Below are 72,089 nucleotides of genomic sequence, written 5' to 3'. Positions count from 1 at the left end.
TCTTGAACAAAGACGACGGAGTTGGGGGCTGAGCAACTTTAATTTTCTGTTAATATATTTTAATGTATTTTAATGTATCTCGTTGTATTTCATTGTATTCATTGTCTTTTTTTTCATTGTATTTCAATGTATCTCGCTATATTCTATGTATTTCATTGTATTCATTGTCTTTTTTTCTATTGTGTTTAAATGTATCCCGTTGTATTCTATGTATTTCATTGTATTCACTGTCTCGCTATATTCCATGAATGTATTCATATATATTTTTTTTAATTAATATAATTTATGTATTCAGATGTATTATATAATTTCTCTGAAGATTACTATGTTTTTGGGGTGTTTTTCGGTTGAGAATCTTTTTTATAACTGGAAATACAAAATTTGTGTGTTATAATTGGGTTTGTTGAGTTATATTAGGAGTCTATTATGTTAATTGATTCACTTTCCGTTTAAAAACAGTGTAATCCCCTATTTCGCGTCGTGAATACAGTCGAATACAATAATATGTCCAGCTGTAATCTCATGTTTCACGCCATGAATACAGTCGAATATACTCGAATACAAAAATCTGTCTAGTTTTAATCCATGTTTCATGCATAGAAATGCTACTATATTCATGAATACAGTAGCTTAAATACATCGAATACACTCTAAAAAATCTGAAAACATAGCTATAGGAAGTAATATAGTAAATGGTAGCTACAACTAGCTAATAACCACTAAAATATAGTGGTTTCTAGAAGTTTCTCTTTTTCATAATCGATTTTTTCTAATAATTCCTTTCCAATTGATAATATAGTCAACCCATTTAATTTTCTTGAGACATTGTTGATCTTACATACTATCAATTATAATTTTGAAAAACTTCTTTTCTTTGAGGCAATTGCTATAGAAAAACTCCACTTTTGTGCTAAAGGTACTATTTTTTTTAAATATCTAAGAACCTATTATTTATAAAAAAAAAAATGGATCCCCAAATTTGAGGGCCTAAGGCTCTTGTGATAAGGTTAGAGCCCGGCCCTGGTTCTAATACATATAAACAAAAAGAGGTGCCATCTACTCTAGACTAAGGTTGGATCTCCCAAGTGAATAATTTCTTATATAGAATTTATTTTCTTTTTTTGCTTATAAAAGGATAACACATTACAACGAATTAGTCTGACTATGAGCCCGTTTGAATTAGCTTATTTTAAGTGTTTTTAAGTCAAAATAGCTTTTAAGATAATTTGTCGTGTTTGAATAAAGTAAAAAAGTGCTTTTAAGCACTTATTTTTAAGCTAAAATGACCCACAAAAATTTAAAACCAAAAGGTACGATTCCTAATTTATGGCTTATACTTAAAAGTCATTTAAAATAAGCATCCAAACGTGTCACGACCCGGATTTTCCACCTTCGGGAGTCGTGATGGAGCCTACTGATAGGAGCTAGTCAAGCCAATTAATTTAATACCTCTCTTGACAACATCAACAATATAAAGAAAGACGAGACAATTAATATAAAAGCGGAAGTCTCAAAACATAAATAACTGAAACCAAGTGCGGAAGCTCAAATACATCTCTACCCAGGTCTGGTGTCATTAACTCACGAACTTCTACCGAATGCTAAATACAAAGTCTGAATAAAAACACAGTACTGTCTGATCCGATACAAAGGAAATCAAACGAAAAACAAGGATAAGAGAGACTCCGGGCCATGCGTACGTCAGCAAGGCTACCTCGGGAATCTCTGGACTGAAGTCAACTCCCAATGCTCCTACTGCTGTCCAAAAGCTCCTGCTCCGGTACTGTGATCTGTGCAAAAAGATGCACAGAGTGTAGCATCAGCACAGCCGACCCCATGTGCTGGTAAGTGCCTGGCCTAACCCCGGCGAAGTAGTGACGAGGCTAGACAGGACTACCAATCAACCTGTGCAGATATATATGTACAAACACTACAAAGATAACAGCGGAAGGTAATAATTAAGACTGGGAGGGAAACATGCTTTTGGGGATAACAGATAAAATAGAATGGTAGGAATAAATAAGGAAAACTACAACTAATCTCTTCTAACACAGGATACATGGTCGGCGTGCCACACGATCCCATTTCATGATATATAAGTGGTCGGTGTGCCACACGATCCCATTTCATAATATATAATGTGGTCGGCGTGCCACACGATCCCATTTCATAATACATAATGTGGTCGGCGTGCCACACGATCCCATTTCATAATACATAATGTGGTCGGCGTGCCACACGATCCGTTCTCATAATATATATATATATATATATATATATATATATGGTTTCCCGGCAAGGGAACAAGTATCAATTCAACTATCCCGGCGAGGGAGAATACAAGTAAACAGCTAGTTCCCGGCAAGGGAGTAACAACAATAACTTACACGTCCCGGCAAGGGAATAATTACATCTCTTTCTCCTTCGTTCATTTCTTACTTCCTAACCAAGTCATAATTCGAGCCAACGCTCCAAGGAGTTTACAAGTCATATTTCCTCTTCATACTGTTCACATTATATAACAACTATCAATTAAACAAGGAAGAGTCACTACAGAATCCCAAATAAACACAAATAAGGACTCACGGTCATGCTAGACACCGGTGTATAGATACTCGTCACCATGCCTATACACCGTACTCCACATTTAGCAATTAGCAAATAATACTCTACTCCTATTCCCTCAAGCCAAAGTTAGATCAAACACTTACCTCGAATGCTCCAAACTCAACTCAAGCCTCTAGTATAGCTTTACTCCTCGAATTCGGCTCCAACTCGGTCAAATCTATGAAATATTGACTTTATAATATTAATATAAGCTAAACAAATCAAAACCAATCCCTAAATATAGTTTTCTAAGTTTTCTTCCCAAAATTTCAAAAATCGACCCCGGGCCCGCTTGGTCAGAACCCGAGGTTCGAACCAATTTCACATCACCCATTCCCCCACGAGCCCGGATATACAATTTATTTTCAAATTCGACCCCAAAACGAGGTCTAAATCAAAGAAAATTGAAAAGCCCTAATTCTACCCTTTTCCCCCAATTCCAACCCTAGATTACATGATTTAGGCTTAGAAACTCATTAATTGATGAAGGAAGATGAAGGAAATGGGTGGGAAATTACTTACCCAAATGGTCTTGAAGAATGGGGGCTTCAATGGAGTCCTAGAGCTTGGGGAAGAAGAGAGCTCGTGAGAAATTTGAGTTAAACCCGTAACTATTCTGTTTCTGGACTTAAATTATAACTGGGCGATTTTGCCTTATGCGTTCGCGGGAGAGAGGTCGTGTTCGCGATGGGCAACTGGTCGGTGTATCGCGTTCGCGATGGAAAGGATGCGAACGCGAAGTAGGAAGCTGGGGGGGGGGGGGGTCCAGGTATTGTTATACGCGAACGCGTTAAGAACCACGCGAACGCGATGAAGAGGGTTGTAAAGCTACGCGTTCGCGAACATTGGAATGCGAACGCGAAGAAGGAGTTTCTAGGCCTGAGTTTGACTTACACGGTCACGATGATGGAGACGCGAACGCGAAGGAGACCAACACTGAAGCTATGCGAGCGCGAGGGAAGAATGCGAACGCGAAGAAGGAATTCACTGTGTAAAAATTGCAGAAAATCTGCTAACTCCCTAAGTCCAAAACAACCCCGAACACCTCCGAAAACACCCCCGAGCCCTTGGGGCTCCTAACCAATCACACACACTAACTCAACGACATCCTACGAACTTAACCGTGCGATCAAATCGCCAAAATGACATCAAAAACGAGGAATCAAACCTCAAAATCATCACTTTTTCATCAAACTTCATAAACTTTTATTTTTAGATATTTAGGTCCGAAACACGTCAAATGACGTCCGATTTCTACCAAATTTCATAGAAAGCGCTTAAGCCACATATAAGACCTGTACCGGGCGCCGGAACCAAAATACGGGCCCGATACCAACACGTTCTAATCAATTTCCTTTTCAAATTTCCATATTAATTTCAAAAAAACAATTTCACAGAAAAATTTATTTCTCGGGCTCTCGACCTCGGAATTCGACTCCGGGCATATGCCCGAGTCTCATATTTTTCTACGGACCCTTCGGGACCGTCAAATCACGGGTCCGGGTCTGTTTACTCAAAATGTTGACCAAAGTCAACTTTAATCATATTAATATCAAAATTCATCGATTTTTACACAAAATTCATATTTAAGCTTTCCGGCTATGCGCCCGGACTGCGCACGCAAATCGAGGCAAGTAAAAATGAGGTTTTCAAGGCCTCGAAAGCACGGGACGAAGGAGAAAACAGGTGATGACCCTTTGGGTCGTCACAAAACGGATCATACATACAAAATGGGAGTCCAAAATGGCAGTCTACAATAGTATTTACTTATTGAACTTATACATAGGTTGAGTTGTGTGTGCGTTTATGTTTGGTGGGGGTGGGGGGTTTGGGGAGTGGGCAAAAGGAGGAGAAGAAAATGATGGCTTAATTTCTTATAAAAGAACAAATCTTCTAAAGCAGAAATTAGGCATAAAAAGGCCATAATTAGAGTTTGAACTGATGTTTAGCAAAAAGGAGTCACATGAAGGCCACAACTTAGTTATAGGTGGCAGTCAATTTGCTACGGTAGTGACTTACTAATTATTTAGAACTCGCCATATTGGACTTGAAATCTCAGCCGACAGAATTGACTATTAATTAAAGCTTGCATTTTTGGACAACGGTGGGCGTGGCATGCTTGGTTGATTAGGAATATCAATGGATAACATTGTCGGAAGTGTGTTAGAATTGTTGGGCTTTAGTGACAGATTCAAGATTTTAAAGTTATAGGTACTTGCCCAAAAAAATTCCGTAAGAAAAGGAAAAAGTGTTTAATCATGGGTGCTTATTCAATATTATTTGTTTAGGCGAGATCATAAATGGCCCCTTCAAGTTGTCCCCAATTGTTATTTGAACGCATCAACAGACCTATTTATCAAGTAGACACCTCAAGTTATTTTTCAATATATCTCTTACACCCTTCAGAGTGACATAGCAAAATGTGTGTATTACACTCGCGTTGCAGCAAGTGAAGCCTTTATTTCTTTCTTTTTTTTAATTTAACTGGTGGAGCCCACTTTTCCTCCAAAATATTCACTGCACCTTGACCCACCATTCTCAACACCACAACTTTACCATGATTCAGATTGTGATGAGGAAATTGAGATGGAAGATCCGCCGAGTGGCAATACATATCAACACAGCTCAACTACTGATGTAAATGGTGGAAAGTTCTATAGAAGGCACAGCTATAATGTTCCATCCTCACATTCAGGTATCAAGTTTGATGAATCAGATGGGGATGAAGAGATAGAAACTGAAGAAGCCACAACAGGTTCCAACCGAGCCCCCAGCCGGCCTGCACCACAAGTACCTCGGGTTCATCCCAAATTGCCTGACTACGACACACTTGCTGCTCGCTTTGAGTCTCTCAATTCCAGGAACTCTCGGACATAGATTATCAGGGCTCATGGGAAGCCATTGAAAACCCCAGCGCGTAGAAGCCATTGAAAACAGTAGAAGCCATTGAAAACACCACAAATTTTCTTTCGCTATTCACTGCTATATTCGACCCGACCCGTATTCGAAACCCTACCTATTTTCCGATGATTCGTCTTCTTCTACTGCCACCACTATTTCCAGCGGCAGCAGCTGTCCTACGGCGGCGTTTCGTACAATCTCCGGCGCCTCCATTTCTGCTAACACCTCAACTGATAAAGCTTCAGTAGAAGCCTTTGAAGGATTTATTGATATAACTTCAGTAGAAGCCTTTGATAAAGCTTCAGTAGAAGCCAAGAGGCAAAAATTAGTGATGACGAAGAAGATGTTTGGTGGTGAGGAGGGGATCCGATTTGGAGGGTTTTACCTTCTATAGCAAAGGTTAACACCTTATTTATTTTAAATAATATCATTTAAATAAATGATATTCTGTAGATACCTTTTAAGTTTTATAGCAAAATATTTATTTTTGGTTACCTCCTAGCCCTAAGCCACTAAATACGCTAATCAGTTACACTATTTTCTTTCTCTCTCTACTTTGATACATCTCATTCTCTTCCCCCATCCCATTAAAATTTTCGATCTCCTCCTCCTTCCACCAGATTTGTGCAAAGCCCACTTCAGAGATACTGATTTCGAATTGTTTAGTTCGTATGATACTTTTTCTGAAGTTGCTATTACTGTTGAAAAAGATGATGAGCCAACGGAAGTTGTGTTTTATTCCATGACCAAGGGTTCGATTCTATTTTTCGATCGAATTAATGGTATTGTATCGAAGGAACTAAGAAATCAGAAGGAGTTTACGTAGTGGAGTCATTCTTGGGATCCTTCTGCAGAAGGTTTTGGCAAAAAAGACGACATTGCTCCACTAGGGCGTGCTTCTAATAATTTAAAGGAATTTTTATCGCCAAACAACTCAGAGTGAAATTTCCACGAAGGCGGCGCGTTTTCACTACCGACTTTCGTGAATGGCGGATTCGCCGAAAATTAGGGTTTGTTCTTGAACAAAGACGATGGAGTTTGGGCTGAGCAACTTGATTTTCTGTTAATATATTTCAATGTATTTTCATGTATTTCATTGTATTCATTGTCTTTTTTTCATTGTAATTCAATGGATCTCGTTGTATTCCATGTATTTCATTGTATTTACTGTCCTTTTTTTAATTGTATTTCAATGTATCCCGGTGTATTCTATGTATTTTATTGTATTCACTGTCTCGCTATATGCCATGAATGTATTCATATATTTTTTTTTAATTAATATAATTTATGTATTCAGATGTATTATATAATTTCTCTGAAGATTGCTATGTTTTTGGGGTATTTTTCGGTTGAAAATCTTTTTATAACTGAAAATACAAAATCTGTGTGTTATAATTGAGTTTGTTGAGTTATATTAGGAGTGTATTATGTTAATTGATTCACTTTCCGTTTTAAAAACAGTATAATTCCCTATTTTACGCCGTCAATACAGTCGAATACAGTCGAATACAATAATATATCCAGTTGTAATCCCATGTTTCACTCCATGAATATAGTCGAATACACTCGAATACAACAACTGATTAGCTGGACTTCCCTGATTCACGCCTATTTTTGCTACTGTATTCATGAATACAATAGCTTAAGTACATCAAATACATCTTATAACCACAGAAAAAGGTATCTATAATCCGTAATATAGCAAATGGTATTTATAGATGGCTAACTACTACTAAAAGATAGTGCTTTATGAAAATTTCTCTTTTTTTTTTTAATTAATATTGTGTTTCTCTTTTCCTTTTTTATTAACTATAGACAAAAAATTTTAAAGAAATAATAGGTGTCATCTTTTGATTTGTTAATTTGCCATGTCATCCACGAGTGTAACTCACCTATAAGATCTGTCACTTTGAAGGGTTAATTGAGTTCAGTTTTTAGTCACGTGATATGTTTAAGTGAAAAAGGTCTTAGTTGAGGTGTTCAAATGACCGTTGTGAACAATTTGGGGGGCTGTTTATCTATTTCGCCTTTGTTTTATATTAAATTTAATTAAAAGCAATGAGTGCTTAAGCACCCATAATACTCCATGTACATCTATACAACTGGTTGGGATCCCACTATTTTTAATCATAGGTTAATTTGGATAGAAAACCTTTTGATATGAAATACTTTATCTTGCTACCGAGTTTACTTATCATGAATTAAAGAATACCACTAGATCATCCCGTTCATAGTGATTCTATTTTTGTCTTTATTAGGGAGTGTTTTATCCCTAATGTAAAAAATTTTATCTTGAATTCGAATCTAATCGGGTTTTAATATGAATACCAAACAACGAAGGAGAAACAAACTGTTGGATTTATTTTCTATTTGGGCCGCGGGTCGCTCCATGTGGGCTGACCCGACCCATTTATGAATAGATAAGAATAAATAACCTCTTATGAGAAGTTATTTCACACGTTTAGTTTTGTGGCAGCATATTCTACACGGTTATTTTTTCTTGGGGGAGGGAACAATTTTTTTCTTCAGAACTACTTTCTTCCTTAACCCTAAATAAAAGGGAACATACGTACTCTTCAGAGATACACAACAAGAAGAAGAAGAAGAAGAAAAATACAGAGATTTAATCTCCTTTTTCCCACAAGAAATACACAGAGGACACTTAGTTTGTAAAGAGTATTTCGTTTCCAAGAGAGACGAAATCGAACTTGAGCAATTGATCAAAGCAGATTCTGCAAGACTTCCGCTACTGTTAACAGGTACACAATTAGATGTCCCTGTTACTATTTAATCTTACACAAACAAAAAAGAAATCGTATTTGATTATTCCCCGTGAATTGAAGACTCATAAAGTGCATTCATACAATGAATTAGGCAATTGTACTAGTCCTAGTTAATAAGGTTGCATTAGTGGACCATGCTGTTTTGGCACATGCTAGGCTAGATCCTTTTCCACTGCCATGAATGGCTTTCTACTCCCAAATGCATGTGCAGTCCCCAGGTCTGGTATATTAGAAGTTATGATTGACCAAAAGTACTGTATGGTAACACCAGGCGTTATATAATTCAATAATTGAGTTGAAGTCAGGATTTAAAGTTTATGGGTTCGGGATTCTAAAGACTCGTTTGGCCATAGATTTTGCCAAAATATATTTGGATTTTTTTTTGGCAAATACATATTTGTTCATAAATTTTATCTATATTTTGGTAAATTCCCAAAACACAAAACCAAATCTCAAAACCTGCTAATATTACTATTACATTTTTTAAAAATTATCCCAAACTTTTGTATTTTATAAAAGAACCCATCATTTATTATTTTGTAATAATGCTGCTTCGTCTTCTCGGTCATCTGATAGTCTATTATGTAGTTTATTATAAAATCATAATTTTATACCAAATTTATTTATCAGGACTATAGTTTGCGATAATATAATGAATGTTATTGATGAAGGTACTGTTGGGTATTTGTGATAGTTTTTAGAACTTGTGGGTATAAGTCATGTTTCATGTTTTTTTAAAAACAAAATAGTGAAATATGTTTTGAAAACTGATCTCCAAACATATTTTCATCTTCAAACCAAACTTCAGCCAAATTAGTTTTTTCAAAACAAATTTGAGAATCTATGGCCAAATGCTAGCTAAATCTTTTAAGTTACTGAATTCTAATAATTTGTACATATTTAATAAATTTCTTAAGGTAAAACATGATTTGCACCAAAATTACAGGGTTCGGCTAAACCCGTAGTTTCTACTCTCCCTCCACCTCTGTCTAGTAATATTCGATCCATTTACTACTACAGTTTATATCTGTAGGTTTTTATGATTCAAACAGGAATACAGGGAGTCAAGCGATATTTTAGCAAGTCATCATTTGATAAACTTGTAGTGCTTTTCGTAGGAAAGAATACAAAATATAGGTATTTTAAAAATACTTTTATATCAGAACTAAGATTCTTTTTTCTAAGAGAATGCCAAGAATGTATTAATGAAACACTAATATTTCTATACGTTTTAGATAAAATGTGATGAAAGGGCCTTCTTTGCTAGTTTAAAAAAGTTTTATCTATGATATAATCGTAAAATATAATGTAGCGAGTGAACCATTTTTTGTTATCCAAAATCTCTACTGCTGCATAATTAAATAGTAGTATCTCTTTATATAGCTCACAAGCAGCAGCTAGTTCCGTGCTTCATTTGCTAGCCTCACGAATAACGTCATTATGTTCGCGAGTAAGATCATGTAACAAGTAGTACCCTAGACTAGGATTGGTTCTCGTAAGTAATTAGGGGTCGTATCGTTGCCGGATTAGGACTATAATCCTTCGATGATTGATATTAGCTAGTGCTGGTACAAATTTTATACCAAAATAGTTAAATAAACTATTAATGTGGGATAACAATCTCAGATTAGTTCCTAGTTATCTCGCTTTGCAAACCAAATGACCCTTTAATCTAGTAACTAAGACATCATTCTATTTTCCTTTATCGGATTGTTGTGTCAATGTTGTAACCAGGATTTTCATCTAGGGAATTGAAAATATAAATAAATAAATATACGAAGAGCTCTTGAATTATGTCAAGGAGATTTTAATTTTAATATAATATAATATAATTTTAATTTTATATTATAGTATAATATTATTCTGAGGTTCCAATGAACCCAGGGGCGGATCAATTAAGGCTTGAGGGGGTGGCGCGCCGCCTGCAAGCTTCGATCGAGACTGTATGTTTAAATGTGCAAATATATAAGAAACGATATAAATATGTAGCCTGCCACCCGGAGTAACAAACAATGTCATGGTGCCAGTGGCAAATGGATAGATTTTACTCCTTGGTGGTGAGGGATTGAACCCATTTGACAACTGTATTTGTCTAAATTTGGCAACTTTTTAGTAATGGATAAACGAAATCCAGGACGGGGTCGACCGCGGTGTAATAGTAGGAGGCCGCTCTCAAGAGAGATGACGCCAAGGACGGGCAGCCGAGATGAAGAAATAACATCGGGATAAGTTCTGATGTGGACACAAGGAATATTCCTTTGGATATTCCTTGTTTTGTACTTTTTAGGGTTTCCGGGGAATATCCCTTATAAATAGGAAGAGATAGAGAACAGAAGGGGATCTTGACTTTATGAGAAAAACACATTGTAAAAGGTTGACCTGAGAGAATATACAAAAGTTGTCTTGTTCGTTGATTACCTTATTCAAGCATACGTTTTTTATTCTTTATTCACAAGATCCCAAAATTCCTCAACCCTCTTTATTTCTCTTCTTTCCACGCTGATGTCTGGGAAAAGAGCCATCCAAGTCTTACAATAATTGGGTGGTAGATTTCTTTTTGTTATATTCGTTGCCATTATCTATATTTATTGCACATTTATGTTATTGCATTCATGAGCATTTAATCAGCACGAATACACTGATTAACGTTGTTTATCTTACCGACTTCACATAATATTTGGTCTAGATTTTATTATTTTTAACTAAGATTCACCCTTGATCTCATCATTAATTGATTTAACTGAAAGGTTCAATATTTTTTGGTCAAACAATTTGGCGCCGTCTGGGGGGACTTTTTAGTTAAAATTTTAGTTTCTTCTAGATCATAAAAAAAGGGACAACCATCTTTTCCTCGTTTGCGCAAACTAACAATGGCAAGAAAAGGAGATGAAAGACAGAAAGCAATAATGGGTGTCACTGCCAACATCTTAGACACCATCAACGCGGATACCAGAGGAGACAATGAGAATATAACACCAACTGCCACACCCAGGCGGAGTGATTCACCTCCCCCTCATGCAAGTGTAACCGCCTCACGCGAAAGGGAGCTTCCACATCCACGGCTGAGGAGGCACCGCCAGCAGTGAAGAAGTTATTGGAGGAGTGGCTGACAAGTACCCCCAATGACATACTCGACAAACCCGTTCAAAGGGTGAACCGAAATGCCGCGTCGGCAGATGTCATAACGATCACCGGTGAGCAACCAGCTTCCCCAACAGGTAACACTCACACCACTGTTGATGCAGGCAATGATGCACTGACAGCCATTTTAAAGAAAATGGAAGAAATGGAAAACGAAAATAAAGCACTTCGCGATCAGATGAAAGAACATCAAGAAAGGGTCGATAAAATACCGGGTGCCCCAAAACTGCTACCAAAGCGGGATGTCGGTCGATTCGTCGAACAACCATATAGCGAGGAGGCAGCCCCATATTCCATACCCAAGACCTTCAAAATGCCACCATATTTGAAGATATACGATGGCACCACAAACCCAGAAGATCACATCATTCATTACGTCATAGCAGAAAAAGGCAACGACCTATCAAAGGAGCAAGTACCGTCAGTACTACTAAAAAGGTTTGGGGAAACATTAACCGGAGGAACCCTAACTTGGTATTCACAACTACCAGCCCGGTCTATAGCAACGTTCGAAGAAATGGCAGATAAGTTCGTCACCACCCACGCAGGAGCTAAGAAAGCAGAGGCCAGGGTAAAAGATATATTCGCCATTAGGCAATCGCCTGGCGAAGGACTCGGGGACTTCCTTGCTCGGTTTAATAGGGTGAGAATGAGCTTACCTAACGTATCGGAGGGGATGGCGGTAGCAGCCTTCCAAAACGGGTTGAACGCTTACTGCGCCGAGGTGAGAGCAGACGACGACGACCTTAACGGTCCAACCCAACGTTTAACGTCGATCCAAATAGAGCCGAGGAAAAACCGTCGTAATGATAGTCGAAGAGATCTGTCAAGCCTAGGCCTCAATCGAGACCGGCATCAACCCTATGTCAGAATAGCCGTTCCACCACCCCCTCGACATTCGAAAGGGCCACCCAGACCAAACACAGGGACTCAGCGAAATGAAAGAGGTATGCCTCCACTCTTATCCGCTCACAATTTTTGTGTTTCTCCTTCAGAAGTAGTGTACGCACTAGAGAAGCTTGGCACAAAGGTGAAGTGGCTGCGAAAGATGAATTCCGACCCAAGTACCCGAAAGTCGAACGTCCTTTGTGAATTTTACCAGGATCAGGGTCACAAAATCGAAGACTGCATAGCCCTACGGCAAGAAGTAGTGAACATGCTAAACCAAGGACACCTGAAGGAGCTGATGAGTGACCGAGGACGAGCCAACTTCGTTCGTGGACGAGAACAACACCAAGGCCCTCCAAAGCCGCCCTCTCCTACCCGCACCATTCAAATGATCATCGGCAGAGGCGACGAAACAGCAATCAACCACATAAAATTTACCACCACGCACAAGCAAAAGCAGTCAATCACCCACGAGCGGTATGATGACCTCGGAGAAAGTATCATCTTCGATAAGTCAGATACCAACGGTTTGATCTTTCCTCACTCTGATGCTCTCGTCATTACTTTACGTATTTCAAATACTGATGTTAAAAGAATAATGGTAGACGACGGAAGCGGTGCGTTTATTATCCACCCTCGAGTTCTTGCACAAATGCGACTCGAGGAAAAGATAATACCATGCTGCATAACACTGACGGGTTTTAACAATGCAGTCGAACAAACCTCAGGAAATAACGCTGTCCGTTCTGGCCGGGGGCGTCACCCTAGAAACAACGTTCCACGTCATGAACCAAGACACGGCTTACAACGCAATCATAGGACGAACGTGGATACACGCCATGAGAGCCATCCCGTCCAGCCTGTATCAAGTAATCGAATTCCCAACTCCATGGGGGATATTCAGCATCCGAGGTGAACAACGCACAGCCCAAGAATGCTACCACATCGCAAGATTGCACGTTCACTCAATAGCTTAAAGGAACAAACTCAGAAGCATAGCAATTATCAAAGTTGGGGTCCGAGCCCAGCGATCGGAAAGACGTTATCCAGGACCCCGACGTTTTGAAAGCAACGGGATCGACAATAGAAGACCTTGATCCTGTCCAACTAGACAACAACAACAACAACAGCAACAAAAAGGCTTATATAGGCCATAAGCTCTCCGAGCCAGGTATATTCCATAAATTTCTTATTGATAACGCCGATCTGTTTGCTTTTTCCCACGCAGACATGCTAGGAATTCCAAAAGACATTTCCACACACAAGTTAAACGTCGATCCCTTCTACCCCAGTACGACAAGTGAGAAGAAAATTCAACGTCGCAATCAACGAGGCCGTCAGCGAATAAGTGGATAAATTACTCGCTAACAGCTCCATCCGAGAATCAAAGTATCCTCAATGGGTCGCCAATGTAGTCATGGTAAAAAAGAAAAATGGGAAGTGGCGAATGTACGTAGATTTCACGGACCTGAAAAATGCCTACCCAAAAGACTCCTTCCCCTTGCCTCATATCGATCAGCTAATTGACGCAACAGCAGGGCATGAGTTGTTGAGCTTCCTGGACGCCTATTCAAGTTACAACCAAATCCTCATGGAAGAAGAGGACCAGGAGAAGACTACCTTCATTACCCATCAAAGAACCTATTGTTATCGAGTCTTGCCATTTGGCTTAAAGAACGCAGGGGCGACTTATCAAAGATTGGTAACCAAAATGTTCAAGGACCAACTCGGCAAAACTACGGAAGTTTACATAGACGATGTGTTGGTCAAGTCGAAAAGGAAGGAAGATCACGTTGATCACCTGAAAGAGGCCTTCGGAATACCGAGGCAATACGGGATGAAGCCAAACCCTGAAAATGCGCCTTCGGCGTAACTTCAGGCAAGTTCCTCGATTTCTTGGTGTCACAAATAGGCATCGAAGCCAACCCCAACCAAATCAAGGCCATTGAGGGAATACCTGAAATGTTAACTAGCAAGAAACAAGTGCAAAAATTGACGGGCCGCATAGCTGCCCTGTCGAAGTTCATCTCACGATCCTCCAACAGATGTCACAGGTTCTTTAACGTGCTTAAAAAGGACAACGGGCTCAAATGGAATGAATAATGCATCAAAGCCTAAAGAGAACTAAAGGCATATTTGTCATCTCCCCCGCTACTCGCCAAGGCAGAACCCCGTGAATGCCTCCTTATATATTTGGCTGTATCGGAGGTCGCGGTAAGCGCAGTGTTGGTCCGCAAAGATAAAGGTACGCAATCTCCGATCCATTATATTAGCAAAACTCTTGTCGACACCAAAACGAGATACCCTCACCTCGAAAAATTGGCCTTGGCGTTAGTTATAGCTTCACGGAAGCTTAGGCAATATTTTCAATGCCACCCTATATCGGTGCTAACGACCTTTCCCCTACGAGGTATCTTGCATAAACCCGAGCTATCGGGAAGATTGGCCAAATGGGCCATAGAGTTGAGCAAACATGATATAACATATCAGTCGCGAACAACAATAAAATCACAGGTACTCGCCGACTTTGTCGCCGATTTCAGTGCCAAAATAATGACTGAGGTTGAACAAGAAACTTCTCGCACCTCACCCAGTCTACCCGACCTATGGGTCCTATATACTGACGGTGCATCCAACGCGTCAGGATCTGGACTGGGACTCGTACCCGAGGTCCCAACGGGCAAAGTCATTCGCCAGTCCATACGGTGTCCCAATATGACTAACAATGAGGTCGAGTATAAGGCCATAATTGCAGGATTAAAGCTAGCTCTCAAATACGGAGCACGACGAGTCGTCCTTAGATGTGACTCACAACTCGTCGTCAACCAAGTCATAGGGACTTTCCAAATCAAAGAGTAGAGGCTACAAAGGTACCAGGCAGAAATTCATAAACTGCTACCAGAATTCGACGAATGTCGACTCGACCAGATACCTCGAGCACAAAACATCGAAGCAGACAGCCTCGCCAAGTTAGCAGCGGCCGCCAAGAACATCACTAAGGAAAATGTGGTCACCCTCCTCCATTCATCGGTAGACCAACTCGAGGTACACTCTCTAAGTTTGACTTGGGACTGGCGCAACTGTATTATAACATATTTGCAGGAAGGATCACTCCCAGCAGACAAGAAAGAAGCCAAAAAGCTTTGTATGCAGGCAGCCAGGTACAGCCTCATAAATCACGAGTTATACAAAAGAACGTTTGGAGGCCCCTTAGCGCAATGCCTAGGGCCGAATCAAACAAGGCGCGTACTCGAGGAAGTACACGAAGGCCATTGCGGTGCCCATACCGGCAATCGGGCCCTCGTCAAATGCCTCATTCGAGAAGGATATTATTGGACCACAATGAAGAAGGAAGCCGCCGATTATGTCTAGAAATGCGAACAGTGCCAAAAATATGCCCTTATGATACAGCAAGCAGGCAAGCACCTCTATTCTGTTACATCGCCATGGACGTTCATCAAATGGGGAATGGACATCGTCGGACCCCTCCAAGTAGGGTAAGGTAATGTACATTTTATTTTAGTTTTAACTACTATTTCTCCAAATGGGTAGAAGTAGGTGCGTTCACCCAAATACGCGAACAGGAAGTTATCACATTTATATGGAGAAACATCATATGCCGCTTCGGCATCCCCAAAGAAATTAACTGTGACAATGGACCCCAATTCACCGGAAAGAAGATCGCCGAGTTCTTCGAAAAATGGCACATCAAGCGAATACTCTCCACGCCATATTACCCTGCCGGTAACGGTTAGGCCGAATCCTCTAACAAAACAATATTGAATATCTTGAAGAAAAAACTTGAAGATGCCAAGGGACTAGGCCGGAATTACTCCCAGAGGTACTATGGGCATACCGCACCATGTCGAAAACAAGAACAGGAGAAACGCCATACTCACTAGTCTACGGGACCGACGCCATGATACCGGTTGAGTTCGGTGAACCCTATTTGAGACACTCCAACGAAAGTGGGCCAAGCAATGACGAAAACAGAAAACAGGACCTCGACGAAGCAGAAGAGCGAAGAGACATGGCTTACATAAGAATGGTAGCCCAAAAGCAACAAACAGAACGGTACTACAACAAAAAAGCCAAAGTACGACCACTCAAAGTTGGAGACTATGTACTCAAGGCTAAAACACAAGCGAGCAAAGATTCGAGAGAAGGCAAACTAGGAACCGATTGGGACGGGCCATATAAGATCATGGCAGCAGCAAACAAAGGATCTTTTCAACTAGAAACTATGGAGGGAAAACTACTACTAAACAATTGGAACGTCGCCTATCTCAAATACTTCAACTTTTGAAAACAGACGCCCTCCACGTCGTACTATTTTTCCCTCATCCGAGTTTTGTCCCGATCGGGTTTTCTCGAAGAGGTTTTTAATGAGACGACAAAGGGGACGTCTCGAAGTTCAAGTGTAATTCATCGCCCCGTCTGCCGACTGCTTCTCCAAGCCGAACGATAAAGGGACTGGATACATGGAAACTTCTCCAATATATGTATGAAGCGAAGTACATATGTAATATTCTCCAATGAATGGAATAAAGCAGCATTTTTACTCTCCACCAAGTCTTTTCACACTTTACATTCGACCTCGCTCGAATTATTTTACATTCGACCTCGCTCGAATCATTTCACATTTTACATTCCGCCTCGCTCGAATTATTTCACATTCGACCTCGCTCGAATTATTTTACATTCGACCACGCTCGAATTATTTTACATTCGGCCTCGCTCGAATTGTTTCACATTCGGCCTCGCTCGAATCATTTCACATTCGGCCTCACTCGAATCATTTTACATTGGACCTCGCTCGAATCATTTCACATTCGACCTCGCTCGAATTATTTCACATTCGCCCTCGCTCGAATTGTTTCACATTCGACATCGCTCGAGTGTGAATTATTTCACATTCAAGCTCGCTCGAATAGTTTTACATTCGGCCTCGCTCGAATAGTTTTACATTCGGCCTCGCTCGAATTGTTTCACATTCGACCTTGCTCGAATCATTTTACATTCGACCTCGCTCGAATTATTTACATTCGACCTCACTTGAATTATTTTACATTCGACCTCGCTCGAAGTATTTTACATTCGACCTTGCTCGAATTGTTTCACATTCGACCTCGCTCGAATTGTTTCACATTCGACCTCGCTCGAATTGTTTCACTTTCTCGCTCGAACTACTCTGCATGCGACTTCGCCCGAAGTCTTCAATGTTCAACCACGTCAAACATCGATCTCATCAAAAAATCAGGGACTTGCCCACATAACAAAAAGAAAAGAAAGCGGAAATTAAGAAACACGTAGCAAAAAAGGGGGAGGGTTGTTCCATTACAACTTTCAAGTTACAATACTTTTTTACAAAGGCCCAAAGACGCCCTCACAAAAATAGCAAAACAGAACAAAAACTAAGTATGACGGCTTTATGCCGCGTCATCCCCATCGGCATACTCATCATCATACCAAGAATCTGAGGCAAGCCTATCCGCATCATCGTCAACATCATCCCCACCAGGCGTACCAGAGGCATAACCGCAAGCTTCACGGGCCACACGTGCCTTAGCACGGACACCCTCAAGTTCTGCTTCGGAAATCCTCCCGTTGGCTTTCAAAGACTTATATACGTCGAGCTGAGCCTCGGCGTGAACCCACATCTCATATAACTCCCGCGACACGCCAGATCGGAAGAAGTATGAGACGTGGACGGCTGTGACTGCCGTCGCACCTCCTCAGCTTTCAAGGTGACAACCTGCTCGTTCAATTCAGATAACTCTGCCTCCAGATTCTGGATCCGTTCCCCTAACCTCACCACCGTAAGCGCCGATGTCTCCGCCTCGCTCTCCCGCTTGGACCCGCAAACGCGGAGAGCATCTTCTAAGGTCGCCGCTTCAGCCGCAGCTCTATGTTTCTTGATACGAACCAACTCTTCGACCTTGGCGCTCAATTCACCCCGCAGATCCACAACACTCGCCTCCCTCTGCCCAAGTTCAGCAATTAAAAATGCCACCCGCGCTTGGAGATCGGCATTCTCAGCCATCACCCCTTTGCTCACCTCGAGCTCGTCATCTTTGGCCTTTAGAGCTGCCTCGAGCTTGCTGCATCGACCTATGGCTCTCATTAACTCATCATCCCTCTCCTTTAACTCTTCATATTTCTTCGACCGTTGCGAAACAACTGGAACTCGCTATCCTGGGTAAAAACGTCGACCAGCGTTCGGTGCTTGGTACGGTACTCCTTGTACTTGGAAGTCACCTTTTTAAAGAGGGTCGTCTGTTACACCCCATATTTTCATACGTGACAGTATTCCATAAGTGAATTGATGAAAACTCGGGAATGAGATGTTACATCCCGCATTTTCGGACATTAAAGTTTCGTCGTAAGTTAATCGACGCAAGTTCGGGAATGAGATTATTTTGATATTATAAACATTATGTCATTTCAAACAAGTGATGAGTAAATTCGAGAAGGTGAGAGGGTAAGAAAATCGAAGAAAATGAGTTTCGTCGAAGTTTGACATTTTAGGATAAAATACGGTCCGAGCTATAATACCCGATATTTATGGACTAGTGCCATACAAGGTACCACATGACAATGATAGTAAGGTGTATAAGGTGTGTTAAAAGTGAGTAGTATTTTAAGTAATTTGAAATAATTCTCAATTATGTGGACAATTGGCTAATTGTGGGGATAATTATGATTAGGTGGATAAAGATTTTATTTAGGGCTACCACTTGGCATCAAGCTAAGCTAAAGTGGCACCAATATGTATTGATGAGTCGTAAGGCATTTATTTACACGTATAGGAATTATCCTTTGCTTGGTCAGAGTGGCACAGCCTCATAAACGAGATCTAGGACGGGGTCGACCGTGGTGTAATAGCAGGAGGCCACTCTCAAGAGGGGTGACGCCAAGGACGGGCAGTCGAGATGAAGAAATAACAGCAGGATAAGTTGAGATGTGGACACAAGGAATAATTCTTTGGATATTCTTTGTTTTGTACTTTTTATGGTTTCTGGGGAATATCCCTTATAAATAGGAAGAGATAGAGAACAAAGGGGGATCTTGACTTTATGAGAAAAACACATTGTAAAAGGTTGACCTGAGAGAATATACAAAAGTTGTCTTATTCATTGATTACCTTATTCAAGCATACACTTTTTATTCTTTATTCATAAGATCCAAAGATTCCTCAACCCTCTTTATTTCTCTTCTTTCCACGCTGCCGTCAGGGAAAAGAGCCATCCAAGTCTTACGACAATTGGGTGGTACATTCCTTTTGGTTATATTCGCTGCCATTATCTATATTTATTGCACATTTATGTTATTGCATTCATGAGCATTTAATCAGCATGAATACACTGATTAACGTTGTTTATCTTACCGACTTCACATAATATTTGATCTAGATTTTATTATTCATAACTAAGATTCACCCTTCATCTCATCACTAATTGATTTAACTGAAAGGTTCAACACTTTTTGGTCAAACAACAACAATACTTTTCAAAAATTTTATCTGCTACATCAGATAGAATTTCTCTTTCCCTCTCCTTTCTAATTGTTCTTTCCCTCCTTTATCCATTCAAAATGAAAATAAGAGGAAAGAACAATATTAATCCTCTCATTTTTCCCAATTCATCTTCTAATTTCTTCAATTATTTTTGCTATTCTATTCTCAAACTCAGATTTTGTTTTACATTATTGGATGGATCAACTAGCTGACATTTTCTTTTAACAGGTTGTTTTGGACTAATATACTTCTTCCATTTAATCTTTCATTTTCCTTTTAACTTTTTTCTTTTTCTTTTCTAATTTTTATACCAACTAACTCTGCACCTAAAAAGAAAGGGTAAATAAAGAAAAGAGGAAATATCACGGAGGATTAGGATTAATCTGAATACCGATCGCTTAAAATGGACAAGTTATTTGGAAACCACCATGTTAGATTCTAATCTTCTTTTTCGTATATGTATAAAAATTTACAAACGGCATGATTTCTCCTGGCTCTTCACTTCTTGAACTCAAAGAGGAGTGCTTGATCTTTTATGGCTAGCTATAATTGAAAATTTAAAAATTTCTAAATATAGATCGATCATTAATGAATGCATTATAGAGTACTATAGAAAGAAAAAAATTAATGTTAATAGTAATATTGTTGGAAGTTTTGTAATTTGCGCCAAGTTGTAATTAGTTTTATATTTTTTTCGTTCAATCTATTTTTATATTTAGATCGAAAAAGTAAATAATTCAAATTCCAAAGTTGATCGAACAGAACGAATATTTATCTTTGAACCTTGTAAATCGCAAGATGTCTATGTCCAAAAAAGTATGGCACCCTAAATTTTTAAATCCTGGATCCGCCTCTTGATGAACCCCTTGTGCCCTAGTGTCACGACCCAAAATCCGTTAAAGATCGTGATGGCACCGGACACCACTGTCAGGGAAGCCAACACTAAATAATTAATTAAATTCTCATTTTAATATTTTTTAAATTAAAAATTTCCTTCAACTTAACTGGTAAAAGATGAACTTTACGAAATAATAATAATGTTTTTCAATTTTAATACTGTATCCCATATTCATCCCAAAGCCGGTGTCACAAGTGTATGAGCATTTACTAGAAAATAAAATAAAATACAATAACTGTCCGAAATACAAATTTGGACAGAAAAGAAAATATAAGTACTCTGAAAGTTACTCTGCTGGCTACGGATCGTCTTATAAGATGCAACTCACCTAAGTCCCAGTATCAACCACGCCGCTGCGCCCACAAGGCCACTAGACATATATGTGCCTGTATAACAAAATGTACAGCAAGTGTAGTATGAGTACGAAAACAACGCGTACCCAGAAAGTATCCAGTCTAATCTCGAAGAAGTAGTGACGAGAGGTCGACTTCGACACTTACTATGGCCAACAATAATATATCGATAATATGATAAACTATGGATTTTATAAGGCGACTGTAAACTCAATAACATGAAGCAGGTAAACAATTCTTTTGTTAATAGGAGATTTTCAAATTTATTTTCATCTTTTAACAATTTATATCTCCGGCGCTGGAGGCCACATTAAATATAAAAAATTCCAAAGCAATCAATTAAGTAATGCGCAAATCATGCCGAGGACGTACGGCCCGATCAAACATAATATTTAAACTGTGCACTACCAGAGGGTCGAACGGCGCGAACCATAGATGCATCTATTTAATCTGCCGAGGCGTTCGGCCCGTTCCACAAAAGGAAAACACAATCAAACAGTGAATCAAGGATTCATCAAGGAGAAATTATCCAAGAAAATATAAATCCCTTTTTTCCGGTCAAGAAAACGAAGTTTAACCTTTTAGAAATTCATTTACCAAGTTCGGTATGATTTAAGCAATTTAAATTGGCAATAAGGTTACAAATATCTCAAGTATAGCATGCTTTTGGGTCCTAGACTACCCGGACTTAAGCATAATAGTAGCTACGCACGAACTGTCATCACCTCGTGCATACGTAGCCCCCACAAATAGAAGCACATATTGAATTATTTCACCTATAGGGTTAATTCCTTCTTACAAGGTTAGAAAGGAGACTTACCTCGCTCTGAAGTTCCATAGTCGGCTCCCAAGCCTTTCCAACAATTCAAACCGATGCACAACGCTCCAAAACTAGTCAATAAATATGCAAACCCATAAAAATATATTCTAATACTCACAACAATTCTCTCTAAATAATTTCCCAACTCCGCTCGAAAAGTTGATAAAATCACCCTCGGGCCCACGTGCCCGGATTCCAAAAATTTCAAAGATAAACATTACTCATAAAATCACGAACTCAAATATATAATTTATTCCCAATTCCATGCCCAAATTCGTGGTCAAAATCCAAAAATACCAATTTTTAGATTTTCTTCCAAATTTCCATTAATTTTTCATGAATTTTCATGTTAAAATCTATATATAATCCAAGTATTTAACTTGCAATAGGTAGGAATCACTTACCTTGACATAGATAATGAAGATGGAGCTCCAAAATTGCTCCTAGGTCGTCTCCCATGGAGGGAATGAGATGAAATGAGCCAAACCCGTTTTTGCAAACTTATACACTGCCAGGCAACCCTTCTTCGCGTTCGCAGGCCTCCCATCGCATTCGCGATGAACAAAATTCTCAAAAGTCATTTCCAAACTATTCTTAGACATCCTCTAGTATAATAATCATAACTCTTTGTACAAAACTCTAAATGACAAACGGTTTAACTTTTTGAAAACTAGACACCAAGATCTAAAATTATCATATTTTTATCAACTCCCAATTACTTATATATTTTGAGATATAAGCTACCTAAGTCAGCCCTGTGCAACACAAATTTCTTCTTCATCTTCCCGGACAGCCTGTAGTGTACCAGCCATAACTTTTTGTACCCAAATCCAAATGCTAAATGGTTTACTTTTCTGAAAACTAGACACTAAGGTCTACAATTTTTTTTTTGGATCATCTTCAGATTCCTTAGAGATTGCGAGATATGAGCCTCCGAAGTCAGACCTGTGCAACAGAGATTTCCTTCTTCGCGGAAGCGAAGAACAAAATCTCAGAAGCCAAATCCTTCTTCGTGAACGCGGGAGAATCCTTGCGAACGCAAAGAACAACACCAGAAATCAATAAATCAACATCCAAAGTAGCCCAAAATGATTCGAAAAACACCCGAGGCCCTCGTGACCCCGTCCAATCACACCAACCTGTCCCAAAACATGACGCGAGGCCTCAAATCACATCAAACAACATTGAAATCATGAATCGCACCCCAATTAAAGCTTAATGAACTTTAGAACTTCAAACTTCTACATTCGATGCCGAAACCCATTAATCACGTCCGCTTGACCATAAATTTTTAACACATGTCACATTCGACATTACGGATCTACTCCAACTTTCGGAATCAAAATCCGAACCCGATATCAAAAAGTCTAGTTCCGGTCAAACTTCTCAAAAACCTTCAAATTTCTAACTTTCGCCAAATGACCCCAAATGACCTACGGACCTCCGAATCCACTTCCGGACGCGCTCCCAACACCAGAATCACTATACGGAGCTATTCCCGGACTCGAAATCCCAAACGGACATCGATAACATTGAAATGCGTTGCAACCCAAATTTATGAAATTCTTCCAAAATGCCAACTTCCACAATTGGCGCCGAAACGCTCCCGGGTCATCTAAAACCCGATTCGGACATACTCCCAAGTCCAAAATCATCATACAAACCTGTTGAAAACTTCAAATCCCGATTCCGATGTCGTTTACTCTAAAATCAAACCTTAGTCAATTCTTTCAACTTAAAGCTTCCAAAATGAGAATTTTCTTTCCAAATTAACTCCGAACTTCCCGAAATTCAATTCCGACCGCGCGTGCAAGTCATAATGCCTGAAGTGAAGCTACTCATGGCCTCAAACCGCCGAACGACACGCTAGAGCTCAAAATGACCGGTCGGGTTGTTACATTCTCTCCCACTTAAACATACATTCGTCCTCAAACGTGCTAAGAGCTGCGCTAGAGTTGTCTGAAATCACTGTTTAACACCTCGTGCACCTACCTGTGCTACCACAACTCAGTTGAGCACATTTGCTCGAGCAAATCTGAAGATTCCCCTTTTGTTTAGTCAAATTAGCCTTAGAGCCAAATTCTAACATCCGGAATTTTCCACCTAGCCCGCTTTCAGCATACGAACACCGTATCAGTCACTACACAGTGTACCTAAACATGATTGCACACCCTTGCCGAATTCACACCATGCACCGCATAATTCACGTGACCATAATATCATCTCTGAAGCCAAAAGTCAAAATTCTACGAATCTGATGCCCTCAACACACCTCATGAAGCATATAAGTCTTGTTTCAACTCTCACAATACTGCCACGACAGAAGAGATGTGTAGAAACTCATAACCAGCTGCCGAATCACAATTCATAGAGTCTCTCCTCCTGACAAGAACCACTATCTCATTCTCGATTGAATATTGATATTTACTCTTTAATGTGCCTCATATAAATCTGATCCCACTGATCCCAGGTTCAATAATCTCGTCTCACCCAGTACAAGTTGCTCAGGCGATAAGCCACCTCATAAACTGCAAAAAGTCTCATATGATGCCACAGAGTGCTAACAAGCCACAACCTTGAATGCGATAAGTAAGGAGAAATGATGTCTGGAAAGAACTTCTCAACCCACGCAACTAATTTTATAAGCGAAAAAGATGTTATGAACCTTCCTCATAAATGAGAAGCAAAACACACAAGAATAGATATGGGAAACTGTACTCAACATCACACTGTTGCGGCGTGCAACCCGATCCACACATAATACCCTATAAGGAAATACTTTACCAAGCTAAAATTCTCATAACTACGAAATACCTGAATATCGGCCACAAGCAAACCAAGTGCATAATACCATCCCTGGGGAGACGGATAGCGCCATAAGCTACAAAGCTCAAGCACAACTAAGGTGCGATATATGATCTGCATCTCGAGAGCCATCCTGCTCACATAACACCATCGCTATGCGAAACCTCAATACATATGCAATTGATCAAGCTGCTTCACAACCTACATGGCATAATATAGTATTACACGAAATAGCCGACAACGAAGTATCATCCTACGTCTGAATACCCCTCCATAAGGAGAGCTATGCTGAAATGAACGCATCCGGCCTGATATAGAGCCCATATTCATATTTAGATCCATCCACGAACCTCAAGCCGATTCTGATCGCACCGTACTAGGCTAATAACCTTTCAAGGGTCCATAATAACCCTTTTCCCATAACACACAAGAACAACCATCATATCTGGAACAAAACTCCACAGTCCATAACTAAATGAACCGAGCGCCCTTCAGTCATAAATTCTCACATCAACGATAGTACCACAATCTCCATACTTGGTTTCAATCTTTAATCATTTTGAGTGACTATCTGTCACACTTATACAATCTTTCTGTGGGACACGCTCCCCCGACCTTCCCCGCCAGACAATGAGTCTGCACATCCATACTACCGGCCACACAAACGCTGTAAAGCAATTCAAGAATCTGCAATCAGTATGCAAAGCCTCTCACACCAGAAACCGATCTCAGGTGACGCCAAAAACAATACCAGCTGACTCTAACCATCTGAGTCCTTTCTCGCTCATCCGAGCTCGTGATATTCCTGCCAACACCAAACGGCAACCTTGATCCTCAACTTTCAAATTTCCATGTTGCCCACTGCACCTAATCATGCCAATACGCAATTGTACAAGAATTTCATCATAACCACTGAACCACTAATATATTAAGCACTTCATCATATAGGAACATTTTACTTAACTCATCTCAAGAGAACCATTGCAATACGTGACTGAATTCTCATATCCGCAGAAAATACCAACCTCAAATAGTGGTCTAAACTACCATAACTCTTCCAGGATCCATCTGCACATAATAGGCTATAATACTCGAAAGCCTCCAAATACAATCAATTACGGCGACCGTCAAACCTCGCACGCACCGTCACAAATCACATGAGTAACTCAGCACGCTGAAGGAGCTGATCATTGCCATCATTATGCCAATTCAACCATTGCTAACCGATTCAACTTCTCTTAATTTACCTTGGACTTTCCTTAGGAATAATAATAGCTCCATTCAAAACATAGCAAGCTCAATCCGCACTCGTCCTGAGTGACCCCATTTCACGAGACCACATTGTCTCAAAAACCACGAGCCATTTCATACCCTCCTTGTGCGCAAATTCGCCTCTTCAACTGGTACACCCATTCTGATAACTCTTCTATGAATCCAAAGTTATTTCCTCCCATTCCTCTCATACTACACCACAGACCAAAGGTAACACAGAACACTCCAAGCCCCTTTTGATAATCCGGCGCAAAAGCTCGGTGCTTAACCATACTACGGACTCAAAATACTTAGGCACCACATTTTAAATTTTGAATCACTAGGACCATTTTTGAGAGTCACCCACTCTGGCTTGGTCCCGAATATACTCAAACTCTAAGGCTCTGCTAGCACATGAACACTTTCTCAAAGAAGCACCCGGCTGAATCACTTTCCTTGTAAATCACCTCTACTCGAAGCATAAATCCTAAATCTTCCCAAAGCCTGGACATAAATCGATAAGGCCAAATATAGCACATATTCCTCAAATTCTTCGTTCAAATCACCACTGATGTCCTCTTTCCTTAGTCGTAATAACCCACCAATATGTCGATAACCAGAAATCTCACAAGTAGACAACCATGCAATCCCATCGTAGGCGGTGGGGCTCTTCCACTTAGCTTGAAGCTAGCATTGCATAATTCTGGAATCCACCAAGACTCCTTGTCCCCCATTTACATGATCTTACACAATTAACCCGCCAATTTCCTCGAAATATTCATGTTAACCATTTCATGGACACTCTGAATCACTAGCCACCTTTACATATTCAACCTCTCATCGGATAGCCAGTAGAATTCTTCATAGAAGCTTCGTCAACCACGCGACCACTGACCTGCTCACGGGAGATAACCCACCTGTGGAAATTACATGCCGACATCTTCCAACGTTGCTGAACTGGGTACAATTACTACCAAATCAGCAACTCATCCTGAGCTCGTGTTCATTCACCAGCCGTAAAAGTCCGCTCATTCCTCATGGACATCAACTAAAAGGTGCGACAGTACATTCCAATCCAAAGTCATGTTGTACCCTTCTTCATATCAAGCAACTCTTTTCTGTCGTATCCAATCACCCTTGTATAATAGCCAATATTCCAAATTAAGTCCGTAAACCTAGTCACTGTCCACCATGAATCCCAAATCACTCTAAACTTTTCTCAAGCCGTGTAGTCATCCTACCACAAAACCCATATGCTACCCTGCCACTCTCCCACTTTGGTCAAACTCACTCCTTTAAGCAACTACTCGACTCCTGTTTCTCACACTTGGCCTTCTAGAAGTTTAACCACAGCAAGATACCTCCCACATGTCCTTCCTCATACTTCACTGCCCAGTTGTTGCCTTAAATCAATATCTTTTTTTGTAGCATTTGAACCAATAGATCGCCACCAACTTTAAACCTCCCCGAAGATCATCTTCCTTGAGCCCTCAACACCTGGAATACCGATTCAATCCTGAACCACCGCACACTGCGATCTGACGACCACTTCCCCGGCAATATTTCACAATACCTTCCCCTGAAGGTATATTGATAAAGACCATAATACAGGCGAACTTAACACATTCAACAAAGACGGCGACGCCACATCACAGATGGAAATTCTACCACGCTCGAAAATACAAGTCTCGTTACTCCATCAACCCAACTCTGAGCATTCGTAGACCAATTGCCCTTTCTTTGCTGGAATTAAAATAACGAATCTCTGAATCATGCACTGAGTAAACCTTCTTCCAAGTTATTCACTGCTTTGATGCATAGGTAAGCATCCTACCTTTACACAAACACGGTGCGATAGCAATGCACGAATCGTCATAACCATCGATGCCAAATCTCAAAACCTTAGGTAATATTGATACTAAGCTGAAACGAAAGAACGGCCTCCCACAAGACGATGACAATAGCCCAATCAGATACGTAGGGAGAAACATCCTGCACCACATCAGTAGTACCCTTACAATTCCTCAATCCTGATTTATAACAAGCGCTTCGCATCACATAAGATCAAATAGGAAAGAAACAAAGGCATAAGCCTCAAAGGAATCAAATCATACGATGAGGAATCAAGAAAGAAGTGCTCCTAACAGCCCTGTAGCCTCTCGAAGATAAATACACACGTCTCCGTACCGATGTGCAAGACTCTACTAGACTATGACTCGTGAGACCTAAGTGAACCTAGTTCTCTGATACCATGTTGTCACGACCCAAAATCCGTTAAAGGTCGTGATGGCGCCGGACACCACTATCAGGCAAACCAACACTAAATAGTTAATTAAATTCTCATTTTAATATTTTTGAAATCATAAATTTCCTTCAACTTAACTGGTAAAAGATGAAATTTACAGAATAATAATAATGGTTTCCAATTTCAATACTGAATATCCCATAATCATCCCAGAACCCGGTGTCACAAGTGTATGAGCATTTACTAGGAAATAAAATAAAATACAATAACTGTCCGAAATACAAATTTGGACAGAAAAGAAAATACAAGTACTCTGAAGGAGACTCTGCTAGCTGTGGATCATCTCATAAGATGCAGCTCGCCTAAGTCCCCGTATCAACCACGCCGCTACGCCCACATGTGCCTGTACAACAAAATGTACAGCAAGTGTAGTATGAGTACAAAAACAACGCGTACCCAGTAAGTATCCAGTCTAATCTCGAAGAAGTAGTGACGAGAGGTCGACTCCGACACTTACTATGCCCAACAATAATATATCGATAATATGATAAATTATGGATTTTATTAGGCGACTGTAAACTCAATAACATGAAGCAAGTAAACAATTTTTTTGTTAATAGGAGATCTCCAAATTTATTTTCATCTTTTAACAATTTATATCTTCGGCCCAGGAGGCCACAATAGTTATCAAAAATTCCAAAATAATCAATTAAGTCATGCGCAAATTATGCCAAGGTCGTACAACCCGATCCAACATAATATTTAAATTGTGCACTACCGGAGGGTCGAACGGCGCAAACCATAGATGCATCTATTTAATCTGACGAGGCGTTCGGCCCGTTCCACAAAAGGAAAATACAATCAAACAGTCAATCAAGGATTCATCAAGGAGCAATTATCCAAGGAAATGTAAATTCCCTTTTTCCGGTCAAGAAAATGAAGTTTAACCTTTTAGAAATTCATTTACAAAGTTCAGTATGATTTAAGCAATTTAAATTGACAATAAGGTTACAAATATCGCAAGTATAGCATGTTTTTGGGTCATAGACTACCCGAACTTAAGCATAATAGTAGCTACACACGAACTTTATCACCTCGTGCGTACGTAGCCCCCACAAAGAGAAGCACATATTGAATTATTTCACCTATGGGGTTAATTCTCTCTTACAAGGTTAGAAATGAGACTTACCTCGCTCCGAAGTTCCATAGCCGGCACCCAAGCCGTTCCAAGAATTCAAACTGATGCCCAACGCTCCAAAACTAATCATGTGCAAACCCATAAATATATACTATAATACTCACAATAATTCGATCTAAACAGTTTCCCTACTTCGCTCGAAAAGTTGATAAAATTACCCTCGGGCCGACGTGCCGATTCCGAAATTTCTTGAAGATAAACATTACGCATAACATCACGAACTAAAATATATAATTTTTTCTCAATTCCATGCCCAAATTCGTTGTCAAAATCCAAAAATACTAATTTTTAGGTTTTCTACCAAAACCCCAAATTTTCACTAATTTTTCATGAATTTCCACGTTAAAATCTATATATAATCCAAGTATTTAACTTGCAATAAGTGGGAATCATTTACCTTGACATAGATGATGAAGATGGAGCTCCAAAATCGCTCCTAGGTCGTCTCCCATGGAGGAAATGAGATGAAATGAGCCAAACCTGTTTTTGCAAACTTATACACTGCCAGGCAACCCTTCTTCGCATTCTCAGGCCTCCCATCGCGTTCACGATGAACAAAATTCTCAAAAGCCATTTCCAAACTTTTCTCAGACAGCCTCTAGTATAATAGTCATAACGTTTTGTAAAAATCTCCAAATTCCAAATGGTTTAACTTTTTGAAAATTATACACCAAGATCTACAACTTACATGTTTTGGTCATCTCCCAATTCCTTATAGATTTCGAGATATAAGCTGCCAAAGTTAGCCCTGTGCAACACAAATTTCTTCTTCATCTTTCCGGACAGCCTGTAGTGAACTAGCCATAACTTTTTGTACACATATCCAAATTCTATATTGTCTACTTTTCTGAAAACTAGACACAAAGGTCTACAACTTTTATTTTTGGATCATCTCCAAATTCCTTATAGATTGCGAGATATGAGCCTCCGAAGTCAGACCTGTGCAATAGAGATTTCCTTCTTCGCGAACGCGAAAGTCTCTTCGCTAACGCGAAGAACAAAATCCCAGAAGCCAAATCCTTCTTCACGAACGTGAGAGAATCCTCGCAAAAGCAAAGAACAACACCAGACATCAGTAAATCAGCATCCAAAGTAGCCCAAAATAATCTGAAACACACCCGAGGCCCTGAGACCCCGTCCAATCGCCCCAACCTGTCCCAAAATATGATGCGAACTTGCTCGAGGCCTCAAATCACATCAAACAACATCGATATCATGAATCGCACCCCAATTCAAGCTTAATGAACTTTAGAACTTTAAACTTCTAAATTCGATGCCGAAACTCATCAAATCACATCCGATTGACCTTAAATTTTGCACACAAGTCACATTCGACATTACGGATCTACTCCAACTTCCGGAATCAGAATCCGACCTCGATATCAAAAAGTCCACTTCCGGTTGAACTTCTCAAAAACTTTCAAATTTCTAACTTTCGCCAAATGACCCCAAAAATGACCTACGGACCTCCGAATCCACTTCCGGACGCGCTCCCAATACCATAATCACCATACAGAGCTATTCTCAGACTCGAAATCCCAAACGAACATTGATAACATTGAAATGCACTGCAACCCAAATTTAAGAATTTCTTCCAAAATGCCAACTTCCACAATAGGCGCTGAAACGCTCCCGAGTCATCCAAAACACGATACGGACATACGTCCAAGTCCAAAATCATCATACGAACCTGTTGGAACCTTCAAATCCCGATTCCAAGGTCGTTTACTCAAAAATCAAACTTTAGTCAATTCTTTCAACTTAAAGCTTCCGAAATGAGAATTTTCTTTCCAAATTAACCCGAACTTTCCGAAATTCAATTCCGACCACGCGTGCAAGTCATAATGCCTGAAGTGAAGCTACTCATGGCCTCCAATTGCTGAACGACGCGCTAGAGCTCAAAACGATCGGTCGGGTCGTTACACCTAGGTTCGCCCCTGGTTGGGTTTGGGTGAGTGACAGAAGAACAAATATAAGGAGGAGAAGAAGTAAAGCATTTCTTTTAAACAAATAAAGGAAATCTTCAAAAAAAAAAAACAGATATAATTATAACGACCCGACCTGTCGTTTTAAGAATTAGCGTCTCGTTCAACGGCTTAAGACCTCGAGGAGCTTCGTAATACGCATTATGACCCACATGTATGGTCAAGTTTGGTTTTTCGTAAGATTCGGAGTTAAATTTAAAGAAAATCAAAATCTTATTTTTGAAGCAAATGGAAAGAGTTGACCGACGAGCTGACTTTTGAGCAAAAGACCCCAAAATAGAATTGTAATGATTTCAATAGCTCCGTATGGTAATTTCGGACTTAGACGTGTGTCCGAATTTGGATTTGGAAGTCCACAGGACAATTCGGTGCATTTTGGCGAAATAAGAAAGTTGACGTATTCTAATTATATTATTTTATATGTGGAAGAGGTCTATTACCATGATGAATACCAATTGGATATGATAGAAAGTGTACGAGGCGTACTATGAGATATATGGGGTCTAAGGAAAGTCCTATGTCTAAGCCAAGTTGGAAAATTTCGTAATATACTAAAGTTGCAAATGAGTACGTACAAGACCTCACTTTGGACGAGCATATCTACATGTATATAAGAAGTTGTGTGATGCACAACCTATCAAATTAAAGATATTTGAGTCTAGTTTCTAATGCATCAAACCGTTCGTCATTTGGAGGTGTATACAGAAAGTTATGACCATTTTACCGGACTTGTATCATAAGCGCGCCCAGGCGCGCGGCCGCACCGCGATCGCTCTGATTCGAAAGTTTTCTGCCTGTGAGCGCGGCAGGATCGCGGCAAGGAACGTAAAATCCCATAATACCCCTGGGCAATGTAAACACCGAAGGGGTCTTCTTTAGTAAGTTCATCTGCTGAAAAGAGAATTCTCACTTAAATTAAATTAAGAGGTTGCTAAACTCAGATACTAACTATACATGCATATCTATGTAGTATGTCACCATTATTTAGATGGACAAGTGCAACTTCCTTGCCTTGAAAAATTATAAAGTATCAGCAGGCACTAACTTGTCATCACTGATTCAATAACTTCTTTGGGTATCCAGCTTTCGTTGTGCATAATTTAATTGGGCCTTTATCTTCAACATACCTGGTTTTTAAAAAGAACAATCCACCTCCCTCCTCATGTGACTTAGGCCTCATTTGTTTTTTTAAGATTAAGACGTCTGAATCTGAATAAACATCTGAATATCAAGATGTGTATTAAGATTAAGACATCTGAATCTGAATACACATCTGAATATATTAAGATGTGCATTAAGATCTCAATAGAAATAATTAAGACTGTTTGATTTAACATCTGAATGTATTAAATTTATCTTTATTTGAAAATTAATAAACATAAAATTTAAATAAAATACTAACTAATCTAATATTCTATCAATAAAATATGTAGTTTTTTAAAATATGATAGTTGTTGGTGGTGATGGCTAACGGGTGATGCCGACTAGAGTTGGTGGTAGTTTTGGTTGATGATGGTGATTCATGCTAGTAGCTAGTAGTGATTGGTAGTGGTGGTGATTATGATTGAGGATGGTGGTGGTGGGTGGTTATAGTTAATAATGGCGGGTGGTGGTAGTAGTTGTAACTGAGATAGGTGGTGGGTGGGTGGTGGTAGGTTATAATGATGGGCAGTGCTGACTGAGGTTGTTGATGGTGATGGGGTGGTGAGTTGTGATAGTTGAGGTGGATGAGTGTTAATTGTGGGTGAGAATGATATATGGTGGTCGGAGTGGTGGGGATAGTGGGTGGTGATGGTCGATAATGATGGCGGCTATGATTGAGGATGATGATGGCGTGGTGGTGGTGGTGGTGGTGGTGGTTGAGGTTGAGTAGGGTGGTAGTGGTGGCATGGTGGTAGTTGGTAATGGTAGGCGGTGACGGCAGTTAATAATGAATATGTGATACCATCTTAGTGAAATTAAGTCTCTGTTATAGATCTTAATCATACAGACCTATTCAGACCAATTAAGTGGTTGTGAAGTTAAAAAAACAAACACACTTAATGATTAAGATCTGAATAATTAAGATTCAGACTTTAAAAACAAATGCACTTAATGTCTGAGATCTGAATGATTAAGATTCAGACCTCCATTAAGTGCAAACAAATGAGGCCTTAGTCATACAGACTTAAGACTAAACTCATATAAGTTAGTTACGATATTCTAGAGGGCCAAAGGAACTCCTAAAAAGTTAAAACCTAAATTCAGAACTCAAGAGCAAGATTTGACAGATAGACGTCCCTGCAACATCCCGGTTGGGAAAGCTCAGGATAAAAGAAATCAACGGTCAGATTGCTAAATCTACAAAATTGAACAGATGCCTCTAGGCCAGATCTGGTTATAAAATGTATGCCTTCCATTTTTGGTCATTCAAGCTTGGATTTGGGCGATTTCAAAGGGGGTTTTCACGATTTCGATTTGGGTAAGTGTTCTATATCCGGAAGTGATTACATTTCATAAATCTATATCAATATTCATCGTTTATTTCGGATTTGGATGAAAGAAATTGTAGTTTTTTTAAAACTTTCTAAAAATGAGAATTTAGGATTTGAAGGTCCATTTGACATCGGAATTCGATGATTTTTGTATGGTTGAACTCGTATCGGAATGAGTTATCGGATTTTATGAGTTTCGTCGGATTCCGAGACATGGGCCCCACGGGCAATTTTGAGCTAAATTTCGGATTTTAATTCGAAAAATGTGTAAATTCATATGGAATTAGTTCCTACGATTCGTCTTGAGTATTTTGAATTGTTTATGACTAGATTTGAGAATTTTGGGCACGAATTCGCGAGGCAAAGGATTGTTGGAATCTTGAATTGGTTGCAAAGCGATGTAAGTATCTTGCCTAACCTTGTGGGGGGGACTTCCCATTAGGATTTGAGTCTTCTATGATGATTGTAGTTCGTGTACGCGAGGTGACGAGTACGTCTCGGACTTATTTATGGGAAAATTACCTTTAGGGTTCTTAGGTCCTTATGTGGAAAGTACCCCGTTATGATTGGGTTTCCTAGTTGCTTAAATTGCTTCTCTATGCTCCATATGACGTTGTTATCTTTCCTCTAATTATTACGTGTTACATTGACCCTTAATTGCCTTCCTTATCGTTTTGATACTTGTTGATTGTGAGTTCCTCTATGACTTCGTGCAAATAGGTTACATGTACAATTGTTGTGGTTATCGGTGTAGTTATTACGTGCTTATTATGTCTTGTTGTTTAGTTGAGGTTTCATTGTGAAGTTAATTGTTGGTACAAGTTTGGTTACAGTTGATTCCCTTGCCGGGGCATATTTAATTCTTACTGTTGGTTCCCTTGCCGGGACGTGTTGATTCTTGTTGTTGACTCCCTTGCCGGGATATTGTTGTTTCCTTATTATTCCCTTGCCGGGATTCTTTTGTGATTGGTGTTATTTGTATATAGGATTGGGTTGCACGCCGCAACAATATTATATGATTTGGATCGGGTTGCACGCCGCAACAATATTATATGATTTGGATCGGGTTACACGCCGCAACATCACTATATGATTTGGATCGGGTTGCACGCCGCAACAGTACTATATGATTGGGATTGGGTTGCATGCCGCAACAAGAAAGAATAAAAGTGAATACTGATTCTTATGGTAAGAACGAGAGTAAAAGCACGAAGGGTGATGCCGTGCACTTTTTGCTGTTGTGTTTATTTGTTGTTATCAATTCAAATGTTTAAACTGTTTAATTCCCTTATTGTTGTGATCCTTTGTGCTAGAACCCACAATATTTTCAATACCTCACCTTATTTTATATATATATATATATATACGTTCCATTACTTCAAACTTCAATAATTGTTACATCTTTAATTCAATTAGTTTCTCAATTATATCCCCTTAAACCGTCTGAGGTTGTATTTTACTTAAAAAGGAATTTCTACTAAGTTTTAAGTTATTAAATCTCATGTTAAAGGTAATAATCCATTCGATGTTATATTTTTAAATTAAAAGGAGTACTTTCTTTACTCAAATGATTTCAAAAGAAACAACTTCATCTTTTCTCGGTGGCTTTCCCAATTAGTTTGGAAATTGTAATTTTACTTGTATTAGGTAAATGGGACTTCTTGAACATATTGAGTGCATTGTACGGACATTATGTATTGTATAGCATGTGGATTCTGTTGTTAAAAGTGAGATAGAAAATATGGGGGCACAAGGTGCCATGCGTGCGGAAGGTTCGAAAGTTAAGAGTATGATGTGAGAAACCGAGGATTGAGATGGTCGGGATTGTGTATTAGACATGATGTGATTGATTGAGTGGGAATTTCCTTCTTTAATTGAATACATTCTTACTTGTCTCTGTTCATGTTATGTCAGTGCTGATTTACTTGGGTTATCATTCGTTACAACCTGTGTTCTCCCTTTAATGTTCGTACTGTTTGTATTTTGATTTCTTTTCGCTGTTGATATTACCTCGTTATCTTTATATCGATATTTTATTATCATATCCTGTTTATTTCATTTGACCAGTAGGTTTCTTGACTGTTCCTCGTCACTACCCCACCGAGGTTAGTCTTGATACTTACTGGGCATCGTTGTGGTGTGCTCATACTACGCTTCTGTACATTTTTTGTGTACAGATCCAGGTATTGATCGATAGTAGCTGTGCGGATCATCGCGGGGGAGACTCACCGTAACCTGTTACTGCGTTTGCAGGCCTCGGAGTCACCTTCGTTTGTATTTACGTTTCATTGATTCCTTCTCGTTCTGGAACAGTGTTGTATTTATTTTGTATAACTACTCTTAGAAAGGCTTATGACTTGTACCACCGCTTATGGGAATTGTAATTTGTTCAGAGTAAGTTAATTTAAAGTTAGTAAATATCAATGTTATTTCAGTTTATGCTAGGCTTACCTAGTTTAGAGACTAGGTGCCATCACGACTCCTTCGGAGGTATTTTTGGATCATGACAAGTTGGTTTCAGAGCTCTAGGTTCATGGGTGCTACGAGTCATAAGCAGGTTTAGTAGAGTCTTGCTGATCGGTACGGAGACGTCTGTACTTATCTTCGAGAGGCTACAGAACATTTAGGAAATTCCATTTCTTTCGATCCTTATCGTGCGATATTTATTTAGCTCGAAGTATATGACTTATGTCCCTCTACATCCACTCGTGTATAATATTACGCTCTCAGCATCCGCTATGCGCCAGTGGTCCTTGATGCTACAGACGGTCTACGAAGGAGTCAGGGATGCTCGGGCATTATCTCAACGTGCTGTCCAGACTGAAGATACAGATGTATTGAAAGGCTATTCAATTGTTCATTTGGAGGCGCAGCGGTTTCCGGCATCTGGTTGATGAGTGCGAACTTGGGAATGGTTTAATTGGTTGACTAGTCGTCGCGATTGTGGCAAGGTCACGGGGTGGGTATTGATTGGGAATAGTTGGTGGTATTGGAGTACCTTGTGATTTGTGTTGTGCGAGCTGTGAAGGTTAGTTTTGCGGATCATCAGACGTTGTTTTCTATGGCTTTACGCCAAGTGGAGGAGTCCAATAGCAGCATTCAGATTGCAGGGTCAGATTTATATCAGTTTTAGCCTGAGGTATGTGTATATATGGTATTGGTGGGTTCCCAGATTTGGGGTATGACCAGGGTCTAAGATCTCGAACGGGATGATGTTGGGGGCTTACAGTATTTCTACGGNCTTAAGAGATACATATAAGATTTCATTTCGAATACATTACTTTTGATGTTTGAGTTGTAACGACATTGCAACTAATTTGCATATTATGATATATGTCATACTTTTCATATTATTCATGGTCAAATTATAATTTATAAATATTTTAAATAGATTATTTGTAATAATTTTGTGATTTGATGTAATTTTTATAATTTTTTTTATTTTGTACTATCTAAAAATTCTTGAAATTAGTAAAATTTAAAGATCCGTGGGACTTACGCCTCATGTCTCAGGGCTTACGCCTCGCCTCGTCAGAGGTAAGACGCCTCGCCTCTCGCCCCCGCCTTTTAAAACATTGCTCTTAGAAAGGCTTTTGACTTGTACCACCGGTTTTGGGAATTGTAATTTGTTCAGAGTAATTTAAATTAAAGTTAGTAAATACCCATGTTATTATAGAAAATATTAGGCTTACCTAGTTTAGAAATTAGGTGTCATCACGACTCGTTTGGAGGGATTTTGGGTCGTGACAATAACGCATAAAGAAAGACCAAAAGTAAGAGTTCTAAACTGGTATTGTCAGATCACAAGCATCTGGTCACATGAAGGACATATATATATTTTTTTTTTGAAGGGCACAGTTCGCTTTTGGAGTAGGAACGTTTTGATATATTTTTTTTTTTTTTTGGTTGCTGTTAGTGTTTGGTTATAATTTTGAGAGAATTGCTTTTAGGGTTGTTTTGTGAGGGAGTTTATTTTTCCCCCCTTCCAAGAAAAAAAAAGAGAAAGATTATTATGAATAGACAAGAAAACAAAACGAATACTTCGAAAGACAATTGTGTAGTTTGCCATTTTTTATTGGCCAAAGTCAATTTGCTCATCTTCTAATAAAATTTATTAAAATTGCCACACACCATTTTGGACTTAAAAACTCAGTCGCCTCTGATTGGCTAGAAAAGCCTGTATCTTTGGACCTTGGTGGTGTGCTTTAATTTCTTACTTGGTAGGACATTGTATAATTTATCATCTGCTTCGTCTAATCAGGATTCATGCAGTAGAAACGCCATTATATATAAAATAAAGGAATTTTTACATTCCTATACCATATAGGAACTATAGGAAACCTTATTACCCTCAATGTTTAAGGTTTGATATAATTACATTTAGTATACCAAATTATTAATTCTATACCATAATGTATTTTAAGGGTATAATTAATGCAGCATATATCCCTCCTTAATTCAAGGTACCGTATATCACAATGTGCCTTTTTTTTATTGACTAGACATGATTACATTGTGTTTATCCCAATTACAGATTAGCAGATTCAGTTAATATTTAATAGTGCTTTGATTCATTAAACTTACCACTAGTTAATAAGTTAGTAAAAGAGAAGCAGTAGGTTTCATGACTAAAACATTGCGATAATGTACTTAATGGAAGAAAACAAGAAAGGTGTCTTCCACTATGCTTCATATTTTATTTGTTTGTAGAAGGAGAATATATTATTATTATTATTGTTGTTATTATTATTATTATTATTATTATTATTATTATTATTATTATTATTATATTCTATGACGGATTAATCTAGTTGGCAAGATTTCAAGCTGTCTAGAATGCTGCCTTCCTATTCAAAACAGAAACGTAAGTAACTTAGTGCTTCACTCTGGTCACATTTTCAATTTGAGCCTTGATTCTCACAGTACTTAGACATTATATTGAGTTTTAGTGGTTTTTGATTTGTGAAAACAGAAAACAAAGCATCTACAATCAGAATACAAATAATTTACAATTTATCTACAAACTGGGTACATTGAATTTTAATATCTCAATTCCCATTCAATTGTAGCTTAATTGGTATTTTTGACATAATTGCGTTTTTTGCAGAAGATTTTGTAGAAGTTTTAGTCGTTTTAGATTTGTGAAAACAGAAAACAATGCATCTACAATCAGAATACAAATAATCTACAATTCATCTATAAATTATCTACAAACTGGGTATATTGAATTTTAATATCCTAATTCCCATTCGGTTGTAGTTTAATTGGAATTTTCGACATAATTGCGTTTTTTGCAGAAGATTTGTAAAAGTTTTAGTCGTTTTTGATTTGTGAAAACAGAAAACAAAAATCTATAATCAGAATACAAATAATCTACAATTTATTTACAAAATATCTACAAACTGGGTACACTGAATTTTTATATCTCAATTCCCATTCAATTGTAGCATAATTGAGATTTTTGACATAATTGCATTTTTTCAGAAGATTTGTAGAAGTTTTAGCCGTTTTTTATTTGTGAAAACAGAAAATAAAGCATCTACAATGAGAATACAAATAATCTACAATTTATCTACAATTTCTGCAATATGTCCTCTTCTTCTTCTTCTTCTTCTTCTTCTTCTTCTTCTTCTTCTTCTTCGACGAGTTTCAATCTGAAATTCAGTCAAAACCAAGCCTAATCTTCACCAAAACCCCTCAAAATTGAGATATAAACTCCAAACCATATTCCCGATTATTTTCAACAATACCCAATCCAAACAAATAATGATTTTTGAAAACCCAAATTTGAATTCAAAGCTTTCAAGCTTTTTAATGCCTGTCAATGGTGGAATTGCTGCTCTCTTTTCATTTGCTTTGTATTACTGAAATTTGCGATTGAGAAATAGAGAGATGTAGAGAGAATGTCGACGAACAGAGCTTTTCCAGAACTGATTTCTACAATTTGAAATTGAGCTTCTGATTTCGATGAACTGAGCTTTTGATTTGTGTCTTAAGCGAAAATATCGAAGAACAGATCTGAGCTTTTGAACAGATTTGATTTTGAAGAATTGAGCTTTTGAACAGATTTGATTTGTGGCTAAATCAATTAGAAGATTCTGTTCCTGAATTTTAGCACGCCTAATTAGGAAGATTCAACTACTAATAATTAGTATTTAATGAATGGTATAATAATTGTAGGAAAAATGTGGACAGGGCGGGTAAATTAGAAACTGTGCACATTTTTTAGTAATAAAATTTCATATATGGTATAGGAAAAAAAAATCTCAAAAATAAATGTGAGACTATGACCGAGAGTAGAGTAACTTTTACCATTCCACCATATCTCCTCTGGTGGTAGGTTAGATCGTTTTCTACTGCGACAATAAATTCTTTTATTTCTATTTTAAAGAAATAATACTGAAAAAATTCTAGTATATTTGGTGCAAAAAATTTCCTTTTACTCTTTGATCATTTCGAATTACAGCGTTATCCTCATAGAAAAATGAAAAACATCGTTCAACTTCTTGTTTTCGGATAATTGCTAAGAGTAGCAATGACAAAAGGAAAAATTAAACAAATGTCAGCAGTAAAAGCAAGAAATATTTCTATACGTATGACTAATTTATTATGGATTCCGAATAATTTGATTTTAAAGTGGTACTAATAGTCCGTTTGGCCAAGTTTTTTTTTTTTGGCCAAAAGTACTTTTTTTTTTTGTCAAAAGTACTTTTGGCCAAAAATTGAGGTGTTTGGCCAAGCTTTTGGAAGGAAAAAAAGTGCTTTTGAGGAGAAGCAGAAGCAGTTTTGGAGAAACAGAAAAAAGTAGTTTCTCTCCAAAAGCACTTTTTTGAGAAGCACTTTTGAGAAAAATACACTTAAAAACAGTTTTTTAAAGCTTGGCCAAACACTAATTGCTGCTCAGAAGTGCTTTTCAAACTAATTAGCCAAACACAAACTGCTTCTCACCAAAAGTACTTTTGAGAAAAGCACTTTTGAAAAAAAGTACTGAAAAACACTTTTGAAAAAAAGTACTTCTCAAAATAAGCTGATTTTTACAGCTTGGCCAAGCGGGCTACTGTCTATTTTCTTGAAATACGTTACATATATTTCTTATGTAGACTGAAGCATTGTGAAAAGGTCCCAATAATTTGACCCGAATTTGCACATAAGAGCAACCTTAAATTTTGGTGCACTCTTAAAAGTGAATATTAAATCAACTTACGAAATTTTGCAGTAGCCCTATCCCTATGTGTTATTTGTCTGTGATGTAACTGATGATAGGCTATAATTACGTATTTTAGTCGATTATTACACTTAAATTTACTGCACTTTAATTGAGTTTGAGCTTTAATCGCTAGTGTTTTGCACTAACGGTGTGTTTTATGCCTTGTAGGATTGATTCCGAGCTATATAAATGTTATGGAATAAATTCAAGTGACTTGGAGCTTTGAAGTCTGAGTAAACGCCCAAGGAATTAAGCCGGGATCGTATTCGGGGATCAACGGATGATAGAACAACAAAACGAAGAACCGAGTAGGCATATTGCACTGTCTAGTAAAATGCACATAACTTTTTGCTCGGAACTCTATTTGGGCTCCACAATATATGGTTGGAAAGTTAACTCAAAGGGATACAACTTTCATGTTTTATGTTTTTCCAAATTCCAAACGTAACAGGGTGAAAAACCCGGTCGAAACTGCGACCGCGGACCTGAGACGGGCTGAGGCAGTATACTTGCCATATACCGCGGTCGTACCGCGCCCGGACCGCGACCGCGGAGTCCAGACCTGAAAAAATTGTCCTTTTTCGCATAGGAGAAGGTATAATTGTTTGGGCCCGACCCTACTTGGTATATATACATGGAAAAACGGTATTTTTAGAGGTTGGACACACTTTTGATCAAATTTTGAGACACAATAGGAGCAAGGCGGGGATTTCTTCAACGAGTTTTTCCTTCCTCTTCCTATCTTTTATTGTTGGGTATGACTTTTAGTATTGTAGTTTTACATATTATTATGAATAGCTAATTCGTTTTCTAGGGTTTTGATGGAACTTTTTGTAGGATAAATTCTTGTTATGTTTTTATATAATTGAGCCGTTGGATTTCTCTACTTGTTCAACTACGTGTTTATTGTTGTTGATTGAATGGCCATCGATTGACTGTACCTATTTATTATGTGTTGCTTGAGAAATGATACATATTTAGGTGGTTGTTGAACAACGTCACTCCTTACGTATGTGAGAAATCAATACATTGGGTTTAAAGGTAGGTTTACAAATAACAAAGCCTTGACGTGGTCATAATGAGCGGTTAGATAAAGCTAACTAGCGTAATTCGAGAGAATATGTCTAGTAAATTGTTGTAGTTGCTCGAGAGAGAATTACGACACCTAAAGAGCTCACGATCAGTAGAGAATACATCGGCGAAATTGTACGGAACATAGCTGTAAGGATTCCGACAATTGGGGAAATTATAACTCTAGATCTCCTTAATTTAGTCTCCAACCCTTTGTCTCGTTAGTTGAAAATTTTACCGCTTTGTAGTATTTGCTAGTTAATTAGTTAGAAATATAAATCTCATTCTTTATAATTTAGAAAATTGTTCAATCTTGTCTTCTTAGTGATATTAAACAGATACAGCTAAGCCTTAGTTCTCTGTGGGATTCGACTCCGGACTTTTAGACCGGATTATATTTGCTAGCGACCGCTTATCCTTTTTAGGACTAGAGTTGGGCATGATCAGTAACTTTCTAATGTCTACTATTATAACTAAAAAGTAATTTAATTTACATATGTGAAAAATTTCTACGCTATTAAATCATCTTTGGATAGAAGTGATAGTGTAAAATCATAAAATCATTTTTATGTTGGTGATATATATAAATATTTTTGGATTCTACACTTTACTAAACGATCGAAATACAGCTTAATAATGCGAAAGGGAGTTGTTGGGAATCATCTCCCTAGTAAAAGAAAGAAAGAAGGGAATCAATTTCTCATGTGAAAAATGATTTCTTAAAAGCTTATTTGACTGATCGAAAAGAACAAGAAAGATATTGTTGTAAAGCCAGAGTCCAGACAAGTTAACACTTTAATTTTATATTCATGTCCAAACATAACTTTAATTTTAAATACTATTTTCACTTGAATTTTCTTTTACTTTTTTCCGATTTTTTTTTAATTTTTATGTCCAAACACCCACTTAAAGAATTAGGTAGGAATTGATTTTTTATTTTTTATTTTTTTCCCCTTGAGATAGTGAGGAAAATCCAAGAGAGGGAATTAAAATGAAATAAAATATAAGGGGAAAAGCAGAAGAAGAGGAGAGGAATCAAGCAGTTGATGGGGAGAAGTCCCAGATGTCGCTGACAACTACGCCTTCTTTTCAAATCTGGCGGAGGTTCATCGCAGCCTCCCCTATAACTTGTCGTTCATCCCTCTCACTGGTATCCGTATCCAAATCCCCTCTTCTTAAAAGCCATAGAAGAGCTGCCTCTCTCCGCTGCTATTGTGCTACAAGAATGGGTGACGCCATTGCTGATGCTAACATGGACGCTGTTCAGCGCCGTCTCATGTTTGAAGACGAGTCTGTTCTCTTTTCTCTATCCCCTCCTTTCAATTTCAACGTGATGTTAATATTCTTCTAATCAATATACTATTTTTCCAAATTATGGAAGATCATTTCTAAGGTCCTCCTGTTATTGAAAGATAAAATTAAAACATTAATTTTGTAAGTTACAGAATTAGGTGAATGTTGTAAGTGTCTTTTTTTATATTTATTATATCTAAACCTTGGGATATGAAATTCTGGATAATCTTGTTATAGTTGCTAAATTACATGTTTTCTAGAATTTTTACCACCAGGTGTTTGAAGAAATTATTTAGAAGCACTTCTTTTATCTGCTTTCTAGCAAATGCTTTTCAAATCTGCATCTAACTACTTAGTGGTGCAACAATTTTCCAGCCCCTTTTGCTAAGTTTAACACCTTTTCCACGTTTTGACTCTTTCAGGTGTATTCTGGTGGATGAGAATGACCGTGTTGTTGGTCATGACACCAAGTATAATTGTAAGTTTGTCCTGCCTCTTTCTAAATGTCCTCATCTGCATATCTTCTACTAGTGTATTGCTATAGTTCATTTTGATGCTTCGATGGTTCTGTGGTTTGACCTTAATGCAATACTATCTACCTCAATGTTATTCAAGGGAGTCCGATGATGGAAAATAATAGATTTGTATTAGAGAGAGAACTTGCGAGACAGCTTTCGATGTTTTGTTACCTTTAAGTGTGGGATTGTTATTCTCTTTGGTCTCTAGGCAGAGGCGGATTCAGGATTTAAGCTCGAGGGTTGATTCTTAGCATTAAACTCATTTCATGTTTAAAATAATTGGTTCATATATGCTATTTGTTGCAATTTTGGTGGATTTTTATGAAGCATCGTTCAGATGAACCTGGCGCTCTGCATCCGCCTCTGTCTCTAGGTGATAGCACCTTCCCGATCAACCAGCTTCATTCTCCTTTCCAAAAATAACAAGCAGATACTACTATGTGTGTATCAAATTGCTTATTTTGGAAATACATCTTTTGTTGATTTTGTATTCTGCTAATATTTGTGGAGACCTCCTCTTGATTTTGTGTTTGGACGATGTTTTTCTCCATTAGTTGTCTTGGTGCATGTTACCTGAATTGATACTGGTGATGCACTTCTTAGTTGAGCAGTGTTAAATAATTCTTGGGGTGTCTTCTGAATTTTATCTATCTGATAAACTGGATTTTATATGGTTTAACTTGTTATGGTGGCCTAGCTGGAAATTTAACTTTTTTTCCAAGCAGCTGTAAGAATTATGATTCCAAGGGAGCACTCTCATCGTAATTAGAATGCGCTTGCTTTGATTCAGTCTAAACCATAAATTTTGAACTTCTTCCACTATCGTTTTGTAAGATCAACTTACATGCTTCTTTTCATCTTTCCAATATTGCCTTCAAAAGAAAAGGAAAAAGAAATTTGCTGTTCTTGCATTCTTCCATCCAAGAACATATGCGATCATCTCCCCAACAAGATGACAGAAATGTCCATGCTTATTCTATGGTGGGTACCTAATGCAAGCCTGTTTTGTTGAAACAAGTAATGCATTTTCTTAAACAATTATCCACGTAATGCATCAATCTTTCTCCAAATTAGCCAGGTCAAAGCTTCTCCACGTCAAACACTATAATACAATTGCTACAAGAAAATGGCAATCAGATTTAGTGGGTCTCGTCTCTTGAAACTTTTTGTTAACTGATTGTGGGCTGTTCGTCCAGAAACTTAACAACCAAAGTAGAGATTTGGAAACTTATAAAGAGAATTCCTTTCGAGGAAAAAAAAACAGAGAGGGTGGGGAGGGAGATTATTTGTACATGGAAGCAATGACGGAGAGAAACTTGGACTACCATGTTTATGTAAAATGCATGTCCAAGGAAAAATAATTAGGAGGTAGATGGAAAAATCAAAGACAAGGCTTTGAGTTCTTAACTCTGAAACACTTGTATGTTCCAGCTAGCACTCCTGTCCTAAATTTGATTGGAGTGAGAAGCCAAGAGATCACAACTCTAGCTTCTGAAGAGGCGAGCAACCAAATTCCTCATGCTTGCTTAAGCTGAGAGAAAAATGAGGAATTGAGATGCTGGAAAAGAGGAAACGTAAATCTTTGCTTGCTTTGTTCACATTTTCAATACAGAAGGAGAGTGGATTTTTGGTACTGCTGGCAAGTAAACAATGACAGTATCATCAAAGGTTTAAAGGATGATAACTATCTTGCTTTCAGCCGTTAATACTAGAGAGCAACATTTTTAATTCATTTCTCAACCAGGACAAGAAAGAGGAAATGTTAGCTAAGTGATGCTTCTGTTATGTCTGTCTCGCCAACCATTTTCTCATTTCTCTTTTTGCTTTTCTACCATTTTCTATTTTAGTGCCTCATGCACAAAGTCTTCCATTAACTTGGAGATGTCAGTACTACTGATAGAGTACGGCATGCTAATATTTTATCGTAATATGTTGTCATATCTACCTACATACATGTTTTTTCCATATTAAAAAAATGATTATACCCTTTACAAAGGATGTTTAAAACCTTACGCCCTTAGGCTATTCAGGTACTCTTCTTCTGGAAGTACCTCTTATGACTATCTACCAAGAACCTTATGGACTAGGGGAGTTACTAACTAGTGACCTAAAGAACTATAGTATCTTGCTTATTCCCCAATGTTTATTCATGGTTGTTCGTAAAGCAAGAGGGGTGGAGCAATTTTATGTCCCATTTGACCATATCGTTGTTAATATGCTCCCACATGTTGGTAGTTCACTTGCAAGAATTAAATTTTAATATCATAGCTAATATTAGTCGCTATGCACCTATGACCTGTTTCAATGTATAAATTAAGTACGTCAATAACTTGACTCACCTATAATAAAGTGCATAATAAGTTGGTTAGAAACATATTGATAAGTCTGGGGCAAAAATTCACTGTAAAAATAGTTTCTTCCATTAATATCCATGTCTTTTCATGGATTAAAGCTGGCATGGATTTGGAGTTGGGTATTGACAAAAACAGCGATTTTATATATTTGCCTTTCAAGCATCTTCCTCATAGTTTTGGTTTTGTTCATGTGTGTGTTAGAGAGAATGAGAGCTTCAGATTGATTTTGGCTATGTAACTATGTGACAGCTAACATTGTGCTCAATTAGGTGAAGGAAGGAGGAGGTGTAGGGAAGTAAAAGAAGAAGGATGGGGGCATTTCCAGTGTCTGGCAGAGAATTAGTGGAGGAATATGCAAACTTGAATTTAGTGTTCTGAAACCCTTTGTGACTTGGAAAGGAAGTAGGAAGTAGGAGGATGTTCGAGTAAGTTTAAAAGTTGGTCAAACTAGTTTTTAAGCACTTCTTGGCTAAGTTGCTCGGGCTCTTCACTTTCAGTGCCGCACTCATGTCGACATGACATGGGTGTGGGTGTGGGTTTCGTATTAGATTTGGTCAATCGATTTTGGATACTTTGACCAAAATCGACGGATGAATTCGAGATAGATATAGTGATTTTTTAAATCAAAGCAAAAGCTATGGTGGAATCATAATTTAGCCATATATTTATAAATCTATTTTTAGATATTTGAATTATTTTTAGCCGAATCCCCGCACCCGTTTCCGTACCTGGATCCGTAAACCCCAATCCTAAAATTTAGATCATGAAAGATCCGATCTCTAGATCCGTATCGAACACCCGCACCCGAGTCCAAGCAACTTAGCTTCTTGGCTTATTTTGGTGTTTGGTAAACACAAAAGTGCTTTAAAGTCGAAATCCATTAGTTGGGCCACCCCAACTTATGACCCTTTAGCTTAAATGATCTTCAGGTTTTATTGAGTATTTTACTTTGTTGTCCCTTACGTTCTTTTATACAAATACCCTTGTCTACACCAAAAGCGCTAGCTCCACGCTGAAGGTGTTAGGGATGACAAAGTAAAATACTCGGTCAAACCAAATGAGTTTTTAAGTTGAAAAGCCACAACTTTTAGCTTTTGGCTTATTTTGGTGGAATAGCATTTGTCTTAGGAGCACTTTTGGTGTTCACTAAACAGCAAAATAAGTCAAAAATATGCTTAAAAGCTTGTCAAGACAAAAATACTAGGTGATTTCTTCCCATTTGTCCCAGCGATGATGGATAGAGTTACTTAGTACATGTTGCTGGCGGGGCACGTATCTTGTGGAATTAGTCGAGGTGCATACAAGTTGGCCCGGACACCAAAGGTTATTCAAAAAAAGTGTTCTTGGATACCCAAGCATCCTATAAGGTTTGATTAAAGAAGTATTCTTATTTTCTTTCCCAGCAAAAAATGAAGTGCTTCAAGTACATGCCTATGTGAATATTACTTATTCAAGAGAATAAAAGATGTTCAATTAAAATATGATTATCTTCTTGAAAATCCTTAATCCACAAACTACTAGTACCTCTTCTATTTGATTAGGATCTTGAATAAAGTCATTATATGTGATGGTATTGTCCCTCATCTTAGACAATTGATTTTTGGCATGTTTCATGTGCTGTGAATTATCTTATGTCTTTTGTGTTGAAATTAGATGGACGGAGTCTTGTAATTCCTTTCTTTTGTATTTGTTCTCTGGATGCATCTGAGACTGTGTCTTTGTGTTTTCTTTAGTTTTTTGATAATACTTTTCTGTTGGTTAGATGCATTTTTCAAGTGAGCATTATCTTGAATTTGTTACGAACGGTTGTCTCATATTATAACCAAAAAACCATAATTGCAGGTCATTTAATGGAAAAGATTGAAGCCGAAAATTTGCTGCATAGAGCTTTCAGTGTATTTCTATTTAACTCAAAATATGAATTGCTTCTTCAGGTATGTGCATTATAAAAGTCTAAAGCAGTTAATGGTTGTGAAATCCTCCTTTTGATTCTTTTCCTTCCAACTTTCGTCAAGTTAATGAGTTGCTGTCAAAATGGCTCGTAACGGCATATTTCTTAGAGTAAAGTAGTGGGTATTGCTTAGTGTTATATGGTATTGTCTCCATATATTGATATGGCTGGTAAAAGTAATTTGCTGATATTTTTCTTTTGAAGTTTGACAAATTGTTTCTGAAATGGCTGGTGGATGTAACTCGTCGAATGTCTTTTGTTTTGTAGGGTTAAATGGTAGGAGTGTCAGTATGATTCCGTCTTAGTATTTAGATGACCTAGCAAACTAATTGACTAAGATCTAGAACTGTTTTACGTTAATATATCTTAGATTTGATGATTTTTACAAGGTAGGGGTAAGGTCTGCGTACATAGTACCCTCCCCAGACCCCACTTATGGGATTACACCGGTTTTTTTTTTCTTTTTTTTTTTGTTGCTGTTGTTGTTGTTGTTGTTGTTGTGGTTGCTGTTGTTGTTGTTGTTGTTGTTGTTGTTGTTGTTTCTTAGATTTGATGCATATTTTATGACTCCGAGATTGAAGCACTTAATATATTGTCTTATTCTATATACAGCAACGATCAGCAACAAAGGTGACCTTTCCTTTGGTATGGACTAACACTTGCTGCAGTCATCCACTCTACCGAGACTCTGAGCTCATCGAGGAGAATGCTCTTGGTATTTTTTCTGCTTAGCTGAAGTGTTTAATTATCACATTTTCTTCTTCACCTCACTCTTTATTGTCAACTGCAAGGGGTAAGAAATGCTGCACAAAGGAAGCTTCTTGACGAATTGGGCATTCCTGCTGAAGATGTCCCAGTTGACCAGTTCACCCTATTGGGTCGTATACTTTATAAAGCTCCATCTGATGGGAAATGGGGAGAACATGAACGTAATAACTCAATCTTTACTCTTTTTATCTTACAGTTATAGCGTGGAGACTGGTTCTGTTTGTTTCTTGCAATTTTTATTATAACAGACACGTGGCGCTTGCCTTTGATCTCATTCACAACTTTGACTGTGTTTTGATGTTAAGTGTTCACTGTACAGTTGGCATCTGTATGTGTAGATAGAGCTATAACTGGTAGCTGATCCTTGTCTACTGTTGCAGTTGATTATCTTCTATTCACAGTACGTGAAGTTAACATGAAACCAAACCCGGATGAAGTTGCTGATGTTAAATACGTAAACCGAGAACAGCTGAAGGAGCTTTTGAGGAAAGCAGATGCTGGCGAGGGAGGTCTGAAGCTATCCCCTTGGTTCAGACTTGTCGTTGACAACTTCTTGTTCAAGTGGTGGGATCATCTTGAGAAGGGAACTCTCGAGGAAGTCATTGATATGAAAACCATCCACAAATTGACTTAAAAGGACCTGCCTTGCGATCTGGTTGTACCATCGTAGTTCTGTCCCTACAAACGAATAACTTCAGTTGTGATTTTCTGAAGCATATGTCTGCATTATGTTTGTTGCTTTTGTAGAATTTGAAGGAGGTATTTTTTTGACTGATTGTACCTTGTAACATAGCTGTGGCTTTCTGTCGAAACTCAATAAGATAGCTTATCGTTTGGTGCTTGCAAGTTTATATTAAAACGGAATTGGTGTTCTCAGCTTTTCAGCGAATATGTTATAGGTATAGAACGCATCCCTCGGAAAGACAGTTTTTAAAAGCGACAGAAATTTTGAGATCTTTCGTATACTTATGTACCAATAAATATTGAGGAAAAAGCACAATGCTTAAGAGTATACGTTTTTAAGTCATGTAAATTACAAGAGGTAAAGTAAGCGTTTGCAACTCTTGTACAATTAGTTCAGCAAAATAGTCCTGACTGAGTCCAAAATTGACCTTGTAAACTCAAATCTATAAGAAAAACTTAGACTGTCGAACAGAACAAGATCAAGGTATGTATGCTAAAGCCTAAACAACTACTTAAACAGCACTCTGTCTTGTAACTAATGCTATAAAGAGCAGTCTATCCTTGAGTTTCACTTCTAAAAATCTTCAACTCCCGGCATATTACTCGCTTGACTCAGCTGTATCCTCCCTAGTCACAGAAATGCTTGACGCAGAACCATCCGCGAACTCTGCCGAGACACTCTGTTGAAGCATTGCCTTCCTCTTTCTTCTGCTCTGCCGCCATCTTCTTACTGACTCCAACACATCACTTTCTTCTCGAGCTTTCTCTTGTGGCTCTTCCGATGCTTCCACTGTTAATCTCTCATCAACGCGTGTCCTAAAGCTTGTTGCGATCACTGGAAAGACGAGGGGTCTGCACCAGTTGAGGAGAATTATGAGCAGTGTAACGTACATGTACATAGAGGTCCAGACAGAGAATGTCCATTTCCACTTGTACGCCAAGTCTTTATACCAAGGAGGCTGAGACTTCAACATGATCTCCGATTGATAAAGCTGGGGCAGGGCTAACGTTCCAGCTCGAGGTATCATAGTTATTCTGATTGCCTCTGTCCTCGGAGTACCTTCCTTGTGCTTTAACATTGGAATGATCATCCTTTGTGTTTCAGCTGTAAGTCCAAGTACTAGGGGCACACTCATAATAAATTCTCGCATGAGACGGATTGGCAGGCTTCTGAATCGCAACATACATGGATGACTTGATCTTGCCATTATAATCCCCTCGGCTGATAACGCTTCTGCAACCAACTGATAAGAGAGTTATGAATACCTAAAGTAATGTCAGATGTTCGACAGCTCTTTTGTTCTTTAGCTAGAGAGACAGGCAATTGATACTTCCACATCTAATGCAATGAAAATACAGATTTGAAGCATACTACAGATAATAAACAGCGGACTAACTTAATTACGCATATACGACCTTAATCCATGCCCCTAGAAGAGGAATTTAATCTTGTCAAGAACTTAACTGAATTCACTTGGCTAAAGCTAACCAAAACCAAAAAATTTATGTGCATTAAGTACCTAACAACGTCCAATTCACTTTGACTCCACATCCCCTAATAGAAGAGTATTGAAAAGAACAGTTGGTATGATACAAACTGTGACACTGATCCCTGATTTCCTCCCTATAACCAACAAATGATCATTCATTAACCATATTAACATTTATGGACTTCAATATCATTTTTTTCCCCCTCATGATGGAAGTCCAATGACTCTCAAGACATTGGAAGGGCGGAGTTAGGATGTTCGCCCAAGAATTATACTGCATATATAAGGTCAAAATATTCATAAATACTAGTATATGTTGAATCCCCTTGGCTTGTTCGTGTGTTTACTTTTTAATATTTCGAATCCCCTTGGTAAAGATCCAGGCTCCGCCACTAATTGGAACTATCTTTGGTTCATCATCAAGAAACTACACATGTTTTTTTGATAGGCTATTGAGTAATATCAAGTTTGTATCCTACTCACAAATCGAATGAGTGTTCATTCATTATTATACCTGGAAAACACCAATATCTCTGTTGAAATCAGATTCAGGCATCAGTAGAAACAAAGAAACATACATTGTATGTCCAACTGGCACACCAAAATTCTTCTTCTGCTTCATCATCATAAAATTATGGTTATAATTCTCCAGACCATATTCAGCAAAAGAAAAAACAGCCTTAGGATGAACATCTGCATAATCAAAATACAGCTTCTCTCTCAATACCACAGGCTCTTCCGCCCACATTCTCACTAACCCAAATCCCAAAACCCCCGACACAATCAACAACGTTGTCAAAACCATTCCAACATAAGCAGCTCCAAGAATTCCAACACCAAATTTCTTGAGCAGCAAAGTACTTCCATGTACTACTTTCGAAGGGACTGTAGCAGCAGCATTTACAGCTACAGCTACGTTCTTTTCAGTTTCTTCAGGGCGGAGGAAATTGAAGTCAGATACAAAAGAGAGGATATAGAAAATGGGGGAAACTAGAGAAGCTAAGATAGTGGTGAAGATCTCTACTTGTAAAGATATCATTTTTGTGAACCAACTTATTGATGATGAGTTTTGGACTGGTAAATTGTTCTTGATTTCATCATCAATATATTCTTCTTCTTCCACTTGTGCCTTTCCCTTAAGTTCATCTTTTTCCTCCATGGAAATGAAAAGATCAGCGGCCTAATTGTTGATACTAATGAAAATTTAACCTAAATGGTATGTATTACCAATGTCGCATTTCTTCATTTGGGATTTGGCATTTTACTTGGGGTGGCTTAAGGAGGTGAGTGACAGATTTTGTGGAACAAGTCCAGGTGTGAAGTGCACAAGGAAGAAGGTGGAGAAGTGGCAGCAAGCTTAGCTCAGGAGTTGACAAGTGTTACGGAAACAAACGCTTGTTTTTTAATGGGAAGATGAAATAATATTTGGAATTTAGGGAAAAGGAAAGGAGAAATTCAAAACTTTCTCATGAAAAAAAGAAAAGGAGTGCATTTGATTAAAAAGTTATTTGAAAATTAAATAGGACCAAGATTATTACTAACAAATTTCAATCATCATATTTAAAAGTAAAATGCGAACGCGAACTTCAAATATCCTTTGTCAACCTCAACACTAACTACTATATCGGTAAAAATATGATATGACATGTGGTCATCTAAAAGGAGGACACTTAGAATTCAAGATGGGGTGACTAAAACACCGACTACATTTACTCCACTTATCACTGAAAAGAATAACAATCATAAAAGTGTAAATGCGTCCGGTAACATTTAATAAAGAATATTCTGCAGCATTAAGGGTGACGACCCGTTAGAAGGAATTTGGTATTTATGTTCACCGTTACACCTACATCAATGACCCTCATAATTGACATTAAACGAGGGCACGATCCTAGGACCTCCTTCCCTAGAAACAACTATAAATAGAAAGCTCAGTTATCATTGTAAGGGAGAGGATGTTTCTGGCTAACTTATACCACATTTTATACAAAGCTTAATACAGTTTTACTTTCTTGCTTTTGATCTTATCATTGCTGTATCCGGAAACCTTGTTCCCGGATTCGTCAATTCTGCTATTTCATCTACATTTTAAGGCTAATTATTGTATATTTCTTCAGTTATTTCATTATTTCAGGATCAAATTAGTTCGCTTGTCTAGAAACCACGTATAAATTCAATTGTTCCGTTTTATAGATAAATAATTTGGCGCCCACTATGAGTCCTAGACAAACGTGCAATTAAATTGATCCTTGCCTTTTTTACTAACGTGCTTTGAGTATTTTTGTCTTAGAAAAAAATCATAAGAAATGGCAGATAACGCTATTAACAACACGTATAACCCCGAGGTTCAAGGAGAGCAGCCTCACTTTGAGGACTCAATCAGTGACACCCACAACGAGGAAAATGACGTCACACCAGTGCATGACAGACAGTATCCTCGACATGTTCGGGAGATGACTCCCGATGATGCTGATGAGGAGCAAGTCACCGACGCGGTTAGGGTTTTGCAAGAGCAACAAGCGATCATTTCAGGCCATCTCACGCGGCAAGACAAGGTTATGACGGAGTTAAAGCAGGCACTGTCGGGGGCTTCGGATAATGCAAAAAGACGAAATTCAATTCCTCCCGGTGTTCCAACAAACAGAACAATGCAGAGGATCGACATCAACACTTCCAGGGGTGAAGTTGGCTCTGACGGGGCTGGGGGGAGCGGATCAGGTCTCAATAACGAGAACGATCCTTTCAAGAATGAAATTTTACCGTTTATGAGGGAAGTAAACTCCCGCATGGACCAAATCCCGGGCGTGCCACCAGTATTGAAAGGTCCAGACTCGGAGAAATATACCCAATCGTCATACAAGCCGAGTGTTGCACCAGAATTAATTCCGAAGCAGTTTAAAATTCCTGAAGTGCCAAAGTATGACGAAGCTTAAGACTCTCAAGAGCATATTACCACCTACACAATGGCGGTAAAAGGAAATAATCTAGTTCCTCACGAAATTGAATTCGTGTTATTAAAGAAATTTGGAGAAACTCTCACAAGGGGAGCTTTGACGTGGTATTCATTATTACCAGAGCATTTCATAGATTCTTTTGAGATGCTCGAGGATTCTTTCATCAAGGCCCATGCCGAGGCCAGAAAAGATAAGCCCGGAAGGCCGATATATTCAGGATCGCGCAAGGAGAATTCAAATTATTATGAGAGTTCGTTACCCGATTCCAGAAGGAAAGAATGTTACTACCGGCTGTCCCAGATGAATGGGCAGCTGAAGAGTTCACCAAAGGATAGAATCCGAGAAGTTCAGACGCTTCCCGGAAGCTAAAGGAAAGTCTGCTCGAGTTTCAAGCAACGACTTGGGCAGATGTCCACAACCGGTATGAGTCAAAGATAAGAATCGAAGATAATTAAGTTGGCTTTCCCTCGTCGGCCAAAGGACGGGAGAAGAATAAAGAAAAATTAAAAGATGACTACGACGCGGATAGGTGGACAACGAGGGGCTGGTTTTTGCCATACGAACGAATCGAAGGTCGTGGCAGAGGCTTCCAGACAGCAGACAAGTTTGCCTTTGACAGAAGGACCGATCGTGGCCGGAACAACAGATCGATGTAGGATAAGGAAACGTCAGAGTCGCGGGATCCTTCTTACCCTAGGTTATCAGAATATAACTTCAACGTCAGTATATTGGAATTGATATCAGCCATGAGAAACATCAAAGAGGCATGGTTCCCAAGACCAATGAGATCTGATCCCGGACAGAGGGATACCAAATTATGGTGTGAATACCATAGGACAAACGGCCACCGGACAGGGGACTGCCGCTCTCTCCGGGAAGAAGTGGCAACACTGTTTAAAAATGGTCACTTCAGAGAATTCTTGAGTGACTGAGCTAAGAAAAACTATAGTCATAACAGAGACAACGCGGATCCCTCGAAAGCAGGAGAAGAACCACCCTTGCGCCAAACGATCAACATGATATTCGGAGGGAATGAGATTAATGGGGTCACCTTTTCGGCAGCAAAGAAGACAAAAGTATCAATAACTCATAGTAAAAGGCTTCGGGAAGACGATATCACTTTTACGGAGGAAGATGCAGACGGATTGCTGGTACTACAAAACGATACACTAGTAATTTCTTTAAATGTATTAGATTTTAAGATTAAACGTGTTCTAGTAGATCCAGGAATTTCAGCTAATATTATACAATGGAGAGTACTGGAACAAGCTAAACTCACACCAAAGCATTATTTTGACAACAAAGCTCCTCGCTGGATTCAACCTCGCGAGCGTTACAACTTGGGGAAAGATTTTGCTGCTCACGAACGCTGATGGAGTAATGAAAACAACTCTCTTCAAAGTTGCAGACGGATACATGGGCTACAATATCATCCTGGGAAGGTCGTGTTTACACGATATGAAAGCTTTGCCTTCAACTTATCACCAATTGTTGAAATTTTCGACACCCCAGGGGATCAAGCAGATAAGGGGTGATCAACCGGCAGCACGGGAGATGAATTCAATTTCGGTCTCCAGTAGCAAAGGAAAGGAGCGTGGCATAGCAATTATAGGAACCAGCGCCTACCCCCGAATCAGAGGAAGTTAGCCCAGGGACAGAGGAATCGGAACAGTATCAGGTGCCAAGGTATTTCCAAGTTCCAGAAGAGACGGACGCAACGAAGTCCACGGCGGAAGAACTGGAGCAAGTTGCGCTGTTCGAAGAATTCCTGGAAAGGAAATTCCATTTGGGAACAGGACTGCACCTAGAGCTCAGGTATGCTTTTATTGAATTTCTTAAAATTAAGGCCGATTATTTTGCATGGTCGCACAAGGATATGACAGGTATCCCGATGGAGGTAGTCGTGCACAAGTTAAGCTTGGATCCCAACATACCTCCGATAAGACAAAACAAGCGCCCTATTGTTGAAGCCAGGAATAAATTCCTCAAAGAAGAGGTAACCCGCTTACTCAATATCGATTCAATCTGAGAGGTAAGATATTCGCACTGGCTAGCTAATGTAGTAATAGTTCCTAAGGAAAACAATAAATTTTTCATGTGCATAGACTATAAGGATCTTAATAAGGCGTTCCTGAAAGACTCGTTCACATTGCCAAATATCGATCAAATGATTGATGCCACGGCCGGGCACGAGTTAATGAGTTTCCTCTATGCTTATTACGGGTAAAACAAAATCAAGATGAACACGAAAGATCAGGAATAAACTTCGTTTACAACGAATTTCACCATATATTGTTACAATGTGATGCCCTCCAGGTTGAAAAATGCCGGAGCCACTTATCAACAGCTCGTGAATAAGATGTTCGAAAAGCAAATAGGAAAGACTATGGAAGTATATATAGATGATATGCTCGTCAAGTCTTTGAATGTAGGTGACCACCTTAAGCACTTGCAAGAAATATTCGACATTCTGAGGAAGCATAACAGGAAACTTAACCCCGAGAAGTGCACGTTGGGGGTCAGTTTTGGTAAGTTTCTGGATTCCTAGTCTCACAAAGGTGAATTAAGGTAAACCCTGACAAGATCAAGGCCATAGAGGATACCCCAGATCAATTGTCAAGCGTAAAAGAAGTCCAGAGGCTCATAGGGAGATTAACAGCTTTGAGCAGGTTCATTTCCCGATCATCGGAAAAATATCATCGCTTATTCGCATTTCTCAAAAAGAAAAACAATTTTGAATGGACACCGGAGTGTCAAAAAGCCTTGAAGGACTTGAAGAAGTACTTGCCACTCCCTCCATTTCTCTCGAAACCAAAAGAAGGTGAAATATTGCTAGTCTACCTCGCGGTTTTAGAAGTTACGGTAAGTGCAATTTTAACCTGAGAGGAAGAAGGTTGCAATCTCCCATTTATTATATTAGCAAAATTTTAACAGGAGCAGAAACTCGCTACCCACATTTGGAAAAACTACATTAGCGCTCGTAGTTGACGCTTGGAAGCTGAGGCCCTACTTTCAATGCCACCCGATAGCTGTGGTGACTACTTTCCCTTTGCGTAACATCTTCCATAAACCCGAACTCTTGGGTACATTGGCCAAATGGGCCGTCGAAATGAGCGAGTTTGACATATAATATAAATCGAGGACTGCAATTAAGTTGCAAGTCTTGGCTGACTTCGTGGCCGATTTCAGCCCGGGACTATTGCCTCTGGCAACCAAGGAGGCAGTAATGGTGTCAGAATCGGCATTAGGAGTTTGGACCTTATTTACGGACGGAGCCTCCAATGTAAAAGGGTCAGGACTCGGAATAGTTTTAATCACGCCTTCGAGGGAAACCTTAAGGCAAGCTATCAGAACGATCCCTTTAACTAACAATGAAGCAGAGTACGAAACTTTGATTTCAGGGCTCGAATTATGCCGAGGACTTGACTCCAAGGTCATCGAAATCAAATGTGATTCGCAGTTGGTGGTAAATCAAGTCTACGGGATCTTTGACACCAAAGAGGAACGTATGCAACAATACGTGGTAAAGGTCCAGGATCTGTTGGCACGATTCCAGGAGTGGTCAATTACTCATATCCCGAGGGAGGATAATGTGGAAGTATATGCATTGGCAAACTTGGGTTCATCGACAAAAATCAAGGGATCGGAATCTGGGACGGTAGAACAACTAATGAATTCAGTCCTAGATACAGATGGTTACTATGAGGTGAATTCGACTAGTTTGGTCTGGGACTGGAGAAATGAAATAATCGACTATCTCGAGCACGGGAAGTTTCCCAAAGACTCCAAATCATCACGAGCATTACGCGCCAAAGCTGCACGTTATAGCTTCAAGAAAGGCCAATTGTATAGAAAATCCTTTCAAGGCCCGTTGGCCCGGTGCTTAGGAGCGTCAGAAGCTAATTATGTCATGAGAGAGGTCCATGAAGGGATATGCAGTAACCACTCGGGCGCAGATTCTTTGGTGCTGAAATTAGTTCGGGCAGGATATTACTGACCCCGTGTGGAACAAGACGCTAAAGACTTCGTATAAAAATGTAATAAGTGCCAACGCTACGCACCACTAGTACATCAACCGACAGAATCCTTACATTCGATTCTATCACCATGGCCGTTCATGAAATGGGGGATGGACATCGTCGGACCGCTGCCACCGGTTCCTGGAAAGGTAATATTTTTTCTTAATTCTGACTGACTATTTTTATAAATGGGTGAAAGCAGGTCCTTATCAGAAGATCGAAGAACGCGAAGTGGTCGACTTCCTTTGGGAAAATATAATTTGCAAGTTCGGAATACCAAAAGAGATAGCACGCGACAATGAGCCGTAGTTTATCGGCGCAAAAAATACAAAGTTCCTTGAAGATTTGAAGATAAAGAGGATCACCTTTTCACCTTATCATCGGAGCGCAAACGGTCAAGCGAAGTCAACAAAAAAGTGTTTATTCAAACCTTAATAAAAGGTTGGAAGCGGCGAAAGGTAATTGGCCCGAAGAATTACCCGGAGTTCTATGGGCCTATCGAACAACGGCCAAGTCAAGCACAGGAGAGACTCCTTTTTCCCTTGTGTATGGCGCAGAAGCTCTTATCCTGGTGCAAGTAGGGGAACCCGACTTGAGATATTTTCAGGCAGATGAAGAATCAAATAATGAAGCAATGTTAATCAACTTAGAGCTGCTCAAAGAATGCAAGGACTTGGTGCGTGTAAGAATGGCAGCTCAAAAGTAGAGAATGGAGCGATATTATAATCGGAGAGCCAATTTCCGTTATTTCAAAGTAGGAGATTTGGTTATGAGGAAAGTAACTCAAAATACCCGGGAGCTCAACGTGAGGAAGCTGGGTCCAACATGGGAATGTCCCTACCAGATTTCAGCAATCACCGGGAAAGATTCATACGAGTTGGAGAACCAAAATAGAGACAAGTTGCCCAACAATTGGCACCTCAAAAGATATTATTGTTGATGAACAATATCCAATATGAAAGTATGTGCTGAACTCTTTTTCCCTTCATTCAGTTTTTGTCCCAATTGGGTTTTTCTGGCTAGGTTTTTAATGAGGCAGCGATAGAAAGCATACTGTGAAGACAGCAACAATAAGACATTTGATAGCAAGGCAAACAAACAAGCTTCTACTCGGGAATGGTTAGATAGTCTTTGGCTCTATAGCAAATTCCTACTGGGAAGTTAAGTTTGCTAGTGAGCAAAGGTTATCTGACCGTTCATGAGCACAAATCACTAGAGGATTGTTAGATAATCTTTTGCTCGATAACACAGACGTCGATCGGGAACGAAAATTCAAAAACATAAGTATGTCATCGGGACCGGGGACTGCAAAACCAGCCCCATAGAAACAAGTTGTACAAGATAGCCACAAGTAATGACAATTTATTTTTAGTATAACAAATGCTTTTGTACTTTTGAAAATAGAAGGAATTAAATGAAATGAAATCCTTTTGTTTTTATCTTGTTTCTTGTCTGAACGATGAACTAACTTTGTCATTTGAAAGTCAAACAAGTACTTCAAATGCTAGTGTCGTAATGAATAGGAGACGTCCTCTTCAAAAGCACCGTAAACATATGAGGACCCTCTTTTATGAAAATCCTCACGTTAAAGGGTTGATATCAGAAGAATTTATGCCCGGAATCAAAATGCCATCGGGGAAAAATGCACCCGAAGACGTACACGAAAGGACGCAAAAAAGTAAACTTGCACAAATACTTATAGAAACCCTCATGTAAAGGGATAATGCTTGGAACCAAAGTACTTCAAAGAGAGTGCATCCGAGACTACACATAGCAAAGTGCAAAATGAAAATGTGCGCAAAATTCTTAAGCAAGTGCAAAAGTTAAAGACTTGCATGGATACTAAAACAAAAGTAAGACTCAAATAATACTTGAGCAAAAATATGTTTTTATTTACAAAAATGTTCCAAAAATGGCAAAGATACAAGAATGGGAAAAAGAAAAGAAAAGCTAGACTGCAGCATCTCCAGAACCAGGAGGAAGAGAAGTGTTACGCATCCCCGGAAAAAGTAGGTGGGCCCGTCGATGGCTCGACATTTTCCCCAGTTTGGTCTTCCGCATCATCATTCTCTGATTCCTCTTCAATTTTCGAAAACTCAGAACCTGAACCAGAAGAACCAGAAGCATCAGACTGCGTCGGGAATCCATTTTTAGCAGCCAACTCAAGCTCTCCGGCCCTAGCAATTTTGGCATCAAAGTCAAAGATGCCTGCTTTGGCCTCTTCCAAAATTTTTCTCCTCATGCTGTATATGGCGTAAGTTTTTTCAACAATGAGGGAAGCCTCTCAGCGCTTGAGTTTTTCTTTGAGTTGGGTTACCTCATCAGAGAGGTTTTTCTAGGTGGACCTAATAGATTGGAGGCTAACATCAAGGTCGCAGACAGTTGAACTAAAGAACTTATTATGCTCGATAGTCTTTTTGTACTTCTCTTCCAACTTAGCATGCTTTGCCTCCATAGCAGCAAGCTCTTCGATTTTGGAGTCCAAGGCTGCTTCTAATTCAATCACTTTTTCAGCAGTGGTAGCCTCGCGCTCGGTTGCAGCAAGAACGACGTCCCATTTGTTCTTGGCTTCATCAAATCTAACCGTCAGCGGGCCAATCTCTTGGCTAAGGGTTACCACCTCTTGCTCGCTTTGCTGAAAATGAGCCTCCAAAACAACGGCCTCAGTGGCTTTGGTTTCTAGTTTAGAGAGGCGGAGAACAGTCTAGTCCCGTTCCGCCAAAAGCTGATTCCGTTTAGAAGTAAGTTCCTCTTTCTCGCGAATCAACTTCTGAAGGCCCTCGGAAGCAAGAAAGACCTACAAAGCAAGAGAAGCAAAACTTAGAATATATTCATACAAAAGCAGAAGAAATTACGAAGGAAGAAAGGAACGTAGTGGTGCAGCATTATGCATGGCATTGTTCAACAGACACTCTCCCGAGAGTGCCTGAACCTTTTCCCAATATTTTTCTGAAGCCAAAGGCTTTAGATAGTTATCAAGTTCCCCCGGTTGGGAAAGCAGGTTGCACCTGGTAGAGACCAAAAAAGTAACATTCCTCCTCCTTTGTGGATCTTCAGAAGGGGTATCATAATTTTGCCCTAAATTCCCATGAATTGGGTACTGGGGAAGAGGAACACCCTCTTCACGATCATGTGTGGCCGGCGAAGATGATGTAGCAATTGCTGGTGGAAGAGTTGATGAAGATGGAAGTGATGTAGCAGTTGCTGGTGTTGGTGAAGATGGAGATGCAACTGATGGAGTTGAAGGGTGTGAAGCACTTGCATCAAGTGTAGTGTTGTTAGTTGGGTGCTCACCAACCAAAGACGGCAAGGACTCGGTACTCAACCCTACAGTACCAAGCACAACAGTTGGGACCTGATAATGGGAGTTAGCATTTTTTACCAAATCAAACTCCCCCTAGAGCGACGAGACATCATCCTTGGTTGATGTAGTTAACTCAGCAGATGGAGCATTCTATTGAGTTGATGATGAATGTCGCCTTCTATGTAGAGAAACCCCATCATCACTAGCTTCTCCATTATCGTCGATCACCATGGTGTCTATAACCGGCCCGGGAGAAGGGCTAGTGATCACAACTTCTGGAGACGACTCGGGGGCAATAGTCTTCGCCCTCTTATTCTTTTCCCCGGTCGTGGAAGAACGCCTTCTTTTTGGTTGGTTGTTCTCCAGCCACGGACCCGTGGTGAAACATTTGTGCCCGAAGCAGGCCGGGCGATACCTATTTGAATAAGTGCCTCCTGAAGCAGCCTCACTGCATCAGCAGGATCAACCAAGACGTCCTCCTCGGGGACAGTAACCGAGCCCGCAGGTAGACCTAATTTCGTGAACAAATCAGAAGGGTTCAACCAAGTTCTTCACATAAAAAATAGAGGCAAGGTAAGTTTAAAATTACCATGATTTTTGGCCTTCCACCCGTACTTAAGGGGCAGTTCTTTCCACAAACGAATTTTGAGCCTCGTAACGTCCAAAATCTTTTGAACCCATCGGTCCAAGCCTTCAACCACCGGTGGGGTCTATCGAGTTGCTGAAACATACGAAGGATGAAGAATTAATATGGTCATGGAAGAATATTTAGTAAAAAAAATACTAAATGGAGGACTTACGAGTACAATTCCAAGCGGTCGGAAAGGAAGAAGCCGTTGACGGAATGATATTATTGGTGGCAATTGCAACAAACCGTTCGTCCACCTACGATCGTTATCATCATCCATTCTAGCCAACAGAGTATGGTTGCCACGTTTGCAGAGGTTTATCATACCCCCCCCCCTCAGAAAATCTTGGGGAGTAAAGGTTCATCATACGAGCTAATATTAGCTCTTCTCCAGTCTCCTGGTACAAGCGTCGAAGGCATGCAACCGTCCTCCACACTGAAGGACTTACCTATGACAAGCATACTTGGTAGCAAAGGAAAAATTCCGCAATCACGGAATCAAGCTTTCCACTCAAAGAAAACACACCCAAAGTATGTGCATATATGTAAAAATATATAAAACCTTCACTGGGAAGGGTCACTCACTCCAATAGATCAGGAGCAATGATGTCCAACTCATGAAAACGGCAATCTTCCTTCACAATAGGAATACTGGAAGGAAAAATTGAAGAAGGATACCTACTGACAGCCCAAGAACGAGGGTTAGCAGTAGGAAATTTCTCTTCAAAGTCTTTTGTGCTGTTAAGACTTCTGGGAATGATGGAACCTACAGTTGGAGGAGTAGAGTCCTCGATTTTGTTCTTGCTTTTTGAAGAAATATCACGCTTTAAATAGGGAGCCATTTGAATAGAGGAAGGAAAAGGTTTTGGTTCGAAGAGAATTAGAGAAAAGATGGAAAACAAAAGTGCAAGTTAGAAGTTCGAGAAATTATGAAGTGCATAGGAGAAGGATGATGCGTATAAGTAAAATTTTGGCGGCTAAATTCATGGCCATGATTACCTCGTTAATCGGCAAAGGTTGTGCTGAATCGTGGGATGACGCATGTTCGGGGCATTAAATGCGGAGAGACGTGCGTCTAATCAACCATCGGAAGCCTGGAAAGGGAGTTATAGTAAGTCCCGCCAAAAAGAGTATTTCTATCAACTTTTCGGTAACACAAAGTTATATCACCGAAAAGCAGGTGACTATATGTATAGGGAAAAATATGATATGACACGTGGTCATCTAAAAGAAGGACACGTGGAAACCAAGATGGGGATAGCTAAAACACCGAATGCAGCTACTCCACTTATCACCAGAAGGAATAACGATAATAAAGGTGTATTAAATGCTCTGCGCCCGATAGCATTTAATAAAGAATATTCTGCAGCATTAAGGGTGACGAACCGTTACAAGAAATTTGGCATTTATGTCCACCGTTATACCTTCATCAATGACCCTTATAATTGACATTAAAGGAGGGGACGATCCTAAGACCTCCTTCCCTAGAAACAATTATAAATAGAGAGCTCAGTTATCATAGTAAGGGAGATGATTTTTCTGGCTAACTTATACTACATTTTATATAAAGCTTAATACAATTTTACTTTCTTTCTTTTGATCTTATCATTGATGTATCCAGAAACCTTGTTCCCGGATTCGTCAACTCTGCTATTTCATCTACATTTGAAGGCTAAGTATTGTATATTTCTTCAGTTATTTTGTTATTTTAGGATCAAATTAGTTCACTTGTCTCGAAACCACGTATAAATTTAACTGCACCGTTTTACGGGTAAACAGCTACTTACACTTTTTATTCTCAACTACAACAAACCCTACAAAAAGAGGAAAAGAGATAACAATAATAGTTTTTTTGTATGATTAAAGGTAAGTTTAAAATAGTCTCTAAAATATTTTATAATCAATTTTGACTCTTTTAAATTTATCAAAAATAAATTTCGTTTCCATAAAATATATTAATAAATAAGTACTTTTGGTTTCCGTCAAATTAAAATATTTAACAAACTTTATAGGTTAAGTAAGTATGGGTTAGACAGAGAATCTCCTCCCTCTCACTAGCTTTTCCTTCTCTAATCCAATCTCCTTACTCACCATGCTTAATCAATCCCCTCCCCCCTCCAGTTTGAAAAACCAGCAACTACCCCGATGCATTTAGACACACACCTAGCAAATTCCCCAGTACAAACCTTTAAACAAACCCTGATTGCAAATGATATCCCCTCACTCTCAAGCACACTTAATCTTTGTCACCTTGATCTGTCCGATGAATCCCAAATTGATCCATATCAAGGACAATTTCATCCCACTCACAGCAGCAGAAAAATCGAGATTATACTTCCCTTGGAAATACTCAATCATTGTTATAGTTTTTGGGAGAAAAATTGGCCATTTAATCTTACAACAAAAACTCAAATCATTATGGAACCCATCAGGAAAATTATCTCTTATAGACTTGGGAAATGACTTCTTCCTTATAAAGTTTCAAAAGGAAGAAAACATGACCAAAGCCTTACATGAGGGACCATGGTTTGTCCTAAGCCATTTTTTATTGGTACGTAAGTGGGAACCTAAGTTCATTGCATCGAACACCCAACTTACCTACTCAGCCATATGGAGTCGTCTTCTTGAATTACCTACGGAATTCTATGATTTTGATATCCTTAGCAAAGTTGGCAGCAAAATCGGCAAACTTCTCAAGGTCGATGCTTGTACATCATTTACAACAAGAGGCCGATATGCAAGAATTTGTGTTGAAGTACCAATTGAACAACCCCTCACTTCCCATGTTTATATAGGAACTCACAAACAACAAATCCTATATAAGGGGATAAATCTGCTTTGTATTCAATGTGGACGTTTAGGACACATCACAAGAAATTGTCCTTTTATTGTCACGCAATCACCTACCCATACAACACCCCCTATTATCCAATCCTCCATGCCAGCAAATGCAACCTCAGGTGAATCGGAATGGAAAACGGTCTCTTCCCCACACAGACAAAGGAAGCAACGATTGGACACAAACATAACTCAGGCTACCAATCATTCAGTGCACTCACAACCAAGGCAAGGCCCACACAATCCGCCGACTGGTAAGACAGCACCCACAGATGGTCCCACAGGTACACCCACCGACTTGACCTCTTTTAATTCTATTAAATCACATACTTATTACCCCACATATGACCATCAAGGTCTAATTAAAAATATTTTTACCTCCTATAGCAAAGGTTAACACCTTATTTATTTTAAATAAATACCATTTAAAAAAATTATATTCTATAAATACCTTTTAATGTTTATAGCAAAATATCTAATTTTGGTTACCTCCTACCCCTAAGCCACTAAATACGCTATTCAGCTACACTATTTTCTTTCTCTCTCTACTTTGATACATGCCATTCTCTTCCCCATTCCCTAAAACTACGATGCTCAATCTCAAAATTCCTCTCACCCACATCACCTACCATTAGTCAAAACCCCCACGCTCTCTCCTCCCTCCTACACTTTCAGACGACCCTTCAGATCTTCAACATAAGTGAAGGGAGGTCCAAAACACAGAAACAGAGAGAAAAAGAGAGAGGACGCAGTAGATTTCGAGCCATAGAGCCAAAACTGGGCAAGAAATAATTCCTATTGAGAAGAAGACAGGTTCAAACATCCAAGCAATTTGCAATACTGGAGGTAGAAAATAGTGAAGCCAATGAGAACAATCAACTGGCTTTGGTAGAAGGAAATTCTGGGCAAAGATCTGTACAGAATGTTAGAGAAATTGGCAATCTTAATCCTGCAGCACCAACTTTCAATCCTACTTCTCCTAGTAAAGATAAGTCACCGAGAAATCCCTTTTCCACTTGGAGGTTCTCCTAGAAGAGATTATTGTACATGATCAATAATATCAAAATTAAAACTTGGAGCAGTGAATTTTGAGCCAGAGGAAGACAATATGAGGGACGAAGATCTGTTGGGTTTATGGTTTTTGTGATGAAAAGAGTTGCTGATTCTTGGTTTTTACGCTGTATTTTCATGTATTTCATTGTATTCATTGTCTTTTTTTCATTGTAACATGTATTTCATTGTATTCACTATCTTTTTTTCCATTGTATTTCAATGTATCCCGCTGTATTCTATGTATTTTATTGTATTCACTGTCTCGCTATATGCCATGAATGTATTCATATGTTTTTTTTAATTAATATAATTTATGTATTCAGATGTATTATATAATTTCTCTGAAGATTGCTATGTTTTTGGGGTATTTTTCGGTTAAGAATCTTTTTATAACTGGAAATACAAAATTTATGTGTTATAATTGAGTTTGTTGAGTTATATTAGGAGTCTATTTATGTTAATTGATTCACTTTCCGTTTAAAAACAGTGTAATCCCCTGTTTCACGCCGTGAATACAGTCGAATACAATAATCTGTCCAGTTGTAATCCCATATTTCACGCCATGAATACAGTCGAATACACTCGAATACAACAACTGATTAGCTGGACTTCCCTGATTCACGCCTATTTTTGTTACTGTATTCATGAATACAATAGCTTAAATACATCTAATACTTCTTATAACAACAGAAAACATATCTACAATCCGTAATATAGCAAATGGTATCTATAGATAGCTAATTACCACTAAAAGATAGTGCTTTATGAAAATTTCTCTTAAAAATAATCAGTTTACTACACTAGAAAATATTGATACCAATTTGGACTCTACTCAAGATCCAATTGTTACTATGGACGTGATTCCTGCTGGGCCAAAAGTACAACAATTTCCCAAGGCCCAACTCCACCAAAAGCAACCCAACTTGGAGAAACCAGCCATAACGCCTAATCAACATGTCTCCTATATGAACAGTAGTTTAGAGGACACTAACTCACCCCAAATCACTCCACGTCGACCTCACCTCCATCTTCGACCACTCCCACAATTTCTTACAAGAGCTCCCCAAATAATCAGACTAGCCCATCATCCCCCCCTAATAGTAATGATGATACTCTAATACCGCTAACTAAGCCCATGGAACACAATACACTACCTCTCCCTTTAACTCCATCTCCATATACTAATCTCTACTCAAGCCCACATGCCAATCCCAACTCTTTCATATCCGAAACAACCTCAATAAGCTCACCGCCTCTAACACCCAATCCTCAACATACAAATAATACCTCACTGTCCAATGCACATATTTCCACTAACAAACACAATCTCCACCCCACTCAATGCATGCACAATCACAAACCCTCTCTACTTCCATATCGTCCTCTCAACATCCATCACCTTCTAGCCACCAACATTCAGAATCACACTTCCCCTCCACAAACCTACCCGATCATCTACACCTCCTAAACACCCAACCCTTACAATCCACCACAATCATGGCACGAAATGGGCCTCCATAACCATGCCCTCACTTTTACCATGATGATCAACAATCAAGAAGTGATTGTCAAAATCCAGAACCCTCTGGACATCGGCACAAATAGTGATAGAGGGCATGAGGTTGGCGATGGACCTCTATGGTCAATACCAATGGACAATGTCACAAGCTCCATTGTGGACGTCCAACCAAACTCCTTTGCTGCCTCCCCACCGCTGGAATGCTCCACAAGCATATCCACCTCTCAACCAACTACACAACTATGCCGACCTACCCTTCTACCCAACCCACCACTCCCCCATCCCTTGGATCCACCAGGAATTCTTCATGCATGCACCAACTCCACCAGCCTCTCCCATGAGTCCCTTCGACTCCCTCACCCTATCATCCAGTTCCATGACCAACAATCCTCCCAGTCCAAGCGCACAAGAAAGCCTCACTCCCCAAGAACTAGCTGCTGCACTAGAGTAGATGGGGAGACACACACAGAGGCAGTATGGCTAAAGCGTTGTCACATCTCCATCCTCAAAGAGCAGTACAAAAAAAAGCTGCTCATCTCTTGCCCACCAGAACTGATAGAGTGCTCACTCAAGGTGAGACCCGTCGTAAATCCAGAAGTGGGGAAATTCGCAATCATCCTCACACCCACTCTCAAGAATCTGACCCCAACAGTCAATGTAGGCTCATCCTAGTTGGAGAATCAGCCCGATCTCCAAACTCCCAATACCCCAATAATCAATCCATGAACTTTGTTATTTGGAACTGTCGAGGTGCTCAGTCATCTGACTTTCGTCGCAACTTTAGGAGCATGCTTGATTATTATAATCACACTTTGGTTGCTCTACTGGAAACACACTTAGCTGATCACATCAGCCTCATGGAAGATTTTGGGTTTACGCACTTCTCACAAGCTCCCGCACAAGGTCAGGTCGGGTGAATTATTGTACTTTGGAATGCAGATCATGTCACAGTCAATAACATTGCGGTTAAAAATCAGAAGGTTCATTGCATGGTCCGGGTATTCCCTAAACCTAAACCTTTTTTATTTTCTGCTATATATGCTATCCCTAATCTCATGCATAGAAAGCTCCTATGGCAAAATCTCAAATATGTAGCTAACATGTATGCGGGCCCTTGGTTGGTAGGAGGAGATTTTAATGAAATCATTTCTGCCTCAGAAAAATTTGGGGGGAGGTAATTAATAATGGACGTGTAGACTTGTTGTTATAGTGTTTTAATTACTGCAAACTAGTTTATTTAGGTTATAGGGGCAGCCGTTACACTTGGACTAACAAGAGGAGAAGGGGAGATATGATTCTAGAACGCTTAGATAGAATGGTAGCTAATTTTGATTGGCTAAAATTACACCCAGAAGCTTTCATAAAATACTTACCATGTACTCACTCCGATCACTGCCCTTTACAATTAATGCTTGATCAACCAGCACCTCCTAGGGAGCCCCTCTTTAGATTTGAGACAATTTGGATGTCTCATCCACAATTCAACTCTCTTATTCAAAGCACTTGGCTTCAACACCAACAACTTCTCTAAGCTATTAATAATTTTAAATTATCCGTCAAGGAGTGGAATCATAATACTTTTGGTAACATTTTCTTTCAAAAGAAACAACTGTTGGCCTGACTTAACGGGTTACAAGAATGCCCTCACTACCCAACTAGTTATTTTCTTCAAAGCTTAGAACATGAATTGATTGGAAAATTTAATCACATTCTTAAGCTTGAGGAGGAACTTTAACAACTCAAATCAAGAATCTCTTGGTTACAGGATGGTGACGCTAATACTAAATTTTTTCATCTAACTACTCTTAAAAGAAGACGTCGCAGCCGTATCCTAACAATCAAGGACAATTCTGGTGAATGGATTTATGACACAAATCAGAAAAAAGACACCTTCCAATCCTTTTATCAAAAAATCGTATATCACAGAACAATTAAGCTCACTTGGAACTTTCACTAAGTCTCCTCTATTCTCGTTAACCAAGGAGGATTATGAAGCTTTAAAGGGAACTCTCCAGGAGTCAGAATTCCTTTTTGCTCTAAAATCCTTTAAGCCACTAAAATCTCATGGGCCAAATGGACTACACCCTCTATTCTTCCAAAATTTTTGTAAATATGTGGGACCTTCAGTCATAGAATTCTGCCATAACACTTTTGAACAAAACAAGATCCCTCCGGAAATAAATGAAAAGTTTATTTGTTTAATTCCAATAATTCAAAGCCCTACATCCCCGGCTCATTTCCGGCCTATCAGCCTCTACAATACGATCTACAAGCTGATTATCAAAATTATTGTCAATAGAATAAAGCCCATATACAAAATCATTCACCCCTCCCAATCAGCTTTCCAACAAAATAGGAGGGCTTCAGACAATGCGATCATTGTACAAGAAATACTCCACCACTTTAACACCTCCAAAGCCAAAGGGCCCAAAATATTGTTAAAAATTAATCTTGAGAAAGCTTTTGATCATTTGGAGTGGAGTTTTATCCGTCGTACCCTCATTAACTTCAATTTCTCCCCTCCTTTAATAGAGCTAATTATGTCCTGTGTTACTTCAAGTACCACATCCATCCTCTTTAATGGTAGCCCCACGCAGGCTTTTAAGCCAACGAGAGGTATCAGGCAAGGGGATCCTCTATCTCCATACCTCTTCATTCTTTGTATGGAAATGTTCTCTCAAAGCATAAATCTGGCTGTTGATTATCAATCATGGGACCCCATTTATTTAACCAAAAATGCTCTACCAATATCCCATTTATTTTTGGGAAAAAGGCCAAAATTATACCTCTACTATTGAAAATTATCCACGTTAATATCCCGTTCTACTTTCCGGCTAAAATAATACCCGTCGTTACTAAAGTAGTAGAATTTGTACCTAAATCTAATGTATCTCCTACGTGGCAATCGGGTCCCCCATTAATGTGCCAACCAGACAATAATGTGCCGACTAGATTTTTTTTACCCGCCCCACTTATAATAACCCGACCCACTTTATAATAACTCCTCCTCATAATAATTTTAGTCGAATAAAAATAGCGTTCAGGCACAAATTTCCGAGATTCTCTTTCTTCTCCTTTGCTCGACTCTATCCTCTCTCATCTTCATCAATGTCGCAGAGCAGTACTTCTTCTCAGAGAAGTGTCGATGTTGATATTATTGCCAACCATTTCACATCAACCACTCCCTCTAACCCCGGTAGGAAATTTTACAATGTGCATGGCCCTAAGGTAGGGTGTCGTGTGAATTTGTCTAATCTTTATAATCTTTCTAGCTGTTTGACTTGAAAAAAAATTGAATTTTTAAATATTTCTTTGGCAGAATAATTCATCTGGTTATTTCGAATGGAAAGACGAAAATATCCACGGATGGTTCCTAGCTTGAAATAAGAGGACTTGAAGTCGTCTTTGAATTGCCGTTACGATTGAAAGAGACAAGTTTCCAAAGAAAAATTTAATTGACATGGAAGCCATGAACAAATTTTGAAGATGCTAAAGTCAAAAATTGGAAGAAATGTTGTACAACTAATGATGGTGATAATTGGTTCTGTGGCAATGTTTGTTGGATCTTTGTTGCCTGGATAATGAAGTAGAATTCATTATGGTTTCTTCCTGGTTTAGTTAATTATCATTGTGTTAGTCAATTGACATGTATTATATTTGTTTGGTAGGGAACTAGTTAATTATCATTATGTAGTCAATATAAGTAGATTTCATGTAACTATTTTTGGACTGAATTTTTACCTTTGTGTTTTGGACTGAACTAGTCAATTTTAGTTTCTGTTTTTCTGTGAGATCATATTACCTCAAAGTGTTCGACAAATTTACAACTTTTTAACATGACTAAAACTCGTGGTAAGAATCAGAAATCTGAGACATGTCCATGACTTAATTCTCATGACTAAAACTCGAAATTTAACACAGCAGCAGGTTACTAACATTGACATATAACTGTTACCAACATTTGATACCAACTGTTTTAACATTGTACCACACCAACTGTCATAACATTCATAACACCAACAAACAATAAAACACTAACTCTTACTAACATTGACAACAAACTAATAACACTAACTGTTTTAGTTACATCAACCACCAAAAAGATGCAACCAGCAAAAAAAATGTACTGTCATAGTAGTAATTACATCAACCAGCAAAGGATAACAATAGTACTATCATAGCAGTAATTACAAGCCTTCTAAACTTCAAATTCACAAAAACTTTCCACTACACAAAAAAGTTGTCCACCTATAGTTACACAAAAAAGTTGTCCACCTATAGTTCAAGTCACATTAGTTTTGTGATTTGCCATTTACCCTTTCTTGTCTTCAACTTGTCCATCTTCTCAAAGCTGTTTCCTGTTACAGCTTTCTTTCTCACACCAGATGAGTCACCAACAAAATTGATTGTCCCTTGTTATAGTCCGGTATTGGTCCTTGCTGTCTCATAAGCAGTCTTGTCATTTCTTCAGAGAAACTCCTTGACCTAATTTCTGGGGTAGAATCTGATTTCAAAATCTGGTGGGACAGTGTTGCTGGAAGGTTTCCTTTGGACTGATGGAGTTGCATAAACT

General features: G+C 39.0%; 3 protein-coding genes across 3 annotated transcripts; 2 read left to right on the top strand and 1 right to left on the bottom strand.

Annotated features, from left to right (window-relative positions):
- On the top strand, positions 43,142-49,873 carry LOC109212068 (isopentenyl-diphosphate Delta-isomerase I-like). The gene is made up of 6 exons (XM_019375688.1): positions 43,142-43,433; positions 43,859-43,914; positions 48,151-48,242; positions 48,872-48,974; positions 49,051-49,188; positions 49,408-49,873. Exons 1-6 carry the CDS (start codon positions 43,207-43,209, stop codon positions 49,659-49,661), a joined length of 870 nt encoding a protein of 289 aa, XP_019231233.1. The 5' UTR covers positions 43,142-43,206; the 3' UTR covers positions 49,662-49,873.
- Positions 49,772-52,492, bottom strand: LOC109212058 (seipin-1). The gene is made up of 2 exons (XM_019375680.1): positions 51,716-52,492; positions 49,772-50,955 (listed from the first exon to the last, which is right to left on the bottom strand). The coding sequence occupies exons 1-2, from the start codon at positions 52,358-52,360 to the stop codon at positions 50,311-50,313; spliced, it is 1,290 nt and encodes a 429-aa protein (XP_019231225.1). The 5' UTR covers positions 52,361-52,492; the 3' UTR covers positions 49,772-50,310.
- On the top strand, positions 55,572-58,152 carry LOC109220702. The gene is made up of 5 exons (XM_019385168.1): positions 55,572-55,724; positions 55,768-55,970; positions 56,472-56,673; positions 56,724-57,017; positions 57,310-58,152. The coding sequence occupies exons 1-5, from the start codon at positions 55,572-55,574 to the stop codon at positions 58,150-58,152; spliced, it is 1,695 nt and encodes a 564-aa protein (XP_019240713.1).

Source organism: Nicotiana attenuata, chromosome 2 (genome assembly GCF_001879085.1).
Source record: "Nicotiana attenuata strain UT chromosome 2, NIATTr2, whole genome shotgun sequence".
Lineage (NCBI taxonomy): Eukaryota > Viridiplantae > Streptophyta > Magnoliopsida > Solanales > Solanaceae > Nicotiana > Nicotiana attenuata.
This window is presented reverse-complemented; position numbering and strand designations above follow the sequence as displayed.

Excerpts from the sequence above, each read along its gene's own strand:
- LOC109220702 (XM_019385168.1), top strand. The coding sequence starts at position 55,572 with ATGGGCTACAATATCATCCTGGGAAGGTCGTGTTTACACGATATGAAA. Across the intron at positions 55,971-56,471 it reads GGACTGCACCTAGAGCTCAG|GTTGAAAAATGCCGGAGCCA; the intron begins GTATGCTTTTAT and ends GATGCCCTCCAG. Across the intron at positions 57,018-57,309 it reads TCGCGGTTTTAGAAGTTACG|TTGCAAGTCTTGGCTGACTT; the intron begins GTAAGTGCAATT and ends ACTGCAATTAAG.
- LOC109212068 (XM_019375688.1), top strand. The coding sequence starts at position 43,207 with ATGTCGCTGACAACTACGCCTTCTTTTCAAATCTGGCGGAGGTTCATC. Across the intron at positions 48,243-48,871 it reads AATATGAATTGCTTCTTCAG|CAACGATCAGCAACAAAGGT; the intron begins GTATGTGCATTA and ends TTCTATATACAG. Across the intron at positions 49,189-49,407 it reads GAAATGGGGAGAACATGAAC|TTGATTATCTTCTATTCACA; the intron begins GTAATAACTCAA and ends CTACTGTTGCAG.
- LOC109212058 (XM_019375680.1), bottom strand. The coding sequence starts at position 52,360 with ATGGAGGAAAAAGATGAACTTAAGGGAAAGGCACAAGTGGAAGAAGAA. Across the intron at positions 50,956-51,715 it reads GAGATATTGGTGTTTTCCAG|TTGGTTGCAGAAGCGTTATC; the intron begins GTATAATAATGA and ends CTCTCTTATCAG.